At 34.7% G+C, this 72,089-nt stretch overlaps 3 protein-coding genes, 1 non-coding gene and 2 pseudogenes across 5 annotated transcripts in view; 3 read left to right on the forward strand and 3 right to left on the reverse strand.

Annotated features, from left to right (window-relative positions):
* The window catches only part of LOC146887014 (uncharacterized), a 3,092-nt gene extending 651 nt beyond the window's left edge, over positions 1 to 2,441 (reverse strand). Inside the window, exon 1 of the mRNA XM_085671978.1 lies at positions 1 to 2,441. This exon is cut by the window's left edge and continues 515 nt beyond it. Within this exon, the coding sequence (XP_085528104.1) occupies positions 1 to 2,441 (2,441 nt within the window).
* A 5,324-nt stretch (positions 2,442 to 7,765) lies between these two features.
* LOC114181297 (Cytochrome c oxidase biogenesis protein Cmc1-like protein) lies at positions 7,766 to 12,132 on the forward strand. The gene is made up of 3 exons (XM_028067716.2): positions 7,766 to 7,975; positions 8,219 to 8,366; positions 11,863 to 12,132. The coding sequence occupies exons 1-3, from the start codon at positions 7,921 to 7,923 to the stop codon at positions 11,945 to 11,947; spliced, it is 288 nt and encodes a 95-aa protein (XP_027923517.1). The 5' UTR covers positions 7,766 to 7,920; the 3' UTR covers positions 11,948 to 12,132.
* Positions 12,133 to 28,721: 16,589 nt separating this feature from the next.
* Positions 28,722 to 33,816, reverse strand: LOC114182382 (ALG6, ALG8 glycosyltransferase family). Of its 2 annotated transcripts, XM_028069255.2 has the most exons (6): positions 33,335 to 33,814; positions 32,495 to 32,678; positions 32,270 to 32,377; positions 31,483 to 31,644; positions 29,397 to 29,649; positions 28,722 to 29,295 (listed from the first exon to the last, which is right to left on the reverse strand). In XM_028069255.2, exons 1-6 carry the CDS (start codon positions 33,724 to 33,726, stop codon positions 28,847 to 28,849), a joined length of 1,548 nt encoding a protein of 515 aa, XP_027925056.1. In that variant the 5' UTR covers positions 33,727 to 33,814; the 3' UTR covers positions 28,722 to 28,846. The 2 variants fall into 2 exon arrangements, with proteins under 2 accessions (XP_027925056.1, XP_027925057.1); XM_028069256.2 differs by lacking the exon at positions 31,483 to 31,644 and having other exon boundaries at positions 33,335 to 33,816.
* Positions 33,817 to 50,369: 16,553 nt separating this feature from the next.
* LOC146887015 (uncharacterized) lies at positions 50,370 to 55,501 on the reverse strand (annotated as a pseudogene).
* Positions 55,119 to 55,225, forward strand: LOC114182795 (small nucleolar RNA R71). The gene has a single exon (XR_003604231.1). It is a non-coding gene; the product is annotated as a small nucleolar RNA R71 (small nucleolar RNA).
* A 10,085-nt stretch (positions 55,502 to 65,586) lies between the features above and the next one.
* LOC114180616 (hypothetical protein At1g04090-like) lies at positions 65,587 to 67,400 on the forward strand (annotated as a pseudogene).
* Positions 67,401 to 72,089: the final 4,689 nt, after the last annotated feature.

Below are 72,089 nucleotides of genomic sequence, written 5' to 3' on the forward strand. Positions count from 1 at the left end.
GTCGTGTACTTGATTTCCCTGATAAAACCAGCTCCTTCTAGCTTTCTGACCTCCTCCTCGACCGCCTTCCTTCTTTCTTCTCCCATCTTTCTTTTCTTCTGAGCGACCGGTCGGGCTTCACGGAAGATGGCTAGCTTATGGGACATCACGTCTGGGTGGACGCCTGGCATGTCGGCGCTCAACCACGCGAATAGATCTTTGTTTTCCAGGATCACGGCGCCGACGAGCTCTTCCTCTTCTGCGCTCAGGGCTCCCCCGATCTTCGTAACCTGCCCCGGTTGACTTCCGATCAGGATGTCCTTGATTTCTCCTCCTGGTTGAAGCCGATCCTCTGTATTCGTCCAGGGGTCTAGGTCTGTCATCGCTACCTCCGATCGGTGTTGTTTACGTGGTCGGCTGTGAGGTCTGATCCTCAATCCTGCAGCATAGCACTCCCTGGCGACCTGTTGATCTGCATGCACCGTGCAGATTGTCCCCTTGTCCGACGGGAACTTCATGGCCAGGTGCAGGGTAGACACAATCGCTCCGAAAGCGTTCAAACAGGGTCTCCCTAGCAACACATTGTACGAAGTGTTAGCTTCAACCAGAAGGAATCTAACCCTTACCTCTCGGCCATCCTTCCTCGAGCCGATCCTCGTGCGAAGATCTACGTATCCCCTCGTATCCACCCGTTCGCCCGAGAAACCTACTATCTGCTCGTTGTATGGTACGATCAGGTCTACGGAGAGGTTCATCTTTTGGAAAGTCTTACAGTATAGGATGTTGACAGAGCTTCCCTGGTCGACCAACACCTTCCCGATCCCATACTCGGCCACTTCTATCGAGATGACCATCGGGTCGTCATGATCAGGATCGGGCGCCTTGAAGTCGTCGTTCGTGAATGTTATGGGAGGCATCGATCGGATCTTCTTCTCGACCAGATGAACCGACTTCAACGCCCGAACGTGCCTTTTTCGAGCAGCAGAGCTTGACCCTCCTCCGGCGAACCCCCCAGAGATGGTGTTGATATAACCCCTCAGGGGTCTCTCCTGACTACGATTGCGGCTCCTTCTCGGACTACGATGTGACCGGGATGGTCCTCTCCCACGCTTCTCGTGCTCGGGCTCCCTTTTCTTCTCCGATCGGGTTGGGGGGACCCTTCTCCTCGGGCTTTGGTTCCTCACCAGACTCCGCTGGGGACGATCTTGTCGAATATATTTCTTCAAGTGTCCCTGTCGAATGAGCTCTTCTATTTTGTCGCGGAGCGTGTGGCACTCCTCGGTGGTATGCCCGATAGTCCGATGATACTGGCAATGCTTACTCCCGTCGGCGTCGGGTGGTGGAGGCTTCTTCCTGATCGCAGGGAGCGAATCGACGCTGAAGGCCTCCTGCAGGATTCTGGCTCGGGGAACAACCAGGGGAGTGTAGGTTGTGAACTTCGGTGGCTTCCGTTCGGTAGGTCGAGTTGCAGGTTTGCTCGGTCTAGGAGCGATCGGCTTTGGGAGCGCCGCATCCTCCTTCTCCCTTTTTTTCACCCTAAACTCCTGCATATCCTCCATCTGTATGAATTTTGCTGCGCGTTCCCTCATCTCCTCCATCGTCTGCGGCTTCTTACGACTTATCTTGTCTGCGAAAACTCCCGGCTGGAGTCCGTAAGAGAAGTGATGTCGCGCAATCTCGTCGCTGAGACCCTTTATCTTGACCGACATCCGATTATACCGGTCGAGGTAACTCCTCAGCGATTCCCCATCCTCTTGTCGGATATTCACCAGATTGTCGACCGTCAGAATGGCCGGCTTCAGGGGTGCGAACTGTGTGCTGAACCTTGCCTTCAAAGTGGCAAACGAGTCGATACAACCGATCGGTAGCTCGGAGAACCACTCCAACGCCTCCCCAGTCAACGAAGTTGAGAAGACTCGGCACCAGATGGGATCGCTGACAGCGTGAAACATCATCTGATGCATGAAGACTCGCATGTGATTGTCTGGGTCGGTCGTGCCGTCGTACTTGTCAAAAGTCGGCATTTTCCATTTCTCCGGTAGCGGCGTCTCTAAGATATACGAGGTAAAGGGGGAAGACCCCGACGCGGGGGTCGGTTGTCGTAACGGGCGGCCCCCGTTGTTTGCCCCCGAACTCTCCGCCACGGTATGTGATTGGTTTCCTCTCGAACCCTGCGTCCTCTCAACCCGAGCTGGTTGTGATTGCTCATGTCCCGTAGGTGGAAGACGGCTCTCCACCCGCTCAGCATCCCGATGCTGTTGTACTCGACTTAGCCTGTTCGGGTCGGGTACGGTCGGCGTCGAAGGGATTCCGTCCTCCTTCTGCCTTAGCATGGCATTCTCCTCACGTAAAATCTGCATCTGCGCTTCATAGTTCCTCTGCATCTCGTCCATCCTCTGTTGCATCAACCGTATCATCTCCCTAGTGTCCGCTTGATCATCTGCTAACCTCCCTCCGTCCATGTTGCTGTTTCGATTCCTCGTGGTCACCATATGGGTATATTCTCAAAGGAGACTGCTCGGCCCCACGGTGGCCGCCAAAATGTTTCGGGGTAGGGACCAAGAGCCTACTGAAAGAACTCCTTCACTTCGTGATACCTTCCTCCTCTCCAATGACTTCAGCCAAATCCACTCCTTAGCTCGATCGGTGGGGATGACGATCGGGGTACCTGTCTAAAATACTCCGATGCTTAAGTCAGAAGGGACCGATCGGTGTGTCAGATTATCCGTTGTAATAAATGCGCAATTAAGATTCTTATCAACTTACCTTTGGGTCCTATTTATAGCTTTTGGCATGGGCCTGTAATTAGGGTTTCTTAATCACGGCCCAATGATCCCTTAATGACGATTATTGACTCGTTTAAACGATAATCGTTGGCTTAAGTTATATGACCGTGCGACCGATGGTCGCTTGGCTGGGTTAAATGACGATGTTTTCGACAAGCTAGTAATGTGTTTTACCGATCGACCGTCCTGTGTTTTTATGAGGTCCGTCGCTATTGTTTTACCGGTGAACCGATGGACTCTAGAGGTCAGAGGGTCCATCCTTGCTGTTGTACCGATGGACCGATGGACCCTTGAGAGAAGAAGGTCCACCGCTACTGTTCTACCGATGAACCGATGGACTCTAGAGGTCAGAGGGTCCATCGTTGCTGTTGTACCGATGGACCGATGGACCCTTGAGACGAGAAGGTCCACCGCTGTTGTTCTACCGATGAACCGATGGGCATGGGTACAATTAAATCCTTATGTTCGACCGTCTGACCGATGGTCCTTTAATGATGCTACATGGTTGTTCGCTTACCCGTGAGACCGATGATCCCCTGGGGGTCAGTAATGGCCGATTGACCGATTGGACATACTGTACAATATTCAACCATTTAATCAATCGAGTTAGTTAGATTTGGGTTGTTTGAGTTGCGGATTAATTTGGTCAAGTTTTTTGGATTACAAATTTATACTATTTATACTATCTGAACTTGACCACAATTATCCATTTTATTCAATTTTATTTGTCCAACATTATTTGTTTATCCAATATAACCTCATCGTATGCTCAAATTTACTTTGGGTTTCTTTGGATTTGGTCATATACGATTATTTTGCTCAACCCTACCTCAAAGAACCCACTCTCTTTTTCGTCTACATTTTGGATCCATCCCTGTCAATAACTATGATGCATTTTCACAGAAAAAATTCACTCAATCTCATATACTCTCTTTTACTTCTTTGTATCTCTCTACAAACTTGAGTGTCGAAGAATCTTCCGCAAGTAGATCTTACTCTAGTTTTACTCATTGATCAACCATCAGTCTTTCCACATCTTGAGTGAAGAGAATGTAGCAACAAGACACTTTATTACATGACCTAATATCGCTCGACCTATGCTCCTTGAATGAGCCAAAATTTGCACTTCCTACGTGCTTTGGACCTTTATCCTAAACATAAAGTAGCATTGTACCACAATGTAGTTTGTGTATGCCTTTGTCCTTTTGAAAAATGTGGTAGTGTATCAAAGGTCAGGTCTCGTGTCTCAACCAAATCTTTCTCTTTTTCTTCCACGTGTCTCTATAGGGTCAATTTCACACATTCTTAGCACACTAGGGAGCAATTAAGCATTTTCGTCTCGCACAACCCACATGGTATAAGGTTTGTTTGGCCAACATGACCTTGCAACGTCTAACACATACAAGTGTCTGACTCCCCAAAGCGTCTAATGTTCTTTAGCATATACTACTTATCTAAGGGTGGTGAATAATTTACAAGATGTAAGCATCTGACCCAATTCACTAATCACTAATGATATGGCAATTTCTCATCACTTCGATCTTCTCATAGCAAGAGTGTACAATTTAGCTCAAAGGTTACAACTTCACTTTGTGAAGGATATACAAAATGTAAACTTTCAACCTAATTTCAATCACTAATGATTGTTAGTTTTGAAATGGTTGAAAAGCCAAGAAGGGGGGTTGAATTGGCTAGTTAAAAATTTAGGCTATCTTTGCAAGCTAAAAACCACCTTGAATTGAATCAAATAGATCACCAAGTTAGGATGCAAACAGTATTGAACTGTACACTATCAATCGATCAAAAACAGAGTTAACAGATTGATTTTACTATACAAATTCTGTTTTGGTATAATCAATCGATTGAAACAGAAAAATAGTCGACTGAAATATTGGGAAAAATGCAGAAATGCGAATTTGAATTTTAAACCAGAAACAATGCTCAAGAATGATAAATACCAGTTCCAAATGATTATACAAACATGCTCAATACTGTAGATGCCATGAAAACATGCAAGAATATGAAAAAGATGATTAAAGCACAAGTTTTTTAAACTTTAAAATGAAAATGCAAGAGAGAAAGGTTAGAGAAGAGAGGACACCACGAGATTTTTATACTGGTTCACTCAAACCTGAGGTATATCCAATTTGTCAAGGCAACCTTAGCTTGACTTTGCACTATTTCAAAAGTTTTACAAAGTATCCACCCTTACACTTCCAAAATATGCAAAAACACCACAAAAGACTCTTGAATCACACAAGAATCACACCAGCACAGCAAGAACCCTCTTGCAGACCTGGAAATCCACCAGGCACACACACAAAGCTTGAGAAAGATCAAACCTTAGTGGTAGCACAGCCTTGCCTACCACAAACCACTTTCTCCAAGCTTCAAACCAAGCCAAAAGCTCTAAGAATTGATCCAAGATCAATCTTCAACAACTGCAACACGTATGATCATGAAGGAGAGAGTTTCCACAAGTTTTCAGAACAAATTCGTGCTCTAAAATGATCAACTAACCTCTCTTTCGAAAATCACAGCTTATATAGTCAAACTGTTACGAAATTCAACAGGTTGATTTTCAAATCAATCGGTTGATTTCACTAGACTTAAGTGAAATCAGTCGATTAAAAACTAAATCAACTGATTGAATTTGTTGCAGTTTAAAACTACTATAGCCAACCTTTTAACCTGTTAAAAAGCCATTCAACAGATTAAAAGAGACATTTTAACCTGTTGAAAAATCATTCAACAGATTAAAAACACAATAAAGACCAAACTTCATCTAATTAATGCTATAAGGTCTACAACATGAATTACAAATTTAAAATACACTTTCTAAATGATTAAGTACATGGAGAGCACATGTTCCAGTCTTGATCAATATAGTTATCATCAAATCTCCTTTCCTTCATCAATGTAGACTTCATTCCAATGGTAATGGCTTCAAGATAGTTCAAAAGAGCTTCATTCAATCTTCATCAAATCTTCAAGAAGCAAACCACCTTGGCTTCTCATGTCAACAATGATATGACAAATTCTCAACACTTTGATCTTTTGTAAATAGCTTCGTTGATCTTCTTGAATCTTGTATGGTGTTGCATCATTTGTATAGTTGTTGCATTTGATAGTAGTTGAGAATTCGAATTGCAACGCTTCATCATAATCTTCATGATATGGAATGACTTGATCAACTCTTTAATTTGATTTTTCAGCTTAAATCTTTAATGTTATTGTTCAAAACTTTAATTATGAATTTGTTGATGCTCTTTAGGATATCCTTTTCCTTGTATGAATGAACTCATACTTGATTTGAATTCTGCTCTCTCTTTAATGGCACAATTGTCCCGTTAAGAAATTTGTATACAATATGCTTCTACATTTGAATTTTTAGAGCTATAATATTTCTCAATCAATCAAACAATCTAGTCTTAGTTCATTTCCTAATTTACAGTTGATTTTAATGTTTGATTAAAAACCTTTCTTCTTCCATAATGTAATTGTCACAAGATAATTTTCTTGAATGTTATAGCTCATACAGTTAATTCTCTGTTTCAAATGCTTAAATTAATATACCAATTCGCATTATCAACCAAAGTTTAAAACACTTAGCCAAATATCAAAGTGTGTTCTTTCTAACCCGTTTAATGTAAAACTGAGTTCTACTGTTTAGGTTGTCTAATGCTTTAGTCGTCTAATGACTTAAGTTGCCATGGGTAGCCTAACCCTTTAAGTCTTCTAACACCTTAGTTGTATAATGATCAAACCTAGTGATTACCATTTGTGTACTTATCTAAAACATGGTCTTGTCTATGACTTAGACTCATCTAATGCTAAAGACTTGGCCTTTGCATTTGCTAGACTTGCTTATAATATCATACATAACATTTGAATATTATTCATTAAGCACATGAAAAACATAAGTACATATCATATATTTTGATCTTCAAACCATATTGATCAATTACTTAACCTCATTCATTAGAACCTTATTATTTTTGTTAGATGTTCTCTCTTAGTTATCTAACGCTATTTCACTTATAAATAGAGACTCGCTCATCTGGTAGAGTGACTGTTTTGTTATCATCAAAACCTTATTGGTTAATGTGATTCGTTTACTTTAATACATCAAAGGAAAAAGAGCTCTTGAAAGGTAACGGGAGAAGAGTGGTCACCTTTACCTCACCACTCAACTTTAAGGTCATGATTCTCTTAGTAGGGCAATTAGAAGCAATGTGCTCATACCTCCAGACACTTAAAACATTTTATAAAACTTGACCTAAGTGGGAGGATAAGGAGTGTGGTCACTAGTTGAATCAGTCCTAAAAGGAGGTTCTTGGTAAGACTTGGAAATAGTCCTTGTGTGAGTGACTTCTCCTTATCCCATCTTTTCTTTTAAATTGAGTTTCAATATTTAGGACAAGATGCAAAACATTTTTAACTGTGGAGTACTCACTTTTATTAAGTATTAAATATCTCTCTTCCACTTGAAAACCCAAACTACCTTGGCCTCATTGGTTTTATCATGGGCATCAACCTTAAGCAATAAGGACTCTAACTCCTTGTAGTAATCATTCACACCAATTGCTTTATTGAAGCTTCAAAAGATTTTCCTGATATAAAACATAAAAATAAATCTAGCGTTCATTAGAAACTTAATGTAGCACCAGGTGGTGCCGAATGATTGTTGATATTTGATTCCATCAAGTTATAACATATCCCTCAAACTCCACTACAATAATCTACTTATTCTTTATCCTCTAAAACAAAAAATATAAAATAAAAAATTATAAAATAAAAAATTTATAGAATTATAAAATTTATTAGATTATAAAATCTAAAATTTTAAAAATAAGAGTTTCGTCTCACTTAAAAAAACCAAACAAAAAATAATCAATTAGAATATATAAATATTAAGTATTTAATAAATCATTAAAAATTTAATGAAAGCTTAATTGAAAATTTTTAAACTTTTCCGAACTTAATTAAGTTTTTTTTTTCTTTTAACTTTTTCAGCCAAAATTCTAGCAAAATCCCTGCGTATTTTTTTTCTCCTTTCCACTGAAAAACCTGTGTTGTCGATGCTGCAACAGAGTATTCTTCAGTGATCCAACAAACTTCTAAAGCGCAATCTCAATCTCGTTTTCAAACCTCAATGGGTTATATTCAAGACGCACGAGAGAATCACGTTAAGAAGAAAGTGGAAGAAGGTACCACCTATTTTTTACTTCGTATCATAAACCCTAAACGCACCGATTACTAAAGTGCTGAAAGTTGTGATTTTTGAGGAAGAAACGAGAACTCTTTTAGTTAATCGTGTGCTAACTTCAAATGGGTAGTTCTCATACGAATCCAAGATGGGGTTTTGGTTAAGATCAAGTTTTTTTTTTTTTTTCCTTCTTTTTCCTTTTAATTGGTGAAAGTAATGAGCTGGTGTATCATAAAATTTGCAGCTTTGCGCAGCAAAATGAAGCAGAAGGCACTGAAGGAGTGTGATCGTTACACGGCAAAGTATGCTGAATGCGCTTCCGGGAAAACACTGTCAGTTGTGTGGCGTTGTCGCCAACAAGCTAAAGAGCTGAATGATTGTCTTCATCAATTGTAAGCTCTGTTATGAAATGAATCATTGTTTGATTTATTTGATTCAGTTCTTGGATTGTTTTGTTGAGAGCAAGAAAAGTTAGTTTTATTTGTAGACAAGTTGGATGCATTTGTTGTAGTGTTAAGTTAGATTGTCATTCCATCATGAATTATCGTTTCTCATGTATATAGAGAAAATTATACCACATGCAATATTCATTGTTGCCTTTCTATTTCATTCTTCATTCTCCCTTGTGTCTGTGCATCTTATTCTGTTTCTTAGAATTCTTGATATAATTGTTGAAGCAAAGGTTTAAGTTCTTAATGCAGTTCAGTAGGGTTTATGTGTCCTAGTTTGTATTCAGTGAAGATATACCAATTGAAAACTTACCAGGATAAGGGATAGGTACTGGCGAATTTAAAAGAACATGACAAATTGAGTTTTAGCCTGTTTTAGAAAAGGATAAAGTTTTGTTCCTCATTTGCCTTTTCAATTGTCCTGTTTCCATTAATGATTATTAACACCACCATGTTTCCACTGTATTTCTTGTAGTCAAATACTCTTATGCTGTTTTCACTGAATGCAATATGAATCATTGAAAACAAGAAACACAATGAAAACAAGGTATTTGTAGTTAGTGATGAAATTAGAAAATAGAACAGGAAAAGTTTTTTTAAGGCAAATAGGCCTTAAAAGTCTTGCACATTCTGGGTAAGTTTCTGCTGAAGATTTGCTCACACAATTCTTTTCAGAGTGAACCCTTATACTGTGTTTGGGTGAAGAATTTTTGGAACATAATTCATTTTTATGGATAATTTGAAATGTTGAGACAAATTACGTTGTTTGGATAGGGATTTTAAGAAATTGAAATTCTACAAAATTATTAGAGTAATTTGATTACTTACGATTATAGAATTTTCAAATTTCATCTACTAAGTAAGAATTTCAAATTTTTCATACTCTTTCATCTCTCACATCTATGCTTCTTCGCTTCATACTTTCTACTTGGATTGGCCTCGGTCCAGAGTGTTGTTAGCTTGACCCATCTGGGGTGTTTTCGGGTTCAGTCCTGGTATTTTGATTGATGTTGATCATAGGTTTTTCTTTTGTTGGCATTGGTGGGATTATTTTTTGACCAATGTTGATCTGGGTTATTATTTAGCCAATGATAGATAGGATATTTTTGACTAATCTTGGTAGGGGTTTATTTTGGCCGATGTTAGCCAACCTTAATTTTGGTTCATGCCTATAAAGTTCATTTTTTGTTTAAGGATGGTTTTCTCAATCAACATTGCCAATATTAATTTTCTGTTCAAAGTAAATTTAGATTTTTTTTTCTAATGTTGACTCTGCAAGCTTTTGTGGAACCTTGGCTAGGACTGTTTCTGGCCAATGTTAACTAAGGGAATTTTCCTAACACATCAGTAAAAAATGTCGGCCAAAACATAACTTCAACTAATAACATTGAAAAATAACTTTAATTGATATCAACCGACATAATTGTAAATGACATATGTTAATGAAGAAAAGCTCTTGTTAATATTACCTAAAAAGATTTTGGTGGACTTTGGGAGAGAAAATAACCTTGACTGATGTCGAACTAAGAAGCATCACTGACTAAGATATTTGAATTATTAAATACTTTTTAATATAAAAATGAATTTTTATATTTGGTAGTAATTGAAATACTTTATCCAAAAAATTTTCAATAATTTTGAATTGTCTTATACAAGCATAACATTTGAGTAATGAATCAATTTGAATTGAAACAAATTTAATGTATTTTAATTTCCTTTACATTGTGAAATTCTCTGTCCAAACACATGGTTAAGTTGGTATTTTAAAAGTTTGTTTTCCAATTTATTCCTGGAAGATATAAAATGTTACAGGTTTCATTGTTTTGTTGGACTACAGCGGGGACTTAAAATATTGAATTTGGTACATCTTTGATAGACTACTTTGGTAATAAAATTCTTTGGAGTACTGATGTAATAATAATCTAATCGTTGTAGGATCAATTTAAGGGTTTTGGTTTCTTATCAAGTTTACTTATGCTTCATAGATGCTGAAACTTGATGACATATATTCATGTCTTGTCTCTTATGTACTTTAGTCATTAGAATCCTCCTCCCTTTCCTGAATAAATTCTGTTAATTTGGTCATTTGTACTTGCCATCAAATTTCTTCATCTTTGGAGATCAAGAAAAGGAGACACTTAGGTGTGTGTAAGAAAGGGTGTTTTACTTTAGTCTGTAATGTATTCTTTTGTTGCCAATGTATAGTTATATTTGCATAATATGTGTTATGAGCCAAAAATAGAAATGGGAAAGAAAAGAAAGTGTAAAAGCTTGATCTACAAATGATGACCTAATAATGAATCCTACCCCCTTAATTCCCCTGTTTATATCTAATAAATTCTTATAACTAACTGATTAACTACTCTAACTGTCTCTTGGTTATTTCCCTTTTCTTCTAGCTAACTCCTAACAGTATGTCCATGTTGGATTAGCTTGTAGCTTACTAAAGCTTTTCAATTGAGATAAGTATTTGATTCCTAACTTAGAGAAAAGCCCTGATTTTTTTTTTTTTTTAAAACTAGCTATAAAATAAGCCTGCTGTTTGGGACATCTGCTTAAATTTTGTAAAAGGCTTTTGTTTTTCTGGAAAATAAGCAGTTTTTTTTAATCTGGAAAAATTGTGATTCATAATTGTTAGAATAAATAGTCTTCAATAGGATTTATTTTAAGGTGCTATGTGCTAAAACTAGTTCCTTGGTGTATCTCTTCAAATTTCCTTATTTTCCCTCTCATACATTGTATGTGGTGTATCCAATATGAAATCCTAAGAGAGGGGAAGTTACTCTCTCAAATTTGTTCTAATGTTCCCATGTATCTTTCTTAAGTATAATTATTTCTTAACAGCTTTTGTCCTTTCAGCCTCATGCATACTCTTTTCTTATCTAAAAGCTATTTTTTTAATATCCAAACAAAATTAAATCTTAAAACCACTTTTTAGCAAACTTGCCCAAACAAAAATTGTTTTTGATTAAAAACAATTATTAGAAGAAGACATTTAGGTTCATTTGTTGGTATCCCAATTTTGACATTCTATCTTTTTATCTGATTTAAACCATGTATGTTTCTGAACATTCTAGTTAATCTTTGTTGGGTTTTGGAATAATCATAAATATATTAGCCGTTGTGGGTAGTTGGGTAGTTAATATATTAACCGTTGAAGTCTTATATGTAATTATCGAGTTAGCCGTGTATAACCGTTGTTGTCTGTTTTGAGTACAACGGTCGAGAATATGTGAGTCTATAATGTATTGTATAAATTGTACCGTGGAATTGATGAATGAAACAACAACAACAATAGGAGATATGCAAGTTTTACTATATTCTTTGGTTAGAGGAATATAAAACCAAAGTTGTATGTTGTGAAGTATAGGAGATGCAGTTTAATATAATTGTGTTGCTATGAATGTGGAATTGATATCTGTTGTTAATTCTTTTACAGCACCAATGATTCTGTTTTGGAGGAAATGAAGAAAGAATACATGTTAAAACAAGCAGAGGGCTCTAGTAGAATCCAGACTGCTTGATTTCATGTACGGTACAGTTTATCAACATAATCTGACATCTTGAATTCAAATTTTTTAGACAATTAGAATGAGGTAGGTGTTCATCATTGTCATGTATGTGGACCTTCATTATTACTCAAACCTTTTGTTTTTACGAATTTTGTATGGATGATAGAACATTAATGAAAAGATCTTGGTTTGTATGATGTGTTTGTTACTATAATAACTTCTACTCAAAGCCATTTTGAGTATGGTTTAAGTTTAGAAGAGGTTGACTTACGACGGATTGTAGTTTGAATGTGCGTTGTGAATCATGAATCTTGCTAAACAAATACACAAAATATTAAATAAAATATGATTAGATATTATATATAAAAGTTATTTTGTATCTAAATATTTTTGTATATTATATATAATTTTATTTCTCAATTGCTTAGGTATTATTTTTTAAGTCAGTTTTGAAAGATTGAAATATACTAAATTTTTTTATTAAGATAATAAGAGTCTATCCAAGGAAGTCTATTAAATTATGTCTTCTGCCATGGAGCTTCTATTATACCACTCACATATTTTTAATTATATTTGATTCTAATACCGAAAGGTATATAGTGTGAATAGATTAACTATGATGGTGTTATGAAGTTGCTTTACAAGATGGGAAATAGATTCTTAGTTAAAATTTGTTATTAATAATAAGTGCATTTTTTGTTGTTGTGATATTATTATTTATTGCTGAAAACAATTATTAAGACAGAAAAGTTTTTTGAATGTATAGAAGGTGGATGTTTCCATCGAAAAATGATTTATTTTTAGATAAATACATGCAATTCAAACAATTTTATTTATCTTTTTCATATTCAGTTTGTTAACAAAGGTGGGAACGGATAAATACTAGCAGTGGAAAAAGAATCCAATTTTCTTGATTCAATTCACTTTTGCTGCGGTCCAATCCATATAAGATCCATTTTATTAAAAATCCAATCCATTTTATTAAATCTGAATTTCAATCTGATTTAAATTTTATTATTTTATGGATTGAATATCCATTTTCTAAATCTAGATTTTCAAATATGGATAATTTAAAAAGTTTAATCCAAATTTTCAATAGGGTTAGGTCGAAGGTAGAGATGGTCTAACCTAAATTTGGCTGTATATGGCGGAGTCGACCTTGTACAAAATTTGGTAGTGTTCGGCTGAATTCAGTCGAGTCGACCCCGACTGAAATTTGGCCTAGTTCACCCTTGACCAAATTTGGCTGTATTCGACCAAGTTGATCCCGATCCAAATTTGACTGCATTGGGCTAAGTTGGTCTCGGATGAAATTTGGCTGAGTCGGTTTTGACCAAAATTTAGTCGTATTCAGTGCAGTCAACTTTCGTCAAAATTTGGTCAAATTTAGTTGAGTTGGCCATGACGAAAATTTGGCAGAGTTGGCCCTGACCCGAATTTGGCAATATATATGGCTATGTCATCCCCAGCTGAAATTCGGCCTAATCCAGTCAAGTTGATCCCAACTGAAATATTTGTTGAGTCGGTCATGGCCCAAATTTGGTCGCATTCGATCATGTTGTCCTCGACCGAAATTCGATGGTATGTGGCCAAATTTTACCGAGTTGGGCTTGATCGAAATTTGAACATATTCGACTAAGTTTACCGCGACCTAAATTCGTTCGATTTGGCCGAGTTGACCCTAACCAAAATTTAACCGAATTCGCCAAGTCGACCCCGACCAAAAATCGATCGAATTGACAACGATCGAAAGTCAGCCGAGTCAATCCCATGCTCAAATTCGATCGAGTTGACCTCAAGCTAAATTTTTCTAAAAACTACGGTTAATATATACATTAGCAATTATGCATCTAAAAATGTCCTTTTATTATTATAAGCATGGCTACAAGGACTTTGTGCTTTGGCATATACTTTTATTTGAATTTTAGTATAATGAAATTAATTTTTTTAAATAATTTGAATAATTTTATTTTTCAAAAAATATGGTAAATTTTATACTATGGAGAGAAAAAAAGAAGTAAAAAAATTGTTGAGGTAATTTATTTAAACATATTTCTTACTAAGTATTGTTAGATATCAGGAATGTTTTATAAATAAAATAAATTTGTGATAGTAAAAAAAAATTTAATATGGATATAATTTAAACAGGCTTTCTAATTATATTAATCATAAATTGCAAAAATTTCCTTTTATTATTTCGATTTTAATTAAAGCAGTTGGTTTAAATCTTCCATGCATGGATTAGTTATTTAATTATTACACTAATTTGGTTCATATTTGTGATTGTTAAGTTTTGTAATAAAAATAGAAGACGAGATATAAATTTTATATCCATGAAAATGAGGACCTAGATGGAGTTTTAAATTAAGGTCGTAAATGAATATATTTAGATTTATCCAAATATTTATTTACTTAATTTTTATATTAAAAATCAAAGAGTAAAAATAAACTAACAACAATTTAATTTTATAATAATAAATATTTTACACATAAATCTTAAAATGTAGTACTAAATAAATTATAGTATTTTAACATTTAAAAGAAAAAATAAAATAGGAATGGAGGTTATACTTATTTCCATCTTATTTTACTCGAAAATGTTTAGCACATATATAAATAAGAATGTAGTCTAAATAATTAATATTTATTCCATGTCTAATAATTAACATAACAATAATTTTACCGTGTATAATAGTGTAAACAAATGAAGGTAAAATTACGACAAAAGGATTTATTCAAATAACAATGATGTAATTAAAAATATTGTTTAGGAATTAATGAGTGTTTCGAGAACTTAAAATGAAATTCTACACTTTGTGAGAACCTATTTAGCGACGTGGTGATTTTTATAAAAAATAATATTATAATAGTAAAAGATTTAAACTATGAATAGATTTTTAATAATTGAAATTTATTAAAAATTCCTATCATTTTAAATGTTTTTTCTAAATTTTTCTCTATCATCTCTTTAGATTTTTTACCTCAATCTTCATCTATTTGGAATTAAGAATCGTAGGATCATTCCTAGCAATTAGTTCTATGTAACCATTCGATCAAAGAGTCAAACATAATAAGTTTTTGTTTTACCCTCTTTTAGGTGTTTTAGCTCTTGGGTTGCATGTGAGCCCTAAGGTGATGCATGTGACTCAAGGTTACTATCGATGAACCTCTATTGCTCTACGATCATGATGTGATGCTTATAACTCTAATTGTGGTTTGATCGATTGTTTAGGTGATCTTGTGTTGTATAGAGCTCCAAGGAACATCAGTGTGAGGAAAAGGAGTTTGTCTTAGTGTGGAAAGCAAATTTTAGCTGTTTTATGATTGATTCTCGTTCTAGTTCTTTGCTATATATTAAATTTGTGATTTTGGGACTAGAAGTGTAACTTCCTTTTGAAATTTGAGTTGGTTGAATTGTATGAAAAACTTAGTGAGTGTGGAAACTATCCAATATGTTAAATTTGTTATTGGGATATACATTGTGATACAAAACTGTAGAATTGATCTTTTGGCCGAGTTTAGTGTTTCAACATGTAATTGGTGTTTTATTAAATTATTTGAAACATGACGTGAAATTTTGGTATGGTTGGTACTATCTAAAATTATAGGATTTTGTTTACTGCGTTACACAGACTTGTTGAGCGACAATGAAAAATGAGTTTGACAAAGAGTTAGGGGAGGCCTACTTGCTGGTCAAGTAGACTTTCACTGAATGAATGCTAAACTCGAGTTTGGCAGAGAGAGAAAGGGGAAAAGGGACTCATTGAATGAGTATGTTCTCATTAGAAAATTATACTGAATTTGGTTCCAGTGCTAGACGAGCTAGGCAAGACACCCATTTGTTGAGTGAGTGAACCTCTAGGGGTTGATCGCTGAGCAAGTGTGTGATCTAGCTGGACGAGTCTATAAATTTTAAAGGTGTTGTATTTCAGAAGGAGATTAATTATGAGATTGAGATAAATGTCTAAGAGAGGTATTCCAACATAAATGAAATGTGATATAGTGTTTGGAAGTCGTGATTGGTTGTATGGTCATATAATTCCTAAGGAGGAAGGTTATGGTAAGTAATTCTAGTGTTGCTTTTACTAGGGAAACTCATTTGAAGCTATCCTTACACTTTACTAGACTTTTAGACTCATATAGATGATGAAGTCTAAGTGGTGAAGAGGGAATGAGCTTGTTATAATTGGTTATGGGGTCATGGATTCCTTTTCTTTTAGGCTATAAGGTAACACACCTTGTCACGAGAGGAACGAGGTACAATTACTAGATTGTAACACTTAAGAATTTCACTTTACATGACAAGGCAAAACTTCTAGAGTCGAGTGATGCATAAAATTGGATATTTGGGTTTAGTTATATATATATATATATATATATATATATATATATATATATATATATATATATATATAGAGAGAGAGAGAGAGAGAGAGAGGGAGAGAAAGAGTTATCAAAGCGGGTAATCCGGCCCAACCCAGCTCGACCCACTATGGGTTGATGATTTAGTAAGCCAACTCAACCCGGCTCACTTTTTAGCAAGCTAAAAAAATTCGAACCCGGCCTAGCTCACCACGGATTGACGAGTTAAACAGGTTGGCTCACGGATTCACTTAACTAAAAAACATACATTTTTTTATTTTTTTTCAATCAAAACTAAATTGTAATTCTAATTAAAATCTAAATAAACTTTAATACAATCCAAATACAAACCAAAATAAAAAAATACAAATTATTTATGTGTTGGATAAAAAAAAACCTAACATAACCCAAATGTAAAACCCAACTTAATAAAAAAAATAAAAAACACATGGTGACCCTTTTATTTGCGGGTTGGCTCACCAACCCGGCTCACCACGAGTTCAACTCGGGTGAGCCAGATTCTAGATGAGCCGGGTCAAAAATCAACCCGTATTAAAATTTATAAAAAATTTTCAACCCAACCCGGCCCAAACCCATGGTGAGCCGGGTTGGCTCGTGGGTTCCAACCCATTTTGACAGCTATATATATATATATATATATATATATATATATATATATATATATATATATATATATATATATATATATATATATATATATATATATATATATATAGTCTTGTTTTATGATATGTGATGTTGGTTCCTAGTTTGGTTTGTCATATCATTACTATAAGTATTTATGCAATAATTGTTTATCGGGCTAAGTTATCATTAACTTACCCTCATTTGTTTTTTGGCTGTTTGTGTTTCTTTTGCAATGATGATATCACTATCGTTAAGCGATCAAATTACCACTACTTAACTATAACAACTTTAGTATTGCTAAGTTAGTAGTGAACAAACTAGATAGGGTTAAGATAACCCTGAGTCGTCTCTCAATGAATACAAAATTAATTTTAAATATTTGATTCTTATAAAAATTCAATTAAAACTAGTAACTATAAAAATATAGGGTTTTGATATGCAAAGAATGAATGTCACACAAAAAAAGATTGTAAACACAATAATAGTAAATAGGTCAATTCCACTGCTTTTTCAAAATAGGATTCTTCATCGATTATCTAGAGATTATTGTTAAATTAATTCTTGTTGTTGATTTACAAATCAATCAATGTAAAGTCTTAATTCATTTGTTGCCATTCTCACTTTTAATCAAAGTACAATCTCAATTAAAAGTGAGAATTTTTAGATTATCCATAGTAAATTCAATCAAAGTACAGTCTCAATTAAATTTTACTATGTCTAATCATGTTTATTCCTTTGTTTCCTCACCAAATAGAAAACTTAATTAATCAAAGTAAAGTCTTGACTAATTTTAATTAAAGTGATTACCTTTAATGAAAGTACAATCTCAATTATTGGCAAAAACTTATTTAATCACATGAAAGTTTCTAAATAAAATCAAAGTAAAGTCTCAATTGAATTTAAAAACCCTTTAACTCATATGATTAGCATGCGTGTACATTTAAAATCATTATTTTGTATTCAATTAAGAAGCAAAGGACATAGATAAACTAAAACCAAAACAATAATCAAAAGAACAAATATATTAATTCATCTAACCTCAGAATCTAGTTAAGAAATTACAGTGGAATCTACCTTAAAAGCTTAGCCCTCCATGGCTTGGATGGAATACATGATAATATGATGAAGGAAAAAAAAAAGGAATGGAAGAACGAGAGAGGTGATGGATGGTTGGTAGTTGCCAAAACAAGAGAATTTCTAAGTGTCTTCTTCTAACCCCTTGGATCTCTTTATATAGGCTTCGATTGGGCTTGGACTTTATCTGTTCTGTTGCTAAAATCTTTTATCTTTATTTCATTAATTAGCAACTTAATTTCTATCTCATTCCCAATTCTGCCCCTCTTGTTTGACTATTTTTGCAATATTGACCAAATTTTGAGTAGAGTTGACTGTTGCTTTGACCATTTGACCTGCTTAACCAACTAACTGCCCTATGAGAGGCTGACACATGGCAGTGTGCTCTCTCTCCAGAATTAGGGTTTGCTTCCTTCGTTGGAGGTGTGATGGTCTTCTCCGTTCTGCATCAGGTTTCGCGTGTTTGAACGCAGCAGGTGCGTGAAGGCTGCTATGGTTGTTGGTGACGCGAACTGCCGCTGGTACCTTCGTCTTCATGGTGGTGCGTCGCGAATCTGGTTGGTTGCGCGAAAGACGCATATCTGTGGTGGCGCGATGTCGAGGTGCAGGAATGGCATGGAGGATCACGTGGAGGTTCAAATAGGTGTGGCTGCCGGCGACGTGAGGTTACTGCGTTTATGTTACACTCATGGTGGATCTGTTCATAGGCTTGACAATGCTATTTTTCGTGGCCGCGCCGCTGTTGGTTCTTGCGAGCGTAACGGTGGTCTACGCCGCAGGTTCACCAATGGTGGTTGGGTTGTTTGCATTCACTGCAGTGATGATGGATGCGTGAAGGTTGTTGCCATGGTTATTGAACTGCGTAAGGAGAAACACGTTGTAGGTTCACGAACAGTGGTGGAGGCGCTGCGTTGCATCACAGATCTTGGTTTCTCTCATGGTGAAGGAGAAAAATAGAGGTTTGTGGTGGCTTCGTGAGTGCAGATCAGTGGTGCATGAGGATCTTCTCACCTCCTCCGACATGGTTGCAAGTGTGTGGATGAACAAGTGCGATGGCTGCGGTGGCTGAAGCTCTGCAAGTGCGACAACAACATGAAAATGGAGGCTAGGGTTTTCATGTGTAAGATGAAGGAAGATGATGACGTAGTAGTGTATGGTTGGCCAGTTTAATGAATGGAGGATCATGACACGTGTCATCATGTGGTTGGTTAGATTAATTAGTGGAGGATTGTCACATGGCATGATCTGGTTGAGTTGAGTTTAAATGGTAGGAGGGGTGCAACTTAGTAGAAACTAGGGGTGTAAAACAGGTTTTTAGGTGGTCCACTTGAAGGAGAGGTGTGTAAATAAAAATTGGGGGTGCATTTAGCTCCTAGCTATTTGTTTCCAGAATTTGCTGATTTTGGACTTATTTTGTAACTTTGAATATTTCAAATCCATACTTTTAATGACCCAAATTAAATTCCAGCTGCATTAACAAACGTCAGAATATCCAATAATATTTTATGCAACTAAAATCAATTTTTATGCCATTTTAAAATTATGTACTCAATAAATTCAATAATCACAAATCCTAATTAAATCAATCCTTAAGGAAAGGAGATTTGGTGATATCCATGTTGATCAAGGCTAGAACGTGTGCTCTCCACATGATTACATCATTAAGAAAGTGTATTTGAAGTTTGCAATTCATATTGTAGACCTTGTAGTATTAATTTGATGTATTTGATCGTTGTTGTGTTTTTTAATCTGTTGAATGGTTTTTCAACAGGTTAAAATGTCTCCTTTAATCTGTTGAATGATTTTTCAACAGGTTAAAAGGTTGGCTGCAATAGTCTTAAATTACAACTAATTCAATCAGTTGATTTATTTTATAATCGACTGATTTCACATAAGTCAAGTGAAATCAACGGATTGATTTGGAAATCAACATGTTGAATGTTGTAATAGTTTGACTATAAGAGCCATGATTTTTGAAAGAGAGTTATTATGGTCCTTTTTGAACACGAAATTGTTCTAGAAACTTGTGGAAACTCTCTTTTTCGTGATCATTCAGACTACAGCAGTTGAAAATTGATCTTGGATTAATTCTTGGAGCTTTTGGCTTGGTTTTGAAGCTTGGAGAAAGTGGTTTGTGGTAGGCTGGGTTGTGCTACCACTGAGGTTTGATCTTTCTCAAGCTTTGTGTGTGTGCTTAGTGGTTTTTCAAGTCTGCAAGAGGGTTCTTGCTGTGTGGTGTGATTTTTGTGTGATTTAAGAGTCTTTTGTGTGGTTTTTGCATATTTTGAAAGTGTAAGGGTGGATACTTTGTAAATCTTTTAAATAGTACAAAGTCAAGCTCAGGTTGCCTTGACTAAACTAGATGTAGCTCAGGTTTGAGTGAACCAGTATAAAAATCTCATGATTTCATCTCCTCTCTAACCTCTCTCTCTTGCATATTCATTTAAAGTTTAAAGAACTTGTGCTTTAATAATCTTTTTCATGTAATTGCATGTTTTCATCACATCTGCAACATTGAGCATGTTTGCATAATCATTTAGAACCTGTCTTGATCATTCTTGTGCATAATTCCTGGTTTAAAACTCAAATATGCATTTCTACATTTTTCCCAGTATTTCAGTCGACTATTTTTCTGTTTCAATCGGTTGATTATACCAGAACATAATTTGTTTAGTAAAATTAATTGATTAACTCTGTTTTTGACCGATTGAAAGTATACAGTTCAGTAGCTTTTGCATCCTAGCTTGGTTATCTAATTAATTCAATTAAAGGTGGTTTTTAGCTTTCAAAGATAGCCTAAATTTTTAACTAGCCAATTCAACCCCCCCTTCTTGGCATTTCAACCATTTCAAAACTAACATTGTGATAACCTATGTACTTTGAAAAATTTTAACCATGAAGGGCTGTAACTACACTATTTTTTATTATGATTATGTTTGCTCAATAATTCAATTGTAGGAACCCAAGATAATAGTAATATTCTATTTTTTTGGGTTGTTACATATTTGGTATCAGAGCAATAATGTTCTTTGGTGATCTATGTGGTTGGGTCTGTGATGCTTGAGTTTGTGTGTTATAAGAGGTTAGAAGGTTTGTCTTTCCTTGTATGAACATAGGTTATGGCACGAAGGCCACCTACCTCTTCACCTTTACCCTCTTCAGACATGCCTAGTTTGGTGAGGGCAATAGAGACCATGGTTGTAGTTTTGCAACAACAAAGTAGAACATGGCACAACAACATCATGCAACTATGCAACAGATGGAAGCTGCGAGGTTAGCAGTTTAAGCCTCTTAACAACAACACCTGATTGCTCTATAACAATCGTAGTTGGGGCTTCTCAACCATCTGAATGGAGTCTAGAGAACTTCTTGAAGAACAATCCTAAACAATTTGATGGAAAGACAAGTTAAACGAGGCCAACTTGTGGACGAAGAATTTGGACAGAGTGTTTGATGTTAAGCGATGCCTCAGGGAGAGTAGGCTAGCTTACATCGTGAATGTGTGATCAGGGAAAAAGAACATTGGTGGGTTAGCATGAAGCTGATCATGGAAGAGAGCGTGGAAATCATTTCTTTGAAGAGCTTCAAGAGAAAGTTCTTGGAAGAGTATTTTCCTGAGAGTGTAAGATACTCAAAGGAGGTGGAGTTTCTTTAGTTGGTTTAGGGAAACATGACCACGACCGAGTACATGAAAAGGTTCAAACACTTAGCCCGCTTTTATACTTTGGCCATGGATGAAGGATGGAGGTGTACGAAGTTCAAGACAGAGCTGAAACATGTGATAAAGGAGTTGGTGATGCCTTGTCTATTAGAGAGTTGCAGTATGATATAAGTGTATCAACTCCAGCTGCTGGTGTTGTGTCTACTTCTTTAGTGTGTGCTAAGTGTGTAGCTATTGTAGAGAGGCACAAGTCAAAGTCAAATTGATATATTTAACTTTACAAAAAAGGGATATAATCTTAAGAATGGATTGATTATCTGTCAATATCGTTATTATAAATTGTGATAAGAGGAGAATGTTGTTTATGAACTCAAAAGAGTTAGAAAGGTTGTCTACATAACAAGTTTTGGGAGAGTTGAAGGAAGGAGTGTCTTGTTATGTGATCTTGATGAATATAGAGGTTAAACAGAAGAAATGGCACAATCAAGCAGTAGTGGTTGAAGAATGTAAGGATGTAATCCTAGATGAATTACCTAGGTTGCCTACAAAGAGGGAAGTTGAGTTCCCCATCATCCTGGTGCCAGGAGCAACACTAGTGTCTTTAACTCCATATCGAATGGCTCTTGTAGAGCTAGAGGAATAGAAAAAGTAGATGAAAGAGTTGGTGGAGAATTATCAAAGCAATGGAGACCACATATGCTGCTAGTAAAGAAGAAGGATGAGAAATCTAGGCTTGTGTGGATTATAGGCAACTGAATAAGCTTATCATCGAGAATAAATACCCTCTCCCAGGGATAAATGACTTAATGGATCAACTACATGGAGTAATGATGTTCTCCAAGATAGGTTTGAGGCCAGGCTACCATCAAATCTTTTTGAAGTTAGAAGATGTGCAAAAGACGACTTTTAGGTCATGTTGTAGGCACTATGAGTATGTTGTGATGCCCTCTGGGTTGACAAACACATCGATGCTATGAGTATATACATGAGTAGAATCTTCAGACTTTTCTTAGATAAGTTTGCTATGGTATTCACCAAAGACACCCTTATCTACTCTAAGACTCAAGAGAAACATGCAAAACATCTTAGGACAATGCTTGACATTTTAAAAGAGAAGCAGTTGTACGCCAAATTGTCTAAATGTAAGTTTTGGATCAAAGGGGTGCAGTTTTTAAGGCATGTGATATCAACTCAGGGGATACCAGTTAATCCTACTAAAGTGGAGGCAATGTTTCATTGGAAATTTCCTAAGAATGCATATGAGATAAGAAGTTTTGTGGGCTTAGCAGGGTACTACTGGAGATTCATTGAAGAATTTCTTAAGATGGTTGCACCCTTGACATAAAGACCAACCATTTGCATGGATTGACAAATGTGAGGAGAGTGTTCAAGAACTCAAGAGTAGGTTTACAAGGGCATCGACTTTGGTAAGCCTTTTGAGGTTTATTGTTACACTTCATATCCAGGGTTGGGATGAGTGCTCATGCAAGAGAAGAGAGTGGTAGCCTATGATTCAAGACAACTAAAGACCCATGAAAGGTTAACTATGAGGGTTGGGATGAGTGGTTACCTTACTCATGACTTGAAGTTAGCTATGATGGATTTTTCCTTAAAGACTTAGAGGCTTTATTTGTATGGAGCAGAGTTCTAGGTGTATAATGATCATAAAAGATTGAAATATCTATTTGATTAGAAGGAGTTAAATATGAGACAATGAATATGGATGAAGTTTTTGAGATAGGGATCCTAGATTCCCTTCCTAGTTTTGGCATATGCTACAAGATGCCTTTGGAAGCCGTTTGAGGATGAGTTATGCCTATCATCCTCAAACGGATGGGCAATCTAAGAGGACTATTCAGTTGCTTGAAGATTTATTGAGGACGTGTGTGTTGAACCATCTTGGTAGCTAGGATGAGGTTATATTCTTGGCGAAGTTCACCTATAATAACTGCCTTATGCTCTATAAAGTTCTCTTCTAAGTTCATTGGACCTTTCAAATCTTGTGGAGGATAGGTCCAATAGCTTATGAGGATGCTTTAGCTCCCCAATTGTCAAGACTGCACAGTGTGTTTCATGTGTCACTATTAAGGAAGTATGTGCCAGATCCTACATGTTTTGGAGGTACATGAGGTGCAAGTAAGGGAAGACTTTTATGTGGATGTACAATGAGTGAGAATAGATGAGCGTAAGATCAAGTAGCTTAAAGGAAAGACAATTAGTTTTAATAGGGTGTTGTGGGATTCTAGAACAGGAGATGTGACATGGGAGTTAGAAGAGGACATGAGAGAATTTTATCCTTATCTTTTCCTTGGTGAGTAAATTTTCGAGGTCGAAAATTTTTCTTGTTGGGAGAATGTGAGAACTTAGAACATGACTTTAAAGTAATGGTGGCTTTTATGAAAAGAGAACATTGCAATATTTTAATAATAAAAGGTTTAAACTATATATAGATTTCTAAGAACTGAAGTTCATTTATATAAAACTACTACCTCTCTAAAGATTCTCTCTTGATTTTCTCTCTACCCTCTCTCTAAATTTCTGACCACCTATTTGAAGATCTAGGACCATATGAGCTATTTGAGGAGCTATACGTAACCATCCAATCAAAGAGTCAAATAAAATAAGTTTTTATTTTGCCCTCTTTTAGGTGCTTTAACTCTTGGGTTGTATGTGAGCCCTAGGGTGATGTATGTGACTCAAGGTTGGTCTTGATAAATCTTTATTGCTCTACAGTCATAGTGTGATGCTTAAAACTATAATTGGGATTTGTTCGATTGTTTAAGTGATTATGTGTTGTACAGAGCTCTAGGGAAAAACTATGTGAGGAAGGGAATTTGTCTTAGGTGAGGGAAGCTAATTTTAGTTGTTTTATGATTGATTCTCATTGTAGTGATTTGTTGTATATTGAATTTGTGATTTTGACACTAGAAGTATGACTTATTTTTGAACTATGTTGGCTAAATTGTATGTGAAAAACTTGGTGCGTATGGAAGCTCTCAAATATGTTAAATTTGGAATTTAGATACATTGTGATACAAAATTGTGGAATTGATCTTTTGACTGAGTTTGGTGTTTCAACTTGTAATTCGTGTTTTATTGAATTGTTTGAAACATGAGTTGAACTTTTGGTATGGTTGATATTGTATAAATTGTAGGAATTTATTGTCTATGTTATGCAGACTCGTTGGTGAGCCTCAACCTTGCTGAGTGACAATAAAAAACGAGTTTGATAGAGAGTCAGGTGAGTAGACTCTCGTTGAGTGAACGCCAAACTCGTGTTCGACAAAGAGTTAGGGGATAGGGGATTTGCGGAGCGAGTTTGTTCTCGTTAGACGAATTATCCTGAATTTGGTTCCTGTGCTGGACTCGTTGGGCAAGAGACATGGTTCTGAGGGAGTGATCCTCTAAGGATTGATTACTTAGCAAGTCTATAAATTTTAAAGGTGTTGTATTTGAGAAGAAGATTGATTATGGGATTGAGATAAATGTCTCAGAGATATTCCAATCACAATGGGCATTGTCATGTTTATATTATGTTTATTTTTATCTTTTTATGGTATTTTTATTGTTATCTTTTCAAATAGTTTATTGTTTATTAAATAATTTTATAAAAGATAAATATTTTATCTTTTATTAAGTAATTAAGATTTTATTTAATAAATTGGAAAAGATAAATATCTGATTTATATTTTGCATATAAATGGAAATCTCATAGATTTAAGAAGTTATCAACAAAATCAATTATTAATATAGTTGGTTACTTTAATTACAAATTCAAGTACAAATTTCAAACACGGTCCAATTCTGAAAGTCTTTAAATTGAAAGCTCTACAAAGTTAAAAATTAACACCCTTTTGAGGAACCTCCCTTTTTGAGGGAGGGAGGAACTTGATCTAAAAAGAGAGACAATAGAGGCACATTCTAGAGGCTAGAAGCATTCATCATTATTTCTAGTGTTCAAAATGTATAGGAGTAACTAACTCCCTTATTCAAGGGGGTTGGACGTAATGTAACTCTACTCTCTGTGATTCTTGCTATTCAATATATTTCTTTTCCATACTCTTGTGTTTTATTTATTTTTTATTTTAACTGTATGATAATTATTGATGCCATATTTGTTGGTTTCTAATAATTGGACACAATATTAGAACCTAGACTAGAATAAAGCAACCAACTAATTGTGCATCTATACATAGAGTACATTCTTAACATGCGAACTTAAGGCTTAGGGTTTTTATTAAAGTTTAGATTTGTCTCTAAGACATTAGGACTTGTAACATAATGGTGTGAATGCTAGAGTTAGGAATTAGAAATACATTAGTATTTTCATATTGATTTAATGCATGAAATCCAACCTCAGTGAAGTCTCTACTGCATTTGTCAATTTCATAATTTAGTTGCTTTCTATAATTTAGAATTTATCTTATTAAAAATTTATTCCTTTTATTATTTTAAAATTTTTAACCTAAATCAGTAAGTAATCATAATTTTCCTAACCAATGCAGATCTCTAGGGATTACGGTATATGGACTTTCAATTTTATTACTTGAACGATTTGGTACACTTGTCAAAATTGTAAGAAGTTTTTCAACATAAATGAAATGAGATATAATGTTTGGATGTCGTGATTGGTTGTATTGGTTGTATGGTCATTTTAGTCCTCAGGAGAAAGGTTATGACAAGTAAGTCTAGTGTTATGCATTTACTAGAGACCTTCATTTGAAACTATCCTTATACTCTCTATTAGACTTTTAGACTCATAAAGGATGAAGTCTAGGTGGTGAAGAGCGAAGAAAGTTCATATAGCAGGTTTTAGGGTCACGGATCCCTTTTCTTTTAGGCTATAAGTGAACTCACCTTATCATGAGAGGAAGGAACCATGTACAATTACTAGATTGTAACATGTAATGATCTCATTTTACATGACAAGACAAAATTCTAAAGTCTGAGTGAATGCATAAATCCAAATATTTAGAACTAGTTTATATATATATATATATATATATATATATATATATATATATATATATATACATGGGTCTTGTTCTATGATATGTGAAGTCTTAGTTGCTAATTTGGTTTGTTATATCATTGTTATAGGTATTTATGCAATAATTGTTTATGTATACTTAAGTTATCATTAGCTTACCTTCCTTTATTTGTTGGGTGTTTGTGTTTTTTTTGCAATGATTGTTTTTGTGGCGTGAGCAGGCAATGTTGCAGGTGAAGGTGATACTAGCCAATAGGTTTTAGAGTTGTGCTTGAAGTCCTTTGTTTGGATTAAATGTATATATAAACATGAATATGGTGTAGTTATTTAGTGTTGTGTGGTATGAAGGTATGTGATGACTTGTGTACTTTGAAAAACTTTAAATTTTGGAGGACTCTAACTACATTATATTTATATGTTTATGTATTTTTGTTTCATCCATATGACCAAGGTTGCTCAATACTTCAATTGTAGGAACCAAGATAGTAGTAGTATTATATTTTCTTGGATTTTTACACACTCCCTCTAATTTTGGAACTTTAAAAGCAAATTTGATCGGTGTATTAGTGTACTAATCTTCATAAGATGATTCGTGCTCAGGTTTATTTGCTCTTCTTCACCTTTGGTAAGTTACACCTAGACATGATAAGTTCCACATGAAATTCAACGAGTGTAAGGTGTTTTTTCTTACTATCTCTATGGATTATAGCATGGTCTCTTGAAGGCACCTCACCGGTCTAAATTGTAGCCAGGATTGACATGACTTGTTAAGCCTAGAGAAGAGAGCTTTCACTCAAATTGGAATAAAGCTTAAGATTATACACAACATATATCCCATCAAGGGTCGACATAAGGCGCATGAGAATATGTGTTGGCGTAAAACAACCTTAGAGTGCCCTACAAGAGATTTTTAAAATTGGATAGATACTTGATATTCTTGATAAATGTAAAGATTAAAACATTTCTTACAATACAAAATAAAATAAGCTTATAGAAATTCATAAATTTATACTTGATTGCTTAACTCATAAATGTTTTTTTAATTACGTAATCTAAAATACATTTATGGATTTTCAGATTTTATAATTAAAAAATATATTATAAATTACGTAGTCTGGAATATGTTTTCGGATTATGTAATTTAAAATTCATTTCTACTTTCCATGATTTAGAAATGTATTTTGGATTGTATTAAATAATATATTTTCATAATACTTCATAGATGTATCCATATTGTACAATTCAAAATCTGAATTTTATGCTATCTATAATATACTTTTAGATCTAAAATTCACTTTTTATTTTGAGATTGCACAATTCGAAAAATTATGCAATCTAGAATGTTTATAACCTATGAATAATTTGAACATTTCCTAGATCTACATAGGTGTAGAAACAAGGCAGAAAGGTGCCAAAAGAAATCCCTCTTGTTTTAACATACTCAAATCAAACCAGTCGATCCAGCCACTAACTAAATTGCGACCAAAATATCCAAAATTTTGGTCTTATAAGGAAGTAAACTATTTCCCTAAGTTTCAACAGAGTGCAACCAAAAGCAAATCTTAAGTATATATGTATGTGAATAAAATGTAACTTAAATATCTTATCTTCAATCATAATTTAAAAATTTGCTCTCCACTTGATCATGCAATTCAATTCGCGATTCACTAGTTCAATGAGTAACTTGTCAATCTAATACATTAACCAAGTCGATGAACAACATTAATTTTAAGAACTCTATCCAAGACAAGAACTGGTTGCCTTCCAAAATAAATAAGGTAGCTTTAGCAACTTTGCCCTTCCCTTTTACAAATGATCAATTGTTTACTGAAGTATGAATTGAAAATGTAAATGTTTATTTTGTTCTTTTTATAGACTTTTAGTTTTCCAGCAAATGGTACTTTAATCAACTTACTCTCACGCCGACCATGAAAAGGTATATTCGTTGCACCAACAAAAGCTGAGAAAACATACACAGAAAAAAGAACAAAATGAAACCAGAAGGCAGGGAAAACTAAAGTGTTAAAATTATGAAATCATTAGGGTTGAGGTTAACAAAGGTCAAACTCTCAATCAATTCACTTTCTGAAAAACATTGCTGAAAAGTATCAAACATGCACCTCCAAATCCAACTGCCTAACAAGAGCAATACATCTAACTTAAAAAATGAAACATGTCAAATGAGCTTCTTTTCTATTTCTTCTAATTTGACAGGTTTATTTAACAGCCACTGCTTTATATTGCAGGCTAGAGTTACAAGAACAAACTGAGAGAAGCACAGATTCATAATTATTGCTTCAAAAAGGAAAGGATACTTCTCAGGAGGATGCATGGTCAAGTAAACTATGTGAAGAACAAAATAGCAGCATAAAATAAAGAACATGGTTGCTGAGCCCAGATAACTACTAAGGTAATTAGTCTCTCTCACTTTGTGTTGAACAGGTGCATTGAGTATCAGGATAAAGAGGGCAAGCAAAGCCAAATATGCAACAACCAAGTTATCTCGACATATCAGAGGAAACATGGAGAGCATGGCGAATTGTGTGAACCACTTGAAAATAAAAGGCTCTTCAACAGCCAGCAGGGTTGCTGGAAGCAGAGGCAGCAAAATAGACTTCTCATGCACTGTGAGGGCAAAAAGGTGAACAGACAATTTCTCATAAGGTTTTTCTTAATAATTTTTTTTTCATAACTCTGGAATATGAAAGAAAAGAAATACTACCAACCTTGAAAAGAAAACAAGTAAAACGAGAAAGAACTATTCAGCAACGCATAAAGGAAACCTCGATAGCTGGGAGACTTTATTTGCTGAATCATTGAAGGAAGACAGGTTATAACTGTTGCAGTGAAGCTGATAAGCTTCAGGGAATCTGTTGTGAATAATCTTTTCCACTTGATCAGAACAGAAGAGGCACACCAAAAGTTGGCCACGTAATCCTCAAATATTCCCCTTTCAAATGGAGCAAGACGTGAGAGGACCTGTGTTACATGTGCCACATGCCAATAACAAGAGTCCATTATAAGGATCGGAAAATAGTTGAAAAGGCATCTCTGTTGCTTCATGTAATGTATAGGTTTAAACTTGTACTACGGCCACATCTACTTTGATATCCCTCATACTTTAGACCTATTGCTATTACCTCATTTAATGCTTCACATTCCTAGCTTTGGTTGCAAACTTTCACTTCGCCAAATTCATCTATGAATATCATACTTGGCTAAAGATTAATTTTTAATCTTCATATCCCAAAACCGTAGTATGTGGAACTTTTACAAAGCAACACGTTTTAATTATACAATGCCAAACCATAAACATAACACGGATGTGAATAATTTGTAGAAAAGAAATTATTGTTTTTAAACATGCAGTTAGTGGTTGCATGTTTTCTAATATCAAAGACAACATTGTTTAATTTGCAAACATGCTGTTTAATGATGGTTAAACTATCTCTGGACAATGATTTTTAAACTTTCAGTGCATCTACATACATTGATGATAAGATTCAAGAGAAATACAAAGCAGGAAGATCAGGAATCCTCCAGAGAGCACTCAAAGAAATACTAAAAAAACTCAAAGGAGAGATTTAATAATCGAGTGTAATGAAGACACCACTTAAAAAAGTAGAGGCACAAACAACAAGGAAGAAAGAAAAACTATCATGTGGTTCCTATTCTGAAAAAGTTTCACATGCATAGGTAGCTGCAGAAAATTCTGGCATTTTGCTCTAATTAAATAGACTTCAAACCACGTTTAACTCATTCTTCCGGATCCACAACATTAAAAAGAGAAGAAAATCACAGGGAGGACTAACAATGGTATCATCAACGGTCTAGCAGACTCAACACAAAGAGGACGATAAGTAGCTTCCCAACTCCTATGATATACCTTACACAACATTGAAGACATAGACAGATATGATCTCTGCATTTTAGGATTAAAAGCTGAGTGTTGAGATTACAATCCAAATATGTCATAGATCTGCTCCTTTATTTGAAACATTCACCAAATGACGTTAGTACTTCATCTGTGATCCAGAATGCATGGAAACATCCCTTCTAATAGACATATTCAAGGCTCGTGTTACTTGCTAGTAACCAATGTCCAACTTTTCTGTTACTTGCTTAGTAACCAATGTCCCAATGTCCCAATTTGGACGGCATTATTAAAACCAAGACAACTTTTAATTAGTATACTGGTTACTGACTACTCAGCAGATAGGACAAAGGATGCATAGCATTACCAAATTACTAAATCGTAAACATCTAAAGAATTTTAAATGAAAATTAGGAAACAAAATAATTATTTAGGATAATTCTTTGATTCCACAAGTGGCACACAGGCCACAACGATGTAGCATAATCAGGAATAAGCACACTTAAGGTTAAGATCAAATGTTCCAACGTGATAGATAGGATAACATGTCCAGACAGTCAAGATTGTGTCCAACAAATAAATTATGCATTTCTATATCCACATCGAAAAACATTCAGACAGCACAGACATTAAATCAATTTACAGTAGCCTTGAAGATGAAACCCAATCATGACACATTAAGTACAGCCGAGCCAGATTTCGCACAGGTAGGACGGAAACATAAGCAAAAGGCAGGAGGGACATAAATATCTTTTTACTACAAAACGCTCTACCAATTTCTGGACAATCAAATGAAAATTAAATGAAAGTAAACATTATGAAATCTTTGGTCATGCGAAACAAGACAGTAAAAGTAATATTATCGACTTCCATGCAATATGAAACAAAATTAAAAGAATACAAATGCACTTGGAACCAGGCAATGACAACATTGTTACCTCTAAAACAGATTGTGTTGAATATAGATAAGGCCACCATACAGCTGCAAATGTTCCTAAAACCACCAACCCCAGTTTCAAAACCTCAACAATTGGATGTTTCCGCCTAAGGGATTTGCCTAGTAGATGGCTGAAAAATGCAGGTGCAAAATATGCACTCATCTGGAAAAAAATGAAATGCATAAAATAATTACCAATCACTGAAGAAGAGTACACCAAAAGCATGATACCAGATGCAATTATCACTACTTTAGATATAGTACACTCTGTTCTCAGCTTAAAAACGAGCACAACAACCTAATCCATTAGGTCCATTCGCCCTTTTTATGACAACTATATGGTTTTATCAACTAAGGATCATATTCATCAACACAACCAAAAAATTATTGTCACTTTGTGACTTATCATTGACACAAGGCATTAGCAAAGTCACAATGTCATTAAATTGACACGGTAAAATATTTAGAAATTTCATTTGGTTTGAACTAGTGTATAGGCTGATAAGTATATCAGCAATTCAGGGCATGCAAATTAATTAATAAATTATAAGAATCAACCAAGAAAAAAATAATAATCTGCAGAATACAACCAATTGACATTCAATTTAACACCGACTCCAAAAGTAATACAAGAAAAGAGGAAAATCCATACTATCACAATATAAGCACATGTGCAAAATTTGAATACTATCGGGTGAGGTTGAGTTACCACATATTACTCCATAGACTATGTAAAAATAGCTTAAAGAAAAAAGAAAAACAAATGGACAATGATGAAGGAGACTAACCTGTTTATGATTTAGAGCTAGACAATAAAGAACGGAACCCACCAAATCTTTCCCAGAGAGGATAGCAGCAACAGCTCCAATAGTAAAGCCCAAGCTGATGCAGTTGAACTGAAAGACAACAAAATTCAATATTCAAAATTACCGCACTACAAAACCAGTGACTGAAAAATATGCAAAGAATCAAAGGGATTGAACAAGAACGATAGAAGAATTTTCTTTTGAAACCTGAAAATGACCATGATCAATTAAGATCAAACAAGGGCTTAGCAATAGTGCCGCAGTGTGCCAACCTAATTCACTTTTACGGCTCCTAGAAGATTGATTGTAATGAACAACAATAAAATACAAGACAGCCGGAAAGAATATCAGGGCATCGGATGATAACACTGTCCACCTCATAAGTAGTTTTCTGCAGAAGTAAGCACAGCTTCAAAATTGAATAATGATAATATCAAAGTTAAACTTCCCACTACTCAGCAACAAATTGAAAGTAAGAAAATTGTAGCCATCAATAGAATTATAAATACTAATAAGTGGGTTTCGACCTATTTCATTCCTATAAAATCAATTTTTCATTCATTTATATATAATAATTTGGTAGTTATCGTGGGATCTCCAACATATAGACTTTCATTTTTGATCCCTGAAAATTTTGTCCCAATGAGGAAACCTTAAACTATTCAAACTCTTTCCGCATTCTGCTACCCTCACTTGACATAAACGAGTATGAACGAACAAATACAAAAGCTATATGCAGTTCCTTAAGTACTTCCAGTGTTATTCTCCCAAGAGAATTCGTGTTTCACCTCAATAAACTACGTTGATATTTAATCCAAAACCCTAATTATGCAGAACACCGAAGTGACCCACCAATTCAGATTGGAAAATAGGACCAAAAGAACCCAATGAACAAGATCTAATTTTTTCCCTGTACCTAATTCAAAGACTGAATTCTAAACATGATTTGAATTGATGGGTACATCTCAAATTGCAATGACCTAAATACCATTTTGCACTAAATTGGAATTAAAAAAAAAAAAAAAAAAGAGAAGGTAAAATGCTCACCCAAGATAGGACTCATGACCTCTGGAAGTGAAAAGAGAAACGGAATCAGGATGGAAGAAACGTAGAAAACGGCCATGAATGAAACTTTGGTATGCAGTCAAAGGCGGGTAGTCAAGTCCCCAATAGCTCAGATCATTGCTGGAGCTGTTTCTATACCATTCCTTCACTGGAAGATTAGTGGTAATCTCCATCCAATGCCTCTGAGCCTCGTAATCCCCAAACTTTGGAGGGTTAGCAGCACCAGAGTAAGGGTGCAGTGACACTGCCACACGAACCAACAATGCAAACAACCCAATAGTGATGAATACTGTTGGAGTTCCATTCTGAATCAACCACCACCAACAATCACAATCATCACTTGCACTATCCCTAACCTTCTTTGCCTTCCCCATTGCAGAAAATCAACTGGGTTCCATTCACAGAGATCTTCTTTTTCTTGATTAAAACCAAAGCAAAAGAAAATGCCATAGCAGACCCTTTGCTTTTTATTTACCAAACTCAACTATTTTACGAAGAAAACATCTTCCCCGGATTTTTCTTTTAAAATATGTTTACAAATATTTAATAATTAAAATAAATATTTCGAAAATTAAAATTATCTATTTAGTTAATGTATTTTTTTAAGATTATTAATATATATTTATATATATACATATATATATATATATATATATATATATATTTATAACTATTTAAGAATGATTCTCCCCTTTTCCTAAAACACAGAAAAAGAATAAATTATTTAAATCATTTGAAAACGATAAATATAATTATCAACTAGTGTTTTGTAATTTAGTCTGTGATATAAATTGTTATTATCAATTATAATAGATAAAAAAATTTAATTAATAAAAAATTAAAGAAATAAATAAATATTTAAATAATACATTAGAACTACAAAAATATTTGCAAATTTGAAGTAATAGTTATAAAGGTTATTAATTACAATTTAAGTAATTATTAAGTATTTTTTATATATATCTTGTTAATAAAATTTTAATTTGAAAAAAAAAACTAGATTTACAATTGTTAAATGTAATAGACTTCAACCCATTTTGTATTTTCTTAGGCATGAACACATGAGTCTATTCATATTAGAATTCATCCTACACATCTTTCATTTTAACATAGTATATGGAGTCAGGATAATCGTAACATTCTACTTTTAATAAATTATATTATTTACTTTATTTTTATTCTAAATATAGAGTTAGAAAATTGTGTATTTTTATTAATGTTTTGTATTATATTTAAATATAAAAAAATAAATCAAGTAATTTTTAAAAAACATTAAGAATAAGTAAGATAAAATTAAGAATAAATGACGACAATAATAAATATATATATATATATATATATATATATATATATATATATATATTACTAAAAAGATAAGTTACTAATATATAAATATATAGGTTAAAAAAGATCTTCTAATCTTAAATTTAAGAGATAAGAAAGGATAAAGAAAAAAATAAATAAGTAAAAAGAAGAAGATGACAGGAAAGTGCAAAAGTAAAGAGGGAAGAGTGATTAGGTAAGAAAAAAAAGAAAGATATAAGGTTTATCTCTTCATTAATGAAGAGAATTTTTGCACTAATTACATGTTATCATAAGTGTGCACATGGTTTGCTTATAAAAGAATGAAGTGGAAGAGAAAAAGAAAAGAAAAAGAAAGAAGATAAGGAGATAAAAAGGAATATTATGCACTTAAGGCAAATGTGATCTTACAATTAATATCATATATTCTCCTCTCTAGTTTTATTTCTGTGGTTCCAACTAAGGTTCATCTTGATAACCTCGTTTTCTTTATGGGTCAGTATTTCCAGCTCACGAATCTGCTTCTAGAGCTGCAATGCTCATCTATTGAGTGCCGATATCTTTCGCTAGCATCTGTCAAGGTAAAGGAAGCTATAACTTTTAAATGTTTTTCGAATCATATGACTATTTTGGGTTTTTAAATCGCATTTTATCTGTTGAATGGTGCTTGTGATTTTGTGAACTTGAACTGGATGTGGTTTGGCATTACTTTCTTGGCTTGCATGCACGAATAGTGGAGGAAATCTGATCTTCTCGCCCAAGCAAGTGGGTCTCGCCTAAGCAAGAGTATTAGAAACCCTCCCAAGTTCTTGCGCATGTTGTCGCTCAAGCGACGAGCTCCAGTTTTGAGCGAGAAGTCCATCTCGCTTAGGCGAGGAGGTCTCGCCTAAGCGAGAAAACATGAAAGCCCCGCAATTCCACTGCTTGAACTCTCACCTAGGCGAAAGGAGCTCGCCTAAGCGAGAGAACCTCTCTCGCCTGAGCGAGTGCTTCCCCACCTGAGCGAGATCTGTACAAGGATGTGCTCTAGTGTTGTTGTCTTATATGTTTTGCATGATTGATTGGGTTACCCTATTTAAAGCATGAAGTGTGTGAATAAACATGTATTGTATGATTTATGGGCTGAAATTGATGAGCTTGGTATGAATATGTGTGATGTGATCCTAACAAGGCTTATAGCTTGGGCCAACGCCTAGGCCCAAATCATGCTCAAGGTCCAATCCATGGCCTACATGCATCTCAATCCCAAAGCCCACCAAGAGGCCCAATAACAAGGGGCATGCTCAAAAAGATCCAATTGGGCTTCATCCAAGATGGCCCAAACCCACATGGGCTTGTCGCATTATTTTTATGGGCCAAAGAAATCACCAAGACTTGAAGAAGTGCATCAAAGCCCAATAAAATAGATTTTAAATTGGGCCAATGTTTGGACTTTGCTTTCAATAATGGTGTAAGACATAAAAATAGGTGTTACATGTACAAATGGGCTCGACCCACTAAGAGTCTCCCATAGGCTGTGACTTCCTCATGGATCATGCATCCCAGGGAGCCAAGTCCACACTCCACCCATGCGCCTCCTTCATCCAAGGGCTAAGAGAGTGTCTTCTTTTCCAATTCTTCATCCAAAGTGATGTGATCCCAATAAGGTTTATAGCATTGGGCCAACACCTAGGCCTATTCATTTTAATTTCTTTTATTTTCTTTTATTTTAATTAAATAAAATTTGTTTAATTGAGCTTGTTTTGCTAAATGCAGCTTATTTTCCAAAGCTGCCAAATCTCGAAGACATGGATTTGGGCCTGCGGCCCAATTCTTCATCACATCCATGTTATCTACGCCGTCATCATAACAGCCCACCTTTCTTTTGCTATCCCATGTGTACAAATGTTTTTCTCGGATGGGTCAACCACAATGGCATCTCGTGCAGCACATTATGCATGATGGTGGTGTGGAAAGAAGAGCATCTGCCAAATGATTGGAGCATGGAGAAGCTGCGACAAGCATCAATCGCGTCTTGTATCACAAATTGGGCTTCCAGCCCAATTCCTTCAAAGCTTTCAGCAGCTTAATGTTTTCTGCACACCACCATAATACTTTGAAGCCATAATCTTTCCTTTATTGGGCTTGAGCACCATGATAGCGTTTCTTCATCTTCACGCGTGCAAACCCTCGGCACCATGTTAGGGTTTTGTTTGCGTCAACCTGCGTTTCATCAGCTCACCCAAACCCTAGATTAAGTTTTTACCTCTTAGGGTTTCCGAAACCAGTGAGATTCGAGCCTAAACACCATACACGAACCATTCCGCTGCGTTTTCCCTCGCTTTCTGCGAGATTCAATCGGTAGAACACCGATTGAGAGAGGTTTCCGGCGACTACCGCGACGGAGGAGCCTTATCAAGTGGTATTCAGAGCCACTCAGTTCTCGGCATCGCAAGATAAGCTTCTTATCTCTGCTTGTTTTTCTTCAAATGTTTGATTTCGTCTTGTTCTATATTCGATTGCGTCTTTCCTAATTTGTTACTTTCGTGCTTAATCTGTGCTGGACTTTTGTGCTGAAATTGATTCATTAATATTGTTCAGATTACCTTGAATCAATAACTATGATGTTGAAATGTTTAGCTCGCTCATTCTGTCGCTGAATGCATGTCCGTTAGGGTTTAATTTCAGTTTTGCTTCCTTAGCTTTAAAATTTTATCATCTCATGTTTTGTCTTCGGTAATGTTTCGTTGCTTGATATGTCACTGATTCCATAGAGTTGTCCCTAATTTTTGTGTGCTGTTTCAATTGTAAAATGTGCGTCTAGTATCTCAATTTGTGTTTTGTGGTGTTCTTTAATTGCTATTAGATAATTGGCAATTTTTCTGCAGTGTATGCTTCTAGCTGTTCCTAGTTTTACTCGTGCCTTATTTTTTTTTCATTGTTCTTGTGTTGTTTCTGCCATTCATGTGCTTGCCAAGGATTGTGCTGGCCAAAACTGTCATGTTTCCACTGCTTTGATGATACATCTGCTCTGTTCAGATCGTTTCAGTGGAATTCTAGTTGGTTTTGGTCCACACATAGGCTGTGTTTTTGCTCTTTTGATTGCTTTGTTGCTGTTTGAACTCCATTGCTGGCCTAATTTTTTTTTTGCTTGAATTTGAGCGCTGCATCAGTCAATGTGAGCATTCACGGGCTTCCTGTTTCCTTCTGCAATACAGATTTACTTTGCTCAATTCATGTCCAGATTTTCCACATATTGCTTGGTCATTGGAATCTGAATTCAACACTGCAATTAGTGTCTATTTGCTTTGAATACAAGTACTTTGTTTTCATTTTTTTTGTCTAGTGCTGGTTTAGTTTGTCTAGATCTCTCAAATGTTGCATATCTTACTTGGCCATGTGTGTTTAGATTTGCTTGCTTTTGAATCTGCCTTGTTCAGATCTTGTTCTTACAAGTTGCATCAGTTGGCCTTATTTTGATTCTCCTTGTTGCTTGACTGAATTGTGGAGTGAACATTGGATTCACAGTGAAACATTGCGTTCAATATCAGTTGCTTTGAACCAACAGTTTTTCAATTCTGTTTCAATCAGTTTGTATTCATAGTGCAACTGTTTCATTTGGTTTGAATCACAGCGTCAGTGTTGTTTGCATCCAGTTTTAATGCCTATATCAGTTTCAGTGGTTTCCATATTTTCACTGACTCTTGCTCCATTAATCTCTTCATGTTTTAGATTCAGCTATACCATGTAATTTGTTGAGTTGCAACTGCTATTTTCTCCGAATTTGATAATTGAAATTACTACTTGTTGTTGTGTCATAAATTCAGTTCTGCTATATCATTTGTATTGCAGTTCTGTGTGGCAAGCTTCTCTTATCAGATTTTTCACTGCACTAGCCAAGCATACTCTGGTTGCCTATTGTTGTGTCTTGTTTCTTTGTTTCCTTTTTGTTTCTTTCAATTTTTTTAGTTGAATCATTTGCTTTCCATAGTCATATGTATCTGGTTGAGTTGATTTGGGATATATTGTTGTGAAATTTTTTGTGAAAGAAAGAGCATCCCATGTGACCTTGGACTCAAAAACAAAAATCAGTGAACAGAATTGATAGCTGCAACATCTGGAAAAATAGAAATTGATTACTGAATCAAGCACTTTGAGTTCAAAACAGAAAGAAAGAAAGAAACGAGGTTAATTCACAACAGTATGTGTCACTTTCCATGTCAACTATGTTTGCATATGTTATATTCTTGATTCAACTTGTTTTGAGTCTTTGTTTGAGTTTGGTTTTATTCATCTTATTCTAGACACATTCCTTAGGATCCTTTTGTGTGCCACCTTTAATTCTTAGCTTGTTTCTTGCTTGTCTTCTTGGATTATTCCATTCAGTTTGTCATTTAATCTTTCACTTGATGTTGTCCACTTCTTCCATTTGAGCTTTTATTGCTTTCTGCTTTGTTATTCTTATGTGGAAGATTGTGCATGCTCTTGGTTCACTTTGCTTCCAACTCACTGTTTTGGAAATCTTTGTAGGTAAAGCCTCTTCTGGAAGGTGGTGTGGTGAGTGAACCTGTTGGGAGGTACATTGCCGAGAGACTTGAGGAGTGAGCTGGGACTTCAAAGGAGTGCATCACGAGAGAGTCATAGGAGTGAGCTGGGATAAAGTCCAACACTAGACTGAGAGGAACAATAGCTAGCACACTGCAACAAGAAGCATAGTTCTTTTTGTCTTATTTCTGTTTTGATATCATGGACTTTTGGGTTGTAAATTTTTTCTTTCAGATTTCAGTTTTTGTTTCATTTGGCTTAGGTGGGAAAATGCTTTAGAGCAATCCCAACCTAGCTCGGTTTATAATAGTTTAAGCGTGTTTAGTGTGAGGTACAAGGGGTTCCAAAGGCCACTTGTATCTTCACTTAGGTTTTTCGTCTAGTTTATGTTTTTCAGTTTTTCCAATTTCAGTCTTTATGTTTTCAGCTTTTATGCCCTGTGTTTCAATGTCCAGGTTCTGTTTTGCATGCTTTGGTTGTATTTCTGTTTTAGGTCCCGTGATATCTAGGTGCCATTTGTTTTACACTTAGTTGACCTTCTTTTGGTCTTTAAGTTTTCATTCTTTTCACACACTTTGTCAATTTGTTTTTTTCACCCATCTGTTTCATTTGTATTTTTATTGAGAAATTTTGTGAAAGCATTTTAGAGATCTCTGGCTAGGAAAGACTTGGTTCCTAAGCTTGTCCATGTGACTCACCTCCCTTTCCTGGGAGTATCTCTAGAACTTTTTTCCACTACTTTCTCTTTAGAAATTCATCAACTTTGTGAAAAATTGTTTTTGTGAAAAGTGTTTCAAAATGAGTTTATCTTCTTCTAGCCGTGTGCATTTAGGTAGGCATAGTAGTGTGCATTTAGATAGGCATTATAGTCATGAGTTGCATCATAGCATTCATAGTGGCATTCCATTCTTTGGGGAAGATATAAGACCAATATCATTTAAAGATTGGATGTGGGACACTGAAAAATTGGTGCAACCTTTGTTTAGTAAATATAGTCATATAGACATTCTTAGGCATGTTACATCTAGATTTGTAGGACGTGCATTTGATTAGTGGCAAGAGAGACAATATCTAGTGAAAAAGGGGAGAACATCCTGCATCAATACATTTTATGAATTAAAAACATGCATGTGGAAACATTTTATACCCCCTTCATTTAGGATCACTAAAGCACAACAAGTTAAGATAGAAGACTTTATTGACATTGGGGATGCATTCATCCAAAACATTGATAAGTTTTCTAGACTAGAAAAAGATTTTAAGCATAATTTAGACTTGCTCTTGAGTGAACAAAGAAAGAGAGAAAAATACAAGAGAGAGCAAGCTAAACATCAAAAGCTTCGAGAGTTTGAAAAGAAGAGAGAAAAAGAAGAGTTTGAGATGTTTTGTGCTCAACGAGAACAAGAGAAAAGAGAGATAAATGAGAAGAAAAAAAAGAGAGGAAGAAGAATAGGCTAAAGAGGAGAGTCTAAGAAAAGCAAAAGAAGAGAATGAGAGAAAAGAATTAGAGGAAAGAGAGAAAATAAAACAAGAGAGCAATCTTGCAAAACAATCACAAGTGGTAGAGTTAAAGTGTATTTCAAAAGAGCGAACAGAACTCTGTGTTAGGGATTTGGTGATAAATTCTTCACCAATTCCTTACATGAAGATCCCATTTTCAAAGGGCGTTTTCCCATCTTTAACCTCTACTCACTTTTCCATTAAATCTTTTGTTTTGTTTTCTTTTCAAAATTTTTGTTCTCCATCTCATTTCTTTATTTCATCCTCTTCAAATTGTTTTGCCAAAACACACTTTGATATTAAAATTCTTTTCAAAAATCATCTTAGTCAAAGTGTGAAACATTTCTTTTGTGAAGTGGGCTTAATACCATCTTTTTCAATCTTCAAAGGCCCATTTTCACAAATTTTCCATCCAATTTTACTGCATGGTCTTTATGATTTTAATTCTATTTTATTTGATGACTATTGCAGATTTATTTTTGATCTTGGTGGTACTATTATTTTGGTTGCTGTGAGCCTTTAATAACCCTCTAGATCTGAGGACAGATCCTTTTCAAGGGGGAGGGGATGATGTGATCCCAATAAGGCTTATAGCATTGGGCCAACGCCTAGGCCTATTCATTTTAATTTCTTTTATTTTCTTTTATTTTAATTAAATAAAATTTGTTTAATTGAGCTTGTTTTGCTAAATGCAGCTTATTTTCCAAAGCTGCCAAATCTCGAAGGGAGCCAAGTCCACACTCCACCCATGCGCCTCCTTCATCCAAGGGCTAAGAAAGTGTCTTCTTTTCCAATTCTTCATCCAAAGGCTAGGAAGATGCCTCCTTCTCAAAGCCACCATCCAAGGGTGATGATTAAAGCTTCTCCTCCAAGCTTGATCTAAGGGCCAAGAATTAGTCTAGCTTTTAGGCTCTAATATAAAAGCCAAAAGTAAACCATTTGTACATTTTTACTCTTGAATTTTGCAATAGAAGCATAGTGTTGAGAGTACTCCATCCTATTGCATTTGAGAGTCTCTTTTGCTAGAGGATTGAATCATCTCCTCTAGCCACCTTCCCCTAGCTTTCTCTTAAGCTAAACCTTCAAACACCTTAGTCCGAACCAATGCTTAGCAAGAGCCTTGAACACTTGTTTCCACTCCCTTCCATGGATCACGTCTACTTCAAGAAGCTTTCATCCATTCCGCACCAAGAGCTCCACCAATGCGTATGAAACATGGTTAGATGGTTGGTTGTATATTGGCATGAGATTGATATGCATGATAAATCTATGGTTGGTTGGTGAGACATGGCTATGGTATGAGTTGGACGTAATTCCATGAACCTCTTGGTGAGATCTCATGGTGGTGCCTTGTGTGATGGACGTAATTCCATGAACCTCTTGGTGAAATCTCATGGTGGTGCCTCATGTAATGGACGTATTTCCACGAACCTCTTAGTAAGACTTCATGGTGGTGCCTCAATGTATATAATTAGGTAAGGATTCAAGTAAGGATTGCATCCTAAAACTCTAAAGAGTCAGTTAGTCTCACGTAGAGCGTACTTACTCAAGTGGTGAGAGTAGCAGGAGGCCCTAGTCTTTGGCAAGATAATGGTCTTAGATGTTTGAAGGCTAACCTTGTGCGTGGTAGGGTGAAACCCATTAGCAATGGCTCTGTAGAGTAGTAAAGGCTTTAGTCTTATGGCACCACTTCTTTTAGTGTTGAAACACCATTTGGATGCTTTGGATAGTGAGAAGCCTAGTCCAACATGAGTAGACACCCCAGGATTGCTATTGGGCGCACCTAGGTGGATGAAGGGGGGCCTTGGAGCTTGGCCCAACACCTTGGATAAATTTTGGAGGATAAGGCAACCTTATTGACCTTCTAGATGGTCAAAGGTGCATGAAAGGAGCCATGGAGAGGAAGGAAGACTTTTGTTGACCTTCTATATGGCTCGAGCATTCTTGGAGATCAAAGAGGAAAGCATGGGCCACATAGGTTTAGCTGAGGTTGCCTTTACCCTTTCTAATTTATTAAACTTGACAATACCGAAGTTTCTTTAGTTAAGTAGTGTTAATTTGATAGCATCAACGACAACTTATCAAATTTGGCGTCGTTATCGGAGAATACAATTATATTTTGAGTTTGTAAAAGTAAAAATTGCTCTTAACCACTTTAAAATGTAGGAAAAATAATTTTAATTAGTAAAGTAAATTAAAAGCGTGTTGTGAAAAATATTAGAATATTTATTAAAAAAATAGTATGACAAAAAGATGTAACACAATTAGCTAAAACTTGTTAACTTGAGAGGTCTTGGGTTCAATTTTCACCTATAATACCTGTTGCATTTTATTTAAATGTTGTATGCTGATAGGATCCTAAATACGTCTTATTAAGAGAGGGTATTTTATTTAAGTAATTTTCTCATTCATAGTGGGCCTGGAGATGGTTGAGAAATTTCTTAGGCTTGTACACATGATTGAGTTCATTATGGTTCTCCTCTTCTTCAACCATTTCGTCTTTAAAAGATAATTCAAGATCATGTGGCAAAGGTAGTAAATGAAGAAGCTTGAAGGACAATTTGTTTAAGATCTTGTGGCAAAGGTAACAAATGAAAAGGCTTGAAGGACAACTTGTTTAAGATCTTATGGGAAAGGTATCAGATGAAAAGGCTTGAAGGACAACTTATTGTACTAGTAATCTTTGTCTCCTTGTGTCACTATTGTTTCTTCTTGTAGTCCTTTTTTATTTTTGGTCATTTTATTTTTGGTCATTAGGTAAGAATTCTAAGATAGTATCGTGCATAACACAAAACATACTAGAACAACAAGTTAAATTATATATATTTATAAAATAGATTGAAAAGTATGAACAAAATAATAAAGTCTAAAAACAATATATGCACAATTATCTTGTATTAGAACACAAATTCTCGATAATGTTGTCAAAAACTCATTTATTTTTTGACAAATATACCACATTGTTGAAATAGTAATTCGAAAATTTTGAATATTATTTCGCAAGACATTTACGTATGCTAAGCTAACTGTAATTTTTTACTAATTCAGAACTAATAATATAAATACTATTTGATTCGTAATAAATAAAATTAAATTGCAATCATATAAATCTACTAAATTAAAGTTATGTTACTTGATTATACATTACTCAAACTTCCAATTCTTTACGATGTTTTAACAAGAAAAAGAAATCACTTCTATTTCAAAAATAAATAATTTAAATATATAGAGAGGTGTAGAAACAAGGTAGAAAGGTGCCAAAAGAAATGCCTCTTATTTTAACATACTCAAATCCCCTGCCAGTAACAGAATTGCGACCAAAATATCCAAAATTTTGGTCTTATATGGAAGTAAACCATTTCCCTAAGTTTGAACAGAGTGCAACCAAAAGCAAATATAAACTTTTATTATCAATTATAATTGATAAAAAAATTAATTAAATAGAAAATAAAGAATTAAAATAAATATTTAAATAATACATTAGAACTACAAAAATGTTGCAAATTTAAAGTAATAGTTATAAAGATTATTAATTACAACTTAAGTAATTATTAAGTACTTTCTATAAATATTGTTAATAAAATTTAAATTTAAAGTATAAATTAGATTTATAGTTGTTAGATGTAACATATTTCGATCTATTTTTTTTTTCTATTTACAAATGCATAATCATATGAGTCTATATATATTAGGGATCCACTCTATATCTCTCTTTTTTTTTTTTCTTTGTATATAGAATTAGGGATAATCCTTATCTTCTCGGTGAAGCTATTGTTTATGAATGCTATTTTTTTTTCTATATTTTCTTTCAACATTGTTCTTAGTTCTTTTTTGCGGTCATTGTTCTTGCTACACCTAGTATGGTCTCCTTACCATGTTATAACCATCATTGTCACCATCATCATTGTTGTTGTCACCATCATTTTTGTTGTCACCGTTGTTAGGATTAGTGACTTCATGCTTATGCTTGCTAACCAATCACAAAAAATTTGATGATCAAAGCTCCCATGCGTCTCCATGTATCATTTTAATCCATGCAACCACCGCCAATTCCCACCTTGTGTGGCGATGCATCCATTGTCCTTTATGCCAGCGACCATCATCGTCTAACTCTTCTCGTCACCCTCTTTCTAGAACTGGGACTTTCGTTGTGATCAAGATTCCTTATAATTTTTTCACTATTTTTAAGGTTATTTCTCTCCTCCAATGATTATTTTCTCTTGCTACTATTATATATGATCTCTTTTACTACTCTAATGTTTGATTCGTCAATCTATACCAACTATGTCAATGTGCATCTATTCATTGACAAATTAGATGGAACTAATCATGATACTTAGACTTCAGACATTGTTGGTCTCTTGGCAAGCGTACCAAAAGTCAACTGTAGTATAATGATTTAAAGTAGAAGTGTCGAACCCACGAGGAACGAATTTAGTGAAAATTAATAATTATCTCAATCAGCATATATATGCAGAAATTTTAATTCGGTGGATTATCAGCAGTTAAACTAAATTGCATAAATAAATACAGTAAAACAGAAAATTAGTTAAAAGATCAATAAAAGAAACTGGGATTGAATTTCATCTATCTCCCTTGTCTGTAATCTGGATGAATATAATATATAACATCTGAAAATACCAATATTGATGCACACTCAAAAATCATTTATACCGATCCCTCGCGTATAAAATTCATAAGATTAGTTCCCTGAATATTGATTCCTCACATATTCAACAAACTATCCAGCATTACGGTCGAGTGTTAACAGCAATTGATATATTGAGATCTATGCCTAGCATCACAGTATATCAAGTATCATTGTTCAAATCAGATTTTCAGAAATACTTTCTAGTCAAATCTAAAAATCAAAATCAAAACATCTATTGATCAGATAGAAGTAAGCATTAAGAGCAGAACAATAATACCAATACTGAGTAAAACAGAAATTCTATATATAAATATCACCAGATTACATCCAAGTTCGAGTAGATTACATTCAATCCCAAGGAAGGAGATTAGCCACTCATGGTAGCTATCAAAATCCTAAGCACTAAAGAAGAAGAAGAAGAAATATGATATGTGTTTGCTCTTGGTCACCGCTCTGCAGCAAGGATCAGTTCTTCTCCCAAATTCTCCAGCTGAAACTCACTTTCTGATGCACTGAGAATATATACCCACGAAGTCTCGCTCAAGCTACGTGAGTCTCGCTTGAGCGAGACAACATTCTTCATGCTAAAGAAAGCTTCTCGCTTGGGCGAGACGTGCTGAAACCAATGTCTGGCTTAGGCGAGCAAGAGTACTTCGAGCTGAAGAAAGGATCTCGCTTAGGCGAGATTGGCAGCATCTGAGCTCGCTTGGGCGAGAACGGCGGCAAGAGAGGGTCTTCACTGCATGAACTCTCGCTTAAGCGAGAATGGCGGCAATGGCTTTAGCTTAGGCAAGCATGCTTAAAATTGAGCGACCTTGACAACATTTCTTCCCTATTTTCTTCCTTTCTTGCTTTCTCCTTTGCTCCTCCTAAGTTCTTTCCTTTCTCTACTCTATTGTACCTGAAATTTACCAAAACAGGGATCAAGTGACTTCTTTTCAACAAAAACTTAGAAGCTCATTATGTTCTAGATTTAGGGAGAATTAATCATGATATAAATACAAATTAAGAACATAAGTGCCCTCATTTCATATGAAACTTACTCATTTTTGACACTTATCAACTCCCCCCAACCTAGCATCTTGCTTGTCCTCAAGCAAAGTTATATGATGTAACAGCCAATCAAAACTCTAATTTTGAAATTGGTTATTGAGAAATCATTTTCACAGTTCCTTACCAGACAAATTTTGCATTCCAAACCACAGATTCAAAATCAGAAGCAGATGATGAATCTAATTATCAAACAACAGTAGGATAAGAGTGCAGCCAATTTTTCAGGAAAACTAATTGTAAGAACAAGTGATTCTAACCAAGGAAATTCTCTCTTAAATCTCACAGGCATGTGTCTCTCTCATTTTCCACTGGATTTCAACAAATCAAAATTGCTAGTCATTTTCAATTCAACCACAAACACACATTCAGCATGGATCTTATGGTCTTTTCAAGGTTGTAATGAGGCTAGGCTTTCAAGAATAATGGTTTTTCAAGATCACAAAAGCACAACTTAGAAAAGAGAGCATAGTTACAATTCAAACCCAATTCTACTCTCCATTCCTCACAATTCAGACCTCAATACACCAAGTTTCTTTTTCATTCATAATTCACTCTTATCTCTTTTTGTTCTTTCCTTTTCTTTCCTTTTTTTTGTTTTTTTTTGTTTTTTTTTTGTAAATATATACATTCCTACACAATACTAAATAGTGAATTATGATACTCAACCCTTTTCTTCCTTAAGTGCAATTCTACCAACCAATTACCCTTACAGTTGAAAAATGCACCTATGCTCTCTATCCCTAAGTGTGCAAAGGGAAGTGATAATAATTCAAGTTAAGGTTAAGGTGCATAATTCAAATGATTAGGCTCAAATGGGCTATCAACAAAAGATTATTATTTACAGGTTGGCTATTTGGCACTGAGTTATAAATTCAACAAAATTGCCTTAATCATTTCCATGCTTCAAATGTGATGTTATCAAATGAAAACTCAAGCAATATCAACTTGTCAACAAACAGTGGAAATACTCAAGCTGTTTAAGGATTCACACACTCACTGGGTTTTCTGGTTTATTTCCTTGGTATCTCACTTGTTATTACAACTGATTATCTTGACTAATTATCCAACACTAATATCCTAATCCTGTTTAATTATGAATTCAACCAAAATTTTCCTTTTTCACCTCTGTGTTTAGTTTACTCAATTGTTCTAGACTCAGGATACTTACTGAAATCAGATTTCTCTTTAACCAATTTCCTCAAGAAAGATTTTCAAATTGATTCCCAAAAAATTTTAGCTGTCTCTAAGTATTATGCACAAAATACTAAGCCAAAAACTAAAGTTAAACAGTTAATTAACTAGATAATATAGCATTCTAGCCAAAACAACTAAAGCAAAACAGTAGTAATTACATAAATACTGCAAAATACTAAAAGAAAAAGAACAATGAAACCGTATTTATAGATTTTTGAAGGGTGGAATGGTGTTGTGGATCAATCCCCTCCAAAATCAATCTCATCCTCAATGTTTGCTCCATCTGTGTCAGCAACTCCTGATGGTCCCTCACCTGCAACAGGTCCACTTCCCCCTGGGAAAATAGGACTGTCCCCAGGCCACTGTAGATAAGTGAAGAATTCTGGTGGAGTCATGCCTGGGTATGGTCCGCGGACATTCAGAGGTACTCCTGAAGGTGGAGTTGTCCTCTATGAATGGAAGCATTTTACTGGTGAGTGTGCTCCATCTGCAACCTCAGATATCTCATCTGCTCAAGCAATTCATTATTCATGTTGAGCTGAGGTTGCTATGTGGGCCCTGTTTGTTGTTCTTCCATTGCTGGTTGGTCTTTAGCTTGTTGATCTTCAACTTGTTGGTCCAGCTGGGGCTCTTCTAGCTGCTCCAAGTCCTCTGGGTGGGTACAAAAGTGTTCAATGAATCTCTTGGTAATTGAAGGTTGTATCTTTTTAGTTAAATCTACCTCCACCCCTTGTTCTTGGCAAAGAGCTGTGATCAATGCTGGAAAACCCAAAGCACCTTTTGCCTTGTCATTCCTAGTGTTGACTTCGTATCTCACAAATTTGTGGATTTCTTCAGAGATAATTGTGGCGACGTCAACAGTCAGATCCTCCCTCATTATGCAATAAAGGAGATGACATCTAGGGACATTCAAGTCTGACACGTGGCCAATGGGCACTATGTTTGCAAGTAAGAATGTGGTCCAGACTTGGGCTAAGGTTTTCATATCCCCTCTTAGAATTCTGAGAGGATTTCCAGTGGGTCTAACTTGATAAGATTAGTTGGCAGCGCATATACGGAGTGCTACTTCATTTTCATCATAAGGTTCATGACTCCTCCTTCTTGTTGTGAAGTCACATCGTTGCCCTGGTTGTAGAGGTAGTGGATTACCAAGGAATTCACTGATGGCTGCTCGATCATAATTTACCCACCTCCCCCTAACTTTAGATCTCTTTTCACCAGGATTGTCCTCAGAATAAGCATTTGCATAGAACTCTCTCACAATCTCTGGATCAAATTTGGGAAGCGGGTCAGCCAACTTCATCCAATTCCTCCTGATAAGGCCATTCAAGAATGGATCATATTCATCCGGAAGTAGGACCACCTTTCTTTCTTTGATAAAGACCCAGTTCTTTATCTTCTCATACCGTTCTTGTCTTTCGGGGTCCCTAAAATGGTTGCTTATTGGCCTTTCAAGAGAAGAGCTACTTGCACGTCTTCTCCTCTTCCCTTTGTTGGGTTCAGTTAGCGGGAAGTCTAGATGTTGTCTTTGTTCTAGCCATTGACCTGTAAGGATGAAAATTAACCCACCAAAATCTTGTCAAGTTAGTTAATTACAATGCAATAGCAGTTTCTAGAATCCATTCACTAGCCAACCAAGCACAAACAAGAACAATTTCAGCATGACATTTCATCAAACACATGGAGTGCATTTTCAAACTGTGAAAATTTTTGAAGCAATTCATCCATCGGCAACCCACATTGTTCAGTTCTAGCATTAATTCACACTAAAACCCACAATATAAACACAAAACGCATTAAAACAGATTATGGGTACTACCTAGGGTTTGCAAGAGCACAAAAATGTGACTATGCTTGATGGAAATGAAGAGAATGAGGAAGAAGAACTTACCTTGAAGTGAAATTAGCAAAGGGAGACGAAATTTGTAAGTTAAAATGCAGAGAATTGAGTGAGTGAAGGTGCACCCAGAATGAGAAAGAGAGAATGTGAGCGAGAGTTGTGAGTGAGGGTTTGGGGCAAAGAAAAAGAGTAGTGAGTTCTGCCACTGTCCCTCACTTAAACGCGAATTCTCGCTCAAGCGACTGATTCTCGCTTAAGCGAGATGAGCGTGAGAGAAAATTAAAAAGTCTCGCGCAGGCGAGATATTTCGCCCAAAACATCCCTGGTACAGGGCATTCTCGCCCAGGCGAGCCACGACTCACTTAAGCGAGTATATCAGCAAAATTGGTTGGCTCAGGTTCTGCATATCTCGCCCAGGCGAGACATGTTTAGCTTGGGCGAGATTTTCGTGCAGTTTTGACACACCCAGATTTTGCCACTTTCCAAAATTTTGTTCAACTTTCCCTCACTCAATTCATGATCTTTTTAGTCCAATTAACTCAGAAACACACATCAAACCATACTTCAATCAATTCTTTATCATTCCAAAAGGTTTCACATCAACAAACTCAAAATCAAGCTTTTAAACTCAAATTTCACAATTTGGCCATAACAAGGCAATTTTTAGTATTTGATGATCTCAATTCTGGCACCAAAACTCATTCCCATGCTTAAAATACCAGTTTTGTTTGAAAACAACCAAAATCTCATGGTTTGCCTTATTGAGATGAGTGGATGCTAAAATTCACCTTTTTACACACAAACATAGAGCTATAAACACAAACACATAATTACATACACAAACATATTTAATCACACAAAATATGAAATTGAAGTGCAAAAACATAATTAAAACACTGGGTTGCCTCCCAAGAAGCTCTTGTTTAACGTCACGAGCTTGACGCCTGTTTCATTTAAGGTTCATCAAGTTGAATGATTGTGGCGAGCCTATCAATCTCACCACCAAGATAGGGCTTCAACCTTTGCCCGTTTACAACCCAGATCCTTTTAGATTCAGGATCCTCTAGCTCAATTGCTCCATATGGTTTCACATCTTTGACAAGAAATGGTCCTGACCACTTTGATTTTAGCTTTCCAGGGAATAATCTCAACCTGGAGTTGAACAATAGTACTGATTGGCTAGGATAAAATTCTCTTTTGAGAATTTTCTTGTCATGATAAGCCTTCATCTTTTCCTTGTAGAACTTAGAGGACTTATAGGCGCTGAGTCTCATTTCCTCCAATTCTTGCAGCAGTAATTTTCTCTTTTCTCCTGCTGCCTTTGGATCAAAATTCAAAAATTTCAAGGCCTAGAATGCCTTGTGTTCCAATTCAACCGGTAAGTGAAATGACTTACCATATACCTGTGGGAGACTTATAAGCAGTTCTGTAGGCCCAAAGTGCGTCATCCAACTTCATTGACCAATCTTTTCTTGAAGATGCCACTGTTTTCTCTAGAATACGCTTGATTTCCCTGTTTGACACCTCCGCTTGTCCATTGGTCTGTGGATGATAAGGTGATACAATTTTATGTCGCACTCCATAATGTTCCAAACATTTCTAAAGTTGAGCATTGCAAAAGTGTGAACCACCATCACTAATCAACACTCTTGGAGTACCAAACCTGCAAAATATATTCCGCTTGAGAAATTTGATTACAGTTTTGGCATCGACCTTAGGAGCTGCTACTGCTTCAACCCACTTTGTCACATAATCAACTGCCACCAAAATGTATTCATTTGAGAAAGAAGATGGTAGTGGTCCCACAAAGTCGATTCCCCAACAATCAAAGGCCTCAACCTCTAAAATGATATTCAGTGGCATTTCATGTCTTTTTGAGATTCCCCCTATTCTCTGACAACTATTGCAGTGTTGCACATATTTGTGTGCGTCTTTGAATAAGGTGGGCCAATAAAATCCAGATTGGAGGACTTTTACAACTGTCCTCTCTTCATTAAAATGCCCTCCATATGGGGAACTATGACAGTGCCACAGAATGCTCTTTGCCTCATCATTGGATACACACCTTCTCAATAGTTGATCAGCTCCGATTTTGAACAAATGAGGATCATCCCACACATATTGGTGTGCATCTCTCAAGAATTTCCTTTTCTGGTGCCAATTAAAATCTTCAGGTATGACCTTTGCAACTTTGAAATTGGCCATGTCAGCAAACCATGGCCTTTCTTGCACCATCATCAATTTTTCATCAGGAAACTCCTCATGCACCTCTGATTGAGTGTTGGTCACCTCAGTATTCACCAATCTAGACAAATGATCAGCTACAAAGTTTTCACTTCCCTTTTCGTCCTTGATCACCAAATCAAATTCCTGTAACAATAAGATCCATCTAATTAGTCTTGGTTTTGAATCAGATTTGGTTAACAAATATTTAATTGCAGCATGATCAGTATATACAGTGACAGATGAACCAATCAAATATGCTCTAAATTTTTCTAATGCATAAATTACAGCTAACAATTCCTTTTCAGTTGTTGCATAATTAATTTGAGCTTCATTAAGGACTTTGCTAGCATAGTGTATAGCATGGAAAACTTTGGATTTTCTCTATCCTAAAACTACTCCTATGGCATAGTCACTTGCATCACACATTAACTCAAAACCTAAATTCCAATCAGGAGCAATTATCACAGGAGCTGAAACCAATTTCTGTTTTAACAATTCAAATGCATGCAAACATTCAACATCAAAATTAAAGGGTGTATCCTTGTTGAGTAGATTGCTGAGTGGTTTGGCAATTCTGGAGAAATCTTTGATGAATCGTCTATAGAACCCAGCATGGCCTAGAAAACTCTTGATACCCTTCACATTTTTGGGTGGTGGCAGCTTTTCAATGATCTCCACTTTAGCTTTGTCGACTTCGATACCTTTAGCAAAGATTTTGTGGCCTAGTACCACACCTTCAGTTACCATAAAATGACACTTTTCCCAATTCAAAACCAGATTGGTATCAACACACCGCTTCAGTGTGGTATTTAAGTTTTCCAGGCATTGATCAAATGAAGCCCCAAATACAGAGAAGTCATCCATAAAGACTTCTATGCATTTTTCCACCAAGTCCGAGAAAATTGCAAGCATGCATCGTTGAAAAGTTGCTGGTGCGTTACACAATCCAAACGACATTTTCCTGTAAGCAAACACACCAAAGGGACAAGTCAAAGCAGTTTTTTCTTGGTCTTCTGGATCCACTGCAATTTGATTATAACCAGAATATCCATCCAGAAAACAATAGAATGCTTGCCCTGCTAACCTTTCTAGCATTTGATCCATGAAAGGCAAAGGAAAATGATCTTTCCTAGTGGCCTGATTTAATTTTCTATAATCTATACACATTCTCCAACCTGTGACTATTCTAGTAGGAATTAATTCATTTTTATCATTACAAATAACAGTCATACCTCCCTTTTTTGGAACTACCTGGACCGGGCTGACCCAGGCACTGTCGGAGATTGGATAGATCATACCTGCATCAAGTAACTTCATTACTTCTTTCTTGACCGCCTCTTTCATGGTTGGATTCAATCGCCGCTGAGGCTGTGCTATAGGCTTGTAGTCTTGCTCCATATGAATTTTGTGCATACAGTAGGATGGACTAATTCCTTTAAGATCAGATAAAGTCCAACCTATTGCACCCTCATTGGCTTTAAGAACTGAAATCAGCTTTTCCTCTTCAAAAGTCGTTAAAGCACTACTGATCACCACTGGTTTGTTACCTCCATCTGCAAGAAAAACATATTTTAAATGAGGAGGTAATACCTTTAGCTCCAGCTTCTGACTTTCAGTTCTATTTTCTTGTTGCAATTTCTCAAGCTGTATTTCATTTGATGCAATTTCTTTTGCTGAATTCAGATGTGTTAAGTATTCATCAACTTTCTTTTCTTTATCATCCTCCAGATCATCACAAGCACTAATCAAAGCTTTTTCCAATGGGCTTGCCTTTGTCAATTGCTTCCTGGATGACAGAAAAATTTCATCTATCACATCCATCCTGAAGCATTATTGCTTGTCCTTCGGGTGCTGCATTGCTTCAAATACATTAAATTTGACTTCATCATCTTGCACCCTGACCTTCAATTTGCCATCATCAACGTCAATAATGACCTTGGCCGTCTTCATGAAAGGTCTTCCCAGTATTAGAGGAACTTCAGTGTCTTCTTCAATATCCATTACTACAAAATCAACTGGGAACATGAATTTGTCAACCTTAACTAAGACATCCTCCGCCACACCATAGGGATACTTCATGGATCGATCAGCTAGTTGTAATGTCATCCGTGTAGGCCTCACTTCCAGATCTCCTATTCTCCTTAGCATAGACAAAGGCATCAAATTTATACTGGCACCCAGATCAAGCAATGCTTTTCCCTCTGGTAATGTTCTGATTGTAACTGGAATAGTGAAGCACCCAGGGTCTTTGTATTTCTGAGGTAATGATTTCTAAATTATAGCACTGCACCTTGCTTCAAGCTCCACTGTCTCTTCAGAGAATCTTATCTTTTTTGTAAGGAGCTCTTTCATGAATTTTGCATATGTCGGCATCTGCTCCATAGCTTCCACAAAAGGGATGTTAATCTGCAGTCGCTTGAAAATGTCCATGAATCTTGCAAACTGCCTTTCCTTGTCTTTTTTGGAGGGATTTTGAGGGTATGGTAGGCTCTTCAACTGAGGTACATGTTTCTCACCATTCTCCCTCTTTTTCTCCTCACCTTTATTTTTTTCTTCTTTTTCTTCTCTTTTATTTACAAACTCTCTTTTATTTTGTTCTTCCTCTCCCTTACACTCATTTTTTTCATTCTCTCTCTTTTTCCTCCAACACCTCCTCCTCTACACCCAGGTTGTCTCCAATCCCTTTTCCCACAACTTTACCACTTCGGGTGGTAATAGATTTACAATGTTCCTTGGGATTAGTTTATGTCTTGGCTGAAAATTGACCTATCTGCTGATCTGATAATTGTTTCGCCAACTGTCCAACCTGTGTTTCGAGATTTCTGATTGAAGCTTCTGTATTTTTCTGATTGGTCAAAGAAGCTTGCATAAACTTTTCTAAAGTATCCTCCAGTTTAGATGTTTTGTCATGCACCGAAGGATAATGTTGTTGTTGTTGTTGATAAGGAGGTTGTCTGTTTGAAGGACCAGCTTCTTGCTTCCATCCAATATTCTGATTTGGATTGTTTCTCCACCCCTGTGAAAAGTTGTTATTGTTGGAGAAATTTCCTGGTCTTCCTTGGTTGCTCACATATTGAACTTCTCCTTGTGAGCTACTCTGATAAGAACAATGACCATTTGGATGATCGCCTCCACAAAAGTCACATCTCATGGGTTGTTGACTGGGAGAGGATTGCACAACTTGCAACTGCTCTGGTAATTTAGACATCTGCTTCGTCAGTGCTTCAATCTGTTGAGTCAGAATTTTATTCTGAGCTAAGATCGCATCTGTAGTACTAAGATCAAGCACTCCTTTCTTCTAAACAGTTTGCCTATTGTGCTGAGCTTGATGATCTGTGGATGCTAATGCCTCAATGATTCTTGTTGCTTGCTCCGCATCTACACTCATCATTGTTCCACCTGCTGCTGCATCTAATATCATCTTGGTGTCAAGCCTCAAACCATTACAAAATATGTTCAGTTGAGCAATATCCTCAAATCCGTGATTTGGGCATTTCCTCAATAAGGAATTGAACCGCTCCTAAGCTTCACAGAATGGCTCATCTGGTCCTTGCCTAAACGTTGAAATATCAGCTTTGGCTTTGATGTAGCGAGATGGTGGAAAGAATCTGTTCAAGAATTTCTCCTCAACATCCTTCCAGCTGTTCAAACTCTGATTTGGATGTGACTTAAGCCATTCCTTTGCTTTACCTGCCAAAGAAAAAGGAAACAAATGCATGTATACATGCTCAAGATCTCCTTCTTGAAAGCCCATGGTTCCTATCAATTCATAGAATGTAGAAAGGTGAGTATATGGATCTTCATTATCCATTCCAGTGAATTGATGAGAACTGATCAAGCTGAGGAAGACTGGCTTCATCTCCAAAGTTTTGGTGGTGGATGGTATTGCTATGCTAGAAAAATATCTCGGCCCTTGTTGGATAGCATATGCTCCAAGTGTCTTCCTGGCTGGAGCTGGTCTTTGATTCTCCATGTTTTCTGATTGAGATGTGATGGAAGTACAAGAAGATTCTTCCCTTGTCTTTTCTTGCTTCTTTTTGCTTTTGCCTCTGTTCCTTCTAGTTGTCTTTTCTTACTCCGGGTCAAATGCTAATCGATCTTCAGGAACCTGACCTCTTAAGAGCATAAATCAAACAGCTCAAGCAAGGATTAATACAAAGGGAAAATTTAATAAGCTATCTAATAAAGAAAAATATACACAAAGCTGGATGAGATAACTAGAAATTTCCAAAAGAACACCGTTCCCCGGCAACTGCGCCAAAAATACTTGTTGGTCTCTTGGCTAGCGTACCAAAAGTCAACTGTAGTATAATGATTTAAAGTAGGAGTGTCGAACCCACGAGGAACGGATTCAGTGAAAATTAATAATTATCTCAATCAGTATATATATGCAGAAATTTTAATTCGATGGATTATCAGCAGTGAAACTAAATTGCATAAATAAATACAGTAAAACAGAAAATTAGTTAAAAGATCAATAAAAGAAACTGGGATTGAATTTCATCTATCTCCCTTGTCTGTAATCTGGATGAATATAATATATAACATCTGAAAATACCAATATTGATGCACACTCAAAAATCATTTATACCGATTCCTCGCGTATAAAATTCATAAGATTAGTTCCCTGAATATTGATTCCTCATATATTCAACAAACTATCCAGCATTATGGTCGAGTGTTAACAGCAATTGATATATTGAGATCTATTCCTAGCATCACAGTATATCAAGTATCATTGTTCAAATCAAATTTTCAGAAATACTTTCCAGTCAAATCTAAAAATCAAAATCAAAACATCTATTGATCAGATAGAAGTAAGCATTAAGAGCAGAACAATAATACAAATACTGAGTAAAACAGAAATTCTATATATAAATATCACCAGATTACATCCAAGTTCGATTAGATTACATTCAATCCCAAGGAAGGAGATTAGCCACTCATGGTAGCTATCAAAATCCTAAGAACTAAAGAAGAAGAAGAAGAAATATGATATGTGTTTGCTCGTGGTCACCGCTCTGCAGCAAGGATCAGTTCTTCTCCCAAATTCTCCAGCTAAAACTCACTTTCTGATGCACTGAGAATATATACCCACGAAGTCTCGCTCAAGCTACGTGAGTCTCGCTTGAGCGAGACAACATTCTTCATGTTAAAGAAAGCTTCTCGCTTGGGCGAGACGTGCTGAAACCAATGTCTGGCTTAGGCGAGCAAGAGTACTTCGAGCTGAAGAAAGGATCTCGCTTAGGCGAGATTGGCAGCATCTAAGCTCGCCTGGGTGAGAACGGCGGCAAGAGAGGGTCTCCACTGCACGAACTCTCGCTTAAGCGAGAGTCTGCGTCGCTTAAGTGAGAATGGCGGCAGTGGCTTTAGCTTAGGCGAGCATGCTTAAAATTGAGCGACCTTGACAGCATTTCTTCCCTATTTTCTTCCTTTCTTGCTTTCTCCTTTGCTCCTCCTAAGTTCTTTCCTTTCTCTACTCTATTGTACTTGAAATTTACCAAAACAAGGATCAAGTGACTTCTTTTCAACAAAAACTTAGAAGCTCATTATGTTCTAGATTTAGGGAGAATTAATCATGATATAAATACAAATTAAGAACATAAGTGCCTTCATTTCATATGAAACTTACTCATTTTTGGCACTTATCAGACATTTGACTTTGGATTAAGAGTAAGGGTTATGTTGGTCATCTTAATCAAGGTGTGACTAGTATTATTGAAAATGAGTTTTTTCGTTGGTTAAAATTGATGCTCAATTCTTCATTATACTCAAGTCTATTATTCATTCATCACTGAAATATATATTTCATGCTTATGGGACATCTTTAGGAGTTTGGGAACAAGTTAAAATGTTGTACACTAATGATACTCCATGTTTTTATAATGTTTGTCAAAATATCTTAAATATTGTTGCTCTTAAGCATCTTAGTTGTAAAATGGCTAAATATTTCCACGCCATCTCAAGAACTAGAGAAAAAAAAATCAAAGTTTTTTATGTTGTTAGCCCTCTGCACTTATTATATTGTATCCAAGGTGGACAATGGTTCGGTTATCGTGTTCAATTTTTTGTTGAGGCTCATGATGTTAGCCTTCTTGCGTCCCTTTTGTATAGGGCTATCATAGTTTTTGTAAAAGGGTTAGAGCACCCCACAAGTGCTCTACTAATTAATTAATTAATTCTTTGCTAATAAAAAAAAGTTTGAGAAATAAAGTAATTTTAATTTCTTGTTACATTTTGTATGGTGGTATCAAGGTTAAGTTTTGATTATGATTAAGATTTTTTATAAGAATGTTGGAAAAAGAATATTGAGTCTTGAGAAGCCTTCAAGAATGTTGCCATCATTTTCTTGTACCAGACTTTTTTTGATTGTTAGTCTCATCAAATGCAATGTCTAGAAATTATCCAACAATTAATAATCGCATATTGTGAACCCTTTATGCTTTGTTATTCAAGGAGTAGCCAAAAAAGATTGTTCGAATGATGTGACTCTAGAAAGGGGGATGAATAAAGGCTGCATACAAATTCAAACACACAAAGGATTTATATTGGTTCACCTCACCATTGAGGTTATGTCTAGTATCTTAAGCAATATGTTTAAGATATTTCTTTACTAATCAATTCCCTTGAATAGAAACAAATATCTCCCTCTCTTGGTTACAAAAAGTATAATTCTCTCCAGACTACACCGAGTATAAACCTCTTCAAGTATCACCTTCTTGACCTCCTCTTAAGATTATGAACTCTGTAATGAAAATTACATGAAACACTCAAAATAAGAGAGTACAATACAACTCACAAATTTCAACTTCACTCTCTAAAGGATTTACAAGGTTTGCGCTCAACACAAATCTCATAAGGATAATGATATAGCAATATATATATTTTAACAACTTCTCTCACAACCTTACGTGGCACCTGATTGATTATTTTTTTTAATATTTTCTTCATCTGCATTGTTTGAAAGAAAGAGGGAGGTAGAGAGAGTTAAAACATTAAAACGCGAGTGCCCATGGTTAAAGTTGAAAGCAACTTTGTGGTCCTCAACCACCGATCTTTGTCTTAAACCTCTGATCTTCGTCTCCAAACTCTATTTTTTTCTTCAATCCATATTATTGTAAAAACCCTATTCTTCTTGGTATTTCCATTCTTCTTCTTCGTCGCAAAGGTGTGATTTTTCCCATTGCACAAAAGGTTCGTTGGTTCGATCTCCGTATCATCTGCGTGGAAATGAACGATTTTTGTTGTAGTGTGTAGGAGCATGGTCATAGTAGTGGTTTTAGACATTGAGTTTTGTCTTTGTCGCGAAATGTAAATAGAGTCACTTCTTCGAAAGCTTCGTGGTGGTAAGTTTTATTTATTTTTTCATAAGGGTTGTGATGATTACTTCTGTAAAAGGAAAGGTTGTAGATGGATTATTTTTGAAGTGTGGGTTGCTTAGGTTAGGTTAACATTTTGTGTTGTTTATTTTTGTTGTTGTTGTTTGTGAAATGCTTTTGCCCAGGTCAACATCCACACAAAGTAGTTTCTGATCCTGAATTTGGTTCACATATTGGTGTTGTGTTATGTAGTAAACTGTAAACACATATTTGCTTACTTAAGACTTAAAATATATGAACCCATGATTTATGATTTGCACATTAGTTACCCCTTGTAGTTATAGTTGAGGATGAATGATATTGACTAATTGACTTATTCACTAACTCTTAAATGAAAATATGTGTCTACTGTTGACTTCATAGTTGCGAGGAATCATTTTTATTGTTGCCTTGTTGAGTAAACTGTAAATCCACATATGTGCTTACTTAAGAATTAATAACTACGAACCCATGTTGTATGATTTGAACATTATATGTACATGTTAGGAAAAGATTGTGTTAAAAATACCTTATTTCCTTCAATTTAGTAATATTCATTTTAGGGCCCCTCAAATACAACCCAGACCTCTATCCATAAAAAAGTAGTTTCAAATTCTGAGTTTTGTTCACATATTGGTGTTGGTGTATGCATTAAACTATAAATCCACATATTTGCTTACTTAAGACTTAATATATGCAAACCCATGATTTATGATTTGCACATTAGTTACCCTTTGTAGTTATAGTTGAAGATGAATGATATTGACTGATTGACTTATTCACTAAAATTTAAATGGTTGGGAGCATATGCAATGATTTGATGTTCTTAATAAAGAAAGGAAAGAACACACACTTCCATGTTGTTGGTTGTCTATTTGTTACAAGTACTCATTGTTCAATCCATTTGAATTTAAATTTGATGTTTTTCATTTAAATTGACATGATTAAGTAGTAGAGGACAAAATTAAGAACAGTTTAAATAATAACATGAAAATTTTTGTTTTATAAGATTTTGTGATTGTGATTTGGTTGGAAATATGAGTTGTTTAATTTGTATTCGTAGTTGTAAGTGAGTTTTTCAGAAATGTTGCAGGTTATTATTGATGTTGGTGTGTCCAAGTCTAAGCTTTCCCAACCCTTTGTGAAGGAAGCTTTTCAAAAATATGGTACTGGATCTGAGGAGGACGAACAAGAGGAGGAACAGTTAAGACATGCTGTCAAACAACATGAAGTAGAGATTATGGAACTACAAAAATCAATGGCAGTTTTAAAAAAATGATGAGTGAAATGGGGAATTAGCAGTTGAAACAATAAGGTGAAGTCAAAGTTTTGAAAATTGGGATAAACACTCCTACTATTGATTATAAGGACCCCAAGTGTTCTCAATTTTGTAAGAAGTACATTGTGAAAAGGAATAGAGCAAGCACTCGCAAATAAGTGATTTGTATCACCGACTAAAGTATCAATCAAGAAAATGTTTCAAGAGTCAAGTCATACAAACTCCCTTTCAGACCTATGCAAGGAAGAAATGACAAAATTAGAAGATTTGGCATTAGTGAATTTAGTAGTGTGTAGTGTTGCATTGTTATGATGTTGATATTTATTTTGCATGTGTTAAGACTATGATACATTAATAATAGAGTCTTATATTTTTAAGAATTGATTATTTGTTGTTGGTTTATGAACTTAATTAAGTGACACTATCTTTAACATGATGTCATTACTGTAATTTGAAGTCATACATGTTGATGAAAGGAAGAAGATGGACATCTTCCTTCAATAAGGAATTTTGATGATGATGATGATGATGACTTATAAAGAAGTATAGAAGACTTGATGATGATGCATGGAAAAATATTGAAGACTTGAAATAATGCTTGGATTTAAGAGATACAATGAAGACTTAGGGGTTTAGTTGTTTAGGTCTTGTAATTTGTGTATGTTATTTAAAATAGTTAAATTAGTTTGTCAAGAGTCCAAAGGCAAAACCCAAGCAGTAGAGCACCAAGAGAATTTTATTTATTTGGAAAACTCATTGGAATAATCGATTATTCTTAGTGATAATCGATTATCCCAGTTAAAACTGATTTTTAAGAAAAACCTATGTGATAACCGATTATCACCTATTAATAATCGATTATCACATGTTGATAATCGATTATCACCTGCTGATAATAGATTATCCTACAAATAATAGATTATCACAACGAGAAATATGTTTTTATAAAAGTTTATGTGATAATCGATTATCTATGGCAGTTATGACTTAATTTTTCATATTCTTAACCTAATTTCTAAATAGGCTTCTATAAATAAAGTGGTAGACTTTCATTATCAAAATACAGAAGTTAGAGAAGTCAGAGTACTTGAGAACTCTTTATGGGAAGACTTTGAAAAAAACATAGTGTGGATAGAGCGATAACTTTCATCAAGTGGGATCTTGAGTGATTGAGTGCTGCTTTTGTTGCTAGGAGAAGCCGATCATCCTTTGTGTGATTCAAATGAGGTGTTCATTCCTTGTGTGATTCAAGGAAGGTGTTTCTTTATCTCTTATGTGATTCAAGAGAGGTGTTAATCCCTTGTGGATTTCAAGGGAGATGTTTTCTAAACCTAAAACTTTCTTATCTGTGATTGTATTTGTGATTTATTTTAGTGATTGAGTTAATATTGTTTTTGAGAGATTAACAACTGGACATAGGATCTTTTGATCCGAACCAGTATAAATACTTTGTGCAGTTTTCTCTTCCCTACTCTCTTTATTTTATTGTGTTTATTAAAATAAAGGAAAGAATTTTAATCAATATTTGATATTAAAAGGAAAAAATTTAAAAGCACACTTTTTATTAAAAACCACAATTCACCCTCCCTCCTGGTTTTGGTCCAAACGACTAATCATTCCGCTACACGTTTTCAACAATACATTACTAATACACTATCACATAAGTGATAAGTATGTGGTAACTCGTGAGTAAATAAGTGCGAACCCAGGTTTAATGATCTGGACACTAAGTTCCCAAGCAAAGACTACTTCACAAACTATCATTTTCAGAAGTTGGGTGAATGAGTAAAGTGTACATGGTCGTTTTGGAAGCATTGAAAGTTAGTTTTACTTGGTTGTTGTAGTCCTTCAATTCAATTGACAAAATTACTTTAGATACCCATTGTTAGCAGTAATTGCTAAGTCATATGTAATTAAGTGTCAACCCGTCTCATTCGTTTTGCACCTTGATGAAACCTTTTAGCATACCTAACTAAGTTAGTATTCCCTTTAAAGTTTTCAACTGCCCATGATATTTCCTTCATTTACAATCATGTTGAATTAAGTTGAGACAAGACACTAAATCATTAAATTCCCATAGCTATGTGCTAACACGTGAGTAAATAAGTGTGAACCTATGTTTAATGATTTAGACACTAAGTTTCAAGGCATAAACTACTTCACAAACTATCATTTTCAGAATTGGGTGAATAAGTAAAGTGTACATGGTCATTTTGGAAGCATTGAAAGTTATTTTTACTTGGTTGTTGTAGTCCTTCAATTCAATTGACAACAATTACTTTAGATACCCACTATCAATAATAATTGCTAAGTCATATGTAAATAAGTGTAACCCATCTCATTCGTTTTGCACTTTGATGAAACCTTTCAACATACTTGACTAAGTTAGTGTTCACTTTAAAGTTTTCAACTGTCCATGATATTTCTTTCATTTACGAACATGTTGAATTAAGTTGAGACGATGCACTAAATCATTCAATTCCCATAGCTTTGTGCGAACACGTGAGTTAAGTGTGAACCTAAGTTTAACGATTTGGACACTAAGTTCCAATGCAAATAGTACTTCACAAACTATCATTTTCAGAAGATGTGTGGATGAGTAAATTGTACATTATCATTTTGGAAGCATTTAAAGTGATTTTTACTTAGTTGTGTTAGTTATTCAATTCAAATGATAGTTATTTTAGATACCCACTGTCAGTAGTAATTACTAAGTCGTATGTAAATAAGTGCCAACCCATTTGATTCCTTTTTCACTTTGATGAAACAAATACCTGATTTCAAATATTAGTAATAACTACATTCAAAGACCACGTAATTGTAAAACATGATTTACGACTTAGTTAACAAAGTCCATAAGATTAAAATATAAATTTTTCAAAGAAAATATTCAACATAATTACAAAGACAACTTCCAAAAAATCAAATATAGTGGTTATATTTTCTTAAATGCCTTTTGCCCATCACTTGGAGGGTTGTCTTGGGTGAAAACATGACAATTTGTTGGATGGATCAACCAACCTCTTCACCATTTTCTTAACAATATTGTCCATCATTAGGTCATCATCATCATTGTTCCCCATTGACCTTGCAATTGGTGCCCATATATATTTCCAAATTTGCGTCCAAATCGGTGTCCAAATTGTCCTTGCCGGTTGGCTTTAGTCGCACCACAGGAAGTGAAGTTTGAACTTATTCATCAGCGGGACTCTTTATGTCATGTTTGGAGACCTACAAATTTGATCATGTCTATTAAAGTTCAACAATGACTTCAACCATAATAGATAAATATGATGTTTGACCAATGTGATACCTTGACAATATTCCTTAATGTAATGTTCAGGTAGCACGTGTGTGGATTGGGTATAAAAGTGGTAACATCTTTCAGTAATATTACAAAGTCAACACCAATATGTGAACAAAATTCAGGAATTGAAACTACTTTTTTATGGATGCTGGTTTGGGCTATATTTGAGTTCTAAAATGAATATTACTAAATTAAAGGAAATAAGGTATTTTTAACATAATCTTTTACTAACATGGATATCTAATGTTGAAATCATACACCATGGATTCGTCGTTATTAATTCCTAAGTAAGCACATATGTGGATTTATAGTTTACTTAATAAGGCAACCAATAAAAATCATTCCTCGTAGTTATGAAGTCAAAAGTAGGCACATATTTTCATTTAAAGTTTAGTGAATAAGTCAATCAATCAATATCATCCATCCTCAACTATAACTATAAGGGGTAACTAATGTGAAAATGATAAACCATGGTTCACATATATTAAGTCTTAAGTAAGCAAATACGTGTTTACAGTTTACTGCATAACATAACACCAATATGAGAACCAAATTCAAGACCAGAAACTACTTCGTATGGATGCTAACCTGGGCAAAAGCATTTCACAAACAACACAAAATGTTAACCCTAACCTAAAAATCCCACACTTCAAACAAAAATCCATATACAACCTTTCCTTTTATGGAAATAATCATCACAACCATTAAAAAAAAAACTTACCACCACGAAGCTTTTGAAGAAGCGAGCCTGCTTACATTCCATGACAACGACAAAACCCAATGTCTAAAACCGCTAGTGTGACCACACTCCTACACACTACAACAAAAATCGTTCCTTTCCACATAAATTATACAAAGATCGAACCAACGAACATTTCATACAATGGGAAAAATTGCACCTTTGCGACGAAGAAGAAGAATGGGAATACTGTAATATCCCGCCCGGATATTATGGATTTTAAATAAAATAGAATAAAATAATATTAAAATCTCATTTAATATAACTGTAATTCCTCAAAACGCGGGAATTTAAAACTTTCATTCATCATAGAATAAACTTTAAAACCATAATTATAAGCTTTATTACAATCATCAAAGTCTAGTAATATAAAATATTACAATTTATTTAGAGACATAAAACATAAAACTTAGAAAACTCTTTTCTCCCATACTAGCCCCGCTCCGGCTCTATGCCTCACCAGATCCACATGTAACATCATCTGCTCCTGTGTACTGCGTACACGATAATTGCCAAACACAAGCAAATAGGGTCAGCTAGCAATTAAACAATCATATATATAAAACATACATATACATATAAACACACCAAAGGAATTTCATCCTTTGATTCCATATCACATGGCCACCACCATGTTACCCGTGTTGTACGTCTTCTGATGAGTACCTCAAGATGTCTTGCTACCACACCTACCAGCCACAACTGGTAGAGCACGTGCGAGAAACCATGCTACGAATCACACTCCGTAACGCCAAGCGAAGTTCCAACTATAAATAACATTCGTAACGTCCTAAGACTACCAAACTTGTTGGTCTCATACCAAGGAGGGCAATCTATCTAGACCCGTCGTACGTGCCACAACACGCACACTCACACTGGAAACACTTGCCAACCCAAGCCACAACTCAAGAGTTCCTCGTGTTTAACCGACATCCCGAGCCACAACTCAAGAGATGCCATTCCGAGCCACAACTCAAGAAATGTCACATGCTTAACCCCTATCCCGAGCCACAACTCAAGGGATACATTCCCTATTTGACATTCTTATTTTTTTTAACGAGTTTTAATCACTAATTTATTTTGTCCATATTTTATTTTATTATGGTAATTTAATATATTAAAATGAATCGATCTTTATGCTACCAACATTTCCCTCTATAATATACAGAAGTGTGTTCTTGTTTGTGTAAACCCTCTGCAAAGAATCACCATTATCATACTATAATAGCCATATTCTCCATACATCGACAGTGGTAACTCCACAATGGGTAATTATATTACCACATGTTGTGCATCGATTTTCTTGAAGAAGAAACAATCTCTTCCCATAGACGCGATATTTAAGCTTCCTGTACCAGTTGCAAATTCTTCTTGGCCTCGAGGTATCCATAATGTGATTCACTGATCAGTCATTAATCATATAACACATTTTCTCCTTCTGATATGTCCCTATTAAATTTTTTGTGTTTGTTTGATACAATGATTTCGCGAAACTTTATACTAAATGCACGATGGTTACTACAATTGTTGCATGTAGGAAGTGGTTTTGCCAGTGAAATAATTGATCTTGATGGGCTACAAGTGTCTCAAATATCAACATTCAACAAAGTTTGGAGCACTTATGGCGGTGGACTGGTCGATCAAGGTTTCACCATGTTTGAACCATCAAGAATACCTCAAGGTTTCTTTATGTTGGGTTGCTACAGCCAACCCAACAACAAGCCACTTTCTGGATGGGTTCTTGTGGGAAAAGATGCGTGCGCAAACACAAGAAACCCCATTTTAAAGAAACCACTTGATTTCATACTTGTATGGAACAGTGCACGTACCAGGATTTCCTAAGATGGTCTTGTCTATGTTTGGCTTCCAACACCACCTGATGGGTATAAAGCAGTAGGCCATGTTGTGACCACCACACCAGGAAAGCCTTCCCTTGACAAAATTAGGTGTGTCAGATTACACTTCACTGACCAATGTGAGACAAATTCATTGATTTGGGAATCACGCAGCTTCAGAGTTTATGATGATAGACCAAGAAACAGGGGATTGAAGCTCCTGGTGTTAGAATAGGCACCTTCGTTGTTCAAAATGGGAGTGCCAAATCCCCATCCATTTCTTGTTTGAAAAACACCAAATCTATCTCAAAATACATGCCTAATCTACAACAAATCAATGCATTACTCCAAGTTTACTCTCCAACTATGTTCTTGCATCCCAGCGACAAATACATGCCATCTTCAGTGGATTGGTTTTTCTCCAACGGAGCACTGCTATATAAGAAAGGGCAAGAGTCAAATCCTGTTCCAATAGCACCAAACGGCACGAATCTCCCTCAGGATCATAACAATGATGGTGCCTATTGGCTGGACCTGCCTACTGATGCAGCCAACAAAGAGAGGGTCAAGAAAGGAAACTTGCAAAGTGCCAAAAGTTATGTACATGTGAAACCAATGCTTGGAGGAACTTTCACTGGCATTGCAATGTGGGTCTTCTACCCATTCAATGGCTCTCGAGAGCAAAAGTTAAGTTTATTTCTTTTCGATTGGGGGAAATCGGTGAACATGTTGGGGATTGGGAGTATGTGACACTAAGGGTAAGCAACTTTAGTGGTGAACTATGGCAGGTCTATTTCTCACAACACAGCAAAGGTAGATGGGTTGATTCCTCTCAGATTGAGTTCTAAAGTGGTGGCAACAAACCACTATTCTACTCTTCCTTGCATGGCCATTCAACATACCCACATGCTTGTCTTAATCTGCAAGGGGAAGACAACATAGGCATAAGGGATGATACTGTTAAATGTAACATTTTTATGGATATGGCGGCATTTGAATTAGTTTCTGCTAAATATTTGGATGCAGTTATAGAGCCTTTTTGGCTGAACTATTTCAGAGATTGGGGTTCTAAAATTGATTATAACAAAAATGCTGAGCTGAAGAAGATTGAGAAGTTCGTTCCTAAGAATAAAAATTGTGCTTTGGAAAAGATTTTGAGGAGTTTGCCATGTGAGGTGCTGGGAGAGGAAACCCCACTAGATCAAAGGTCAAGAATAATTGGAGTGGAGATGAAATTTGAAAATTGTACAGTCACATTACATTGGGTCAATTGACTAAGTTAGCTATTAGATTGAATAGGAATTTTTACTCTCTTTTCTTGTGATTTAACTTTCTCACATGTTGTGTGTTATGAATACAGTCGCTGTATAATACTGATACAGTTTTGTAATTTTCTTGTCGTAATAGAGTTTTCTTTTTCTTTGGTCATAGTTTTCTAAGCTCTCTTTTCTTTGAGTAATTTGCCGTCGATTTCATTTATAATAGTATTGATAATAGTGTGGAAGGGCCCTGTTTACGAAGTGCTACAGCAAATTGGAAAAACAAAATAAAAAATTGAAAGAAACAGACAATAGCTTCTAGCTGAACATAACCTAGTCAATTCTAGGTGGTTTCTCGTTTTCATATGATTAGATTAGAGTCTCATAAGATAATTCCTTTTTTTTTTTATATAGAATATAGAATATTTATAGAATGTCTAAACGATTAAAAGATATTTTTTGTTGACTTAGTTTTTTATTTTTAATTACAAATATTTTGATATAAATCAACTTAAATATAAATTATTTTTAAATTATTTTTTTAATTCCTGCGGAGAAGTTTATGGAAGGGTATGGAATATATGAAATTTTGCAGTAATTAATTTTTCCTATAAACTGTTATCATTGGATCAAATTTTATTGGTCATTAACTAGCCAAATCTAAATTTTGTTATTTATTTAATTTATAATTAGGTACATTTGAATGAATTCTTTATGGCAAATTTTAGAAAAGAAAAGAGTGAAAAAGAATTTAAAATTTTTGTTTTTTAAGTTAATTTTTAGAAACTCAATTACAAAATTTGTCTAATTTTATATTTAATTTGTATAATGGAAGTTTATTTAATTTCCTTCTTCTTTTGTATATGTTTTAAAATAATTATTGAACAATTAACAATCTTATTTCTTATATATATGCTGTGTTATAATTATAAAGGTTAAAATTATCCTTTCAACGAGAATTTTTTTAATAATTTTCTTGATTTTTAATTTTTTATAAATTCTTTACTCAAATAATATAATTTTGTCATAGATTATTTTAAATTTTTTAACTATTTTATTAAAATTCTCCCTCTGTTATAAAAAAATTAATTCAACATAAAAGCTTAGAATGTATTATGAAAGTAACATGTGATATATAAAGGTAAATATGAGATTAACGTGTTCCTTCTCTTTATCTAGAAATGACAAATAAACCCGTTCCCGTGGATATTATCCGAACCCGTCCCCATTTTGACGGGGAATCCCTGCATTGACTGGGTATGGGTATGGGTATGGAGAATCCCCGACTTTTTCAATTGGGTATGGGGATGCACATATCCCCGCCATATTACCCGTCCCCGTTTAAATTATTAAAAATATTCCTAATTAATTAAATAACCATATATATATATATATATAATATTTTTTATTTATTTTAATTATTTGGTTTGTCATGAAACTCATTCACATTTCAATTATATTTTTCATCTTATCATAATCTTTATGTAATTATGTTAAAAATATGTATGTTAATTAAAAATTTTTATGTCTCACATTTGAATATTTCTATTATTTTTTAATATTTTTATTTAATGTATATTTTTCTTTCACATGAAAATGTTTAATACTCTCAATTTAAGTATTTAATAGCACAAACATTTCGTTTACTAGGTAATATAAAAAAATATCATTTACTTATTATTCTTATTATTAGTTTTTGTTTCATTTGAATAACTTTTTTATTTTACTAAAAAAAGTTTTGTTATTTCTCAACCACTTAGTATATATGTTGATATTTGAAAAGTTTTCTTAGATTTCTAAGATATTTTTCAACTTATCATACCTTAATTATACATTTGTTTTCTTTTGTGCGATTTCTTTCAATAGTCTCTCAAATTGTTTGTAAACATTTGTTAATTTTTTAATATTTTTATTTCTTGTTTATTTTTGTTATGTAGAATACTATTTCGATATATTTTATCTAATTATTTTATATTTTTTAACTCATTATCAATCATACTGTAATTTTTTCACTATAATTGTATAAATAACTTTTATTTATTACAATATAATAATTTAATGTAATTGTCATTCATATTTTTTTATCACCATCCAACATAATTGAAGTTCAAAAGATACAAGATCTATGTTAAAATTTTATTATTTATTATTATTTGTTCTTTGTATCATTTTGATTAAGTAATGTATTATAATTTTATTAGTGTATAAAAAAGAGATTCATTAGAATTTAAAAGATTGAAGTAAACAAACATTTAAAATATATTTTAATTTGAATATTTTTTTTCCTTCTATATTTTCTTAAAAATATTTTTAAATTTTATCAACTAGGTTTCATTAATCTTTGCAAATTTAATAAATGTGTTAGTTCTCATGGAATTTTATTTGGTATTATAATCTAAAATGTAAAAAAAATATAATTTATTTTAAACTTTTATTATGATTATTATTTGTTCTCTGTATCATTTTGATTAAGTAATGTATTATAATTTTATTAGTGTATAAAAAAGAGATTCATTAGAATTTAAAAGATTGAAGTAAACAAACATTTAAAATATATTTTAATTTGAATATTTGTTTTCCTTCTATATTTTTTAATTTTTTTTTAAATTTTATCAATTAGGTTTCATTAATCTTTGCAAATTTAATAAATGTGTTGGTTCTCATGGAATTTTATTTGGTATTATAGTCTAAAATGTAAACAATTACAATTTATTTTAAACTGTTATTATGATTATTATTTGTTCTTTGTATCATTTTGATCAAATGATGTATTATAACTTTTATTAGTGTACAAAAAAGAGATTTATTAAAATTTAAAAGATTGAGGTAAACAAACATTTAAAATATATTTTAATTTGAATATTTGTTTTTCTTTTATGTTTTTTAAAAAATATTTTTAAAATTTATCAATTATGTTCATAATATTTGTAAATTTAATAATTGTTTTAGTTCTCATGAAATATTATGTGGTATTATAGTTTAAAATGTAAACAATTATAATTTATTTTAAAATATTTGATATCAAAGAAACAACCATCATTCTAATATTGAATATTTGATAATATTATGTTTCTTTTATCATAATTTTTTTATTATTTTATAAAAATTAATTAAAATTAATATTGAAGTAGTAAGAAAATGGGTATGGATATGGGTACGAGATTATACCCGTTATCCGGTGGGGATGGGAATGAGTCAAAAGTTTAATACCCGTTGGGTTAGGGTTTGGGCATGAGGATGAATTTTTTTTGCAGGAATGAGTATGGGATAACGAAATTCGTGCCCGCCCCACCGCGTTGCCATCCCTACTGCTAACTAGTTATAGACTCGTCGTGCGGTCTTGATGGTTCGAATGGGTTTTGAATTATATGTTTATTAGTATCAAAGGTTAAATTGTGTAATGATATATTTAATATATAACACAATAAATTGGGATATTTGTATTGTTGAATGGTTTATTTTAATTTTTTATTGGTATATGTATTGTAAATAATATTGATCTCTATATGTATTTTTATAAGTTATTATTTACAATTTGGTTTTACTTATTTGTACTATTAAAATTGTCTTTTTTTTTATTAATATGTCTTGCTTATAATATGTGTCGTACAATATTGTTTAGAGTTTAATTGAAATTTATAGATATTAATTAATCTTAATATTGATGAAAGAGTTAAAGTAAATGTTTAGTCAAATTTTAATATTAGGTGTTTAGATTAAGTATGAAGTATAGACTATAATTGTTTAACTGAAATTTGTTTAATTATCAATTTAATTAGCAATTAGTTAAATTCAAATATACCATTGTACCAAATAAAATAAATAATATTCTAGAACAGTTGAAAATTGCAAAATTAAAAACATACTTAAAAGCACAAACACATAACTTGAAAACTCTAGGAATCCAGAAAATTCATGAAAAGTTACCATGTTGATTTTCTCCAATTTTTCTCCCTTTAACTTCTCCCCCTTTTTGTCATACATTTGAATAAAGAAATAAGTCATCATAGCTACAAGGAAGGGCTAGGAGAAGGTCAATCAGGTATCATGTCTCGAGGATGAAAATTTTCTGGGAAAATGTTGTGAATATAGACAAACATGTTATAGGTTGCATGTTTTACACGTTCAGATTGCCTTGCCACTTATGCATTCAATAGCTGAACTATATCTTCGTGTTCTAGTGCATTTAATTTATCGACAATCTTTTTCATGTTGTTAATACTCCTCTTAGCTCGTTGGGTCTGTATGCTGGGCATATTTGGGATAAGTGATGGATTAGAAGAGTCTAAAAGAGTTGGAGTAGGGAATTTTGTGGAGGAATCTTGTGACTCAGAAGTGATAGGAACAAGAATTGGGTTTGGAGTAACCTTTCTCCAAGTAACCTCCTTTCTCGGTAGACTGGCTTTTTCATGAAAGAGGTTTAAGAAATACATTTCCTCTTGTTAGAGCAATTTGACTTTTGGTTGGACTCATATTTTTCTCAGGAAAATTATGTGAATTCAAGGTTTTGTAGGAGAGAGAGGTGTGATTTGAGGTTAACTAGTGATGTGTATATATAGGTATGAGATGATTTAGGAAAGATTTGTAGCTCAAACATTGAAGTGGCAATTTGAGTTAATTTAGTGATGAATTTGACACTTATCTTGTTTTGATTATGTATATTTATATTA

Source organism: Vigna unguiculata, chromosome 4 (genome assembly GCF_037176805.1).
Source record: "Vigna unguiculata cultivar grain cowpea cultivar isolate G323 ecotype 2 chromosome 4, ASM3717680v1, whole genome shotgun sequence".
NCBI classification, from domain to species: Eukaryota; Viridiplantae; Streptophyta; class Magnoliopsida; order Fabales; family Fabaceae; genus Vigna; species Vigna unguiculata.

Excerpts from the sequence above, each read along its gene's own strand:
- LOC114182382 (XM_028069255.2), bottom strand. The coding sequence starts at position 33,726 with ATGGGGAAGGCAAAGAAGGTTAGGGATAGTGCAAGTGATGATTGTGAT. Across the intron at positions 32,378-32,494 it reads TTGATCATGGTCATTTTCAG|TTCAACTGCATCAGCTTGGG; the intron begins GTTTCAAAAGAA and ends GTTGTCTTTCAG. Across the intron at positions 29,296-29,396 it reads TTACTTGTTTTCTTTTCAAG|TGCATGAGAAGTCTATTTTG; the intron begins GTTGGTAGTATT and ends TTGCCCTCACAG.
- LOC114181297 (XM_028067716.2), top strand. The coding sequence starts at position 7,921 with ATGGGTTATATTCAAGACGCACGAGAGAATCACGTTAAGAAGAAAGTG. Across the intron at positions 7,976-8,218 it reads TAAGAAGAAAGTGGAAGAAG|CTTTGCGCAGCAAAATGAAG; the intron begins GTACCACCTATT and ends TAAAATTTGCAG. Across the intron at positions 8,367-11,862 it reads AATGATTGTCTTCATCAATT|CACCAATGATTCTGTTTTGG; the intron begins GTAAGCTCTGTT and ends ATTCTTTTACAG.